Source organism: Sminthopsis crassicaudata, chromosome 5, assembly GCF_048593235.1.
Source record: "Sminthopsis crassicaudata isolate SCR6 chromosome 5, ASM4859323v1, whole genome shotgun sequence".
Lineage (NCBI taxonomy): Eukaryota > Metazoa > Chordata > Mammalia > Dasyuromorphia > Dasyuridae > Sminthopsis > Sminthopsis crassicaudata.
This window is the reverse complement of record NC_133621.1, coordinates 269,093,634-269,149,866: the sequence shown is the minus strand read 5'-3', so window position 1 is coordinate 269,149,866 and position 56,233 is coordinate 269,093,634. Positions and strand designations below refer to the sequence as shown.

The 56,233-nt window shown below is 33.0% G+C and overlaps 1 protein-coding gene across 9 annotated transcripts; it reads right to left on the bottom strand.

Annotated features, from left to right (window-relative positions):
• Window positions 1-15,582: 15,582 nt before the first annotated feature.
• On the bottom strand, window positions 15,583-55,452 carry LOC141544624 (ankyrin repeat domain-containing protein 26-like). Of its 9 annotated transcripts, none has more exons than XM_074271022.1 (14): window positions 54,560-54,601; window positions 53,092-53,139; window positions 52,139-52,172; window positions 51,461-51,560; window positions 49,273-49,483; window positions 44,912-45,503; window positions 42,357-42,488; window positions 40,212-40,282; window positions 38,598-38,691; window positions 25,778-26,011; window positions 24,390-24,490; window positions 20,935-21,073; window positions 16,643-16,685; window positions 15,583-15,735 (listed from the first exon to the last, which is right to left on the bottom strand). In XM_074271022.1, exons 4-14 carry the CDS (start codon window positions 51,546-51,548, stop codon window positions 15,668-15,670), a joined length of 1,773 nt encoding a protein of 590 aa, XP_074127123.1. In that variant the 5' UTR covers window positions 51,549-51,560; window positions 52,139-52,172; window positions 53,092-53,139; window positions 54,560-54,601; the 3' UTR covers window positions 15,583-15,667. The 9 variants fall into 9 exon arrangements, with proteins under 9 accessions (XP_074127123.1, XP_074127122.1, XP_074127126.1 ...); XM_074271021.1 differs by lacking the exon at window positions 54,560-54,601 and adding an exon at window positions 54,474-54,559; XM_074271025.1 differs by lacking the exons at window positions 25,778-26,011; window positions 53,092-53,139; window positions 54,560-54,601 and adding exons at window positions 54,725-54,868; window positions 54,986-55,452 and having other exon boundaries at window positions 16,646-16,685.
• Window positions 55,453-56,233: the final 781 nt, after the last annotated feature.

Sequence of the window (56,233 nt, the reverse complement as noted above, 5' to 3'; positions counted from 1 at the left end):
GCACCCAGGGTGGTGAGGTGTTTACATGCTGGGAATTTACCATGAAGTATTTAGGCAAAATTCGGCCATGTTGACTACTCTCCAGGTTAAGAATCAGTAGATTAGCTGTGAGATATCCAACATAAACACAAAAGACACATAAAACGAGTTTCTGTACTTCAGAATAACACAGGGCTTGGCCATGCCCACCCAGCACAGGAAAGATATCAGTAGGATCTGCCAAGGGCAGAGAAAAGACCCTGTAGCCTCTAGAGGAAGCTTGGAACAATCTCTGCTTTGCCCTAAGGGTAAACATCAACTTTTAAAATGATCAAAAAAAGCAGAAAGAACTCTGACCATAAATAGTTTTTTGTGAAGAAAAGAGAACAGACCTTCAAACATAAAGTCAAATCATCTTTGCTTGAAGCCCCAAAGGCTGATATGAGTTGATTCCCATCTCACAAGACTCTCTTAGAAGAAATCATTAAGTATCTTAAAAGAGAGAAGAAAAAATTAGGAAAAGAAATGAGAATGTTGTGGGAGAGTATGAAAAATGGAACTCAGAAATTACCTGAAGAAAACTCTTTACAAAATAGATTTGATGAAATGGAAAAAAAAACATACAATTCCTTACAAAGTAGATTTGAAAAAGAAAACAACTTATTATAAAACAGGATTTGTGAAATGGAAAAAAATCAATGAACAAAACAGCCCTTATAAAAATTCAATTGCACAAATACAAAAGGAGATGAAAAAGCTAACTGAACAAAATAATTCACTAAAAATTAGAATTGAACAAATGGAAATGAATGACTCAATGAGACATCAAGAATCAAACAAAACCAAAATAATGAAAAAAAGAGAAGAAAATGCAAAATATTTCGTTGGAAAAACAACTGACATGGAAAACAGTTCTATGAGAGACAACTTAAGAATTATTGGACTTTTTGAAAACCATGATGAGAAAAAGAGCCTAGACATCTTTTTTCAGGAAATCATCAAAGAATATTACCCTAATGTTCTCAAACAAGAGGGTAAAATAGCCACTGAAAAGATTCACTGATCACCTCCTGACAGAAACTCCAAAATGAAAATTCCATGGAATATCATAGCTAAATTTAGGAATTATCAGATCAAGGAGAAAATATTGCAAGCAGTCAATTAAAAATCAAAGAGTAAATATTGCAAGCAGTCAGTTCAAATATTGGGGAGCCACAGTCAGGATTATCTAAGACCTAGCAGCTTCCACTTTAAAGAGCTAAGGAACCAGAATGTGGTATGGAAGGCAAAAGAACTTGGACTGGATTTTGAAGTAGAGAGATATATAGAAAGTAAAAGTCTAGAGCAGAATGTGTTATGCTTCAGCTGAAGTTTAAAAAAAAAGATGTAGAAATCTTGATCTCAGATCAAGCAAAAGCAAAAATAGATCAAATTGAGATAAGGAAAGAAGCTACTACTACTACCATAGATAATGAAGTAATATCAATACTATATGCACCGAATGGTACTGTATCCAAATTCCTACAGGAGAAGATAAGAGTGCTTCTAGAAGAAATAGACCACAATCCATACTAGTGTGGGAATTCAACCTCTATCAGAACTAGATAAACTGCATCACAAAATAAACAGGAAATAAGGAGATGAATAAAATTTTAGAAAAGTAAGGTGTGATAGACCTTTGGAGAAAATTGAATGAGAACTGAAAAGAATATACTTTTTTCTAATTGAGATATGGAACCTACACAAAAATTGTCTGTTAAGGACCATGCCTAAGTGAAGGGGCAGGCCAATTTTTCAAGAGCCTCCACAGCTGTGGATCATAACATCTGAAGGAGTTACAAATCAGTCTTTACTGACACAGGTGTTGCTTGTGGACTGGGAATGAAATAAATTGGAGGCAGAGAGAAGAGGAGGGGGCTTAGAGAACAGCAACTGCCTTTCAGTCTCTTTGTAACACCATTATCATCATCCTCTCACATGAAGAGATCCATTCTACAGATCTGAGTTAGACCTCTAGCAGCCACTGATAGGTGGCTCCCATATCCCAACAATTTCCCATAGATTAGGGCATAAAAAGCTCAAAATCAAATGGAGAAAGGCAGAAATGGTAAATGCATCTTTTTCCAGATCAGGATGAAATAAAAATCACATCATAAAGTGCCAGGGAAAAACAGACCAAAAATTCATTGGAAACTATATATCCTAATCCTAAAGAATTAGTGGGTAAAACAAAAAATCATAGAAACAATTGATAATTTTATCCAAGTGAATGACAATAGTGAGACAACTTATCAAAATTTATGTGATGCAGTCAAAGAAGTTCTTAAGGAAATTTCTTTTTTAGCCTATATTTTATTTAAATAAATTTTAGATTGTTACAATTTTAACACAGAAAATTATTTAAAATACAATAAAAATAAGGTAGCATATACATTCAAGCCATTAATACTCTTGATATACTCTATGCTTACTCATAAAATAATTGATAGTTTTATGACTACTGATTTGTTACAAAATTTCTTGAAATGTATTGAGAATATTGCTGTTTATAGTTACTTTAGAACTACTAATTGAGACAAGTATTTGCTTTTATTACTGCTACCCCAATTTATACAAATAAGATATTATAATCAGAAGTAAAATTTATTTCTTCCTTTTGTTTTAAAGCAAATTTATGGGAGAAAATAATTCCATATTGTTCTATTTTACAGCTATTTTCTTGTATATATATCCACTGCATGAACCTCAAAGACAACCTGCAGCATTTGGTTTCCCCTTCAGTCTTTCCTTTCATTCTTTCCTTCCCTAATTAATACAAATTCTTTTCTTCTCTTATTAATACAAATAATAATAGAAAAAAGACATATTTCAGAGACGTTAAAATGTTCCCATCTCTTTATCTAGTTAGGCAAGTGCTTCCCTTTGAAAACTCCCACATCTATGTCCTATAGCAAATGAAACACATTTTTCTTTTGTTTTTTTCTTGGTATGATCAGCTGAGCTTGATATAGTGAGCAGCAATAGTTTTTTTCATAAAATATATAAATATTGCTTGTTGAATTGTGAATGTGGCATTTCCTAACAACTGCTCATGTAGTACATTATATTCTGAGTGTAATAAAGCCTGTCTTCTGGAATTCAGTCCTACCCTACCCTCCTTCTTTCCTTTCTTCTCTCCTTTTTTCCATACATCCCTCCTACTTTGGTCACAACAAGTAAAGCAGTTAAAGAAAAGGTTTTTATTACCAAAAAAAATGGAAGCTAGAAGGAACAATACTTTTTTGATTAGTGAGTAAGCATTCGTTAGGCACCTTTTTATTGTTCAATAATGTCTGACTCTTTATGATCATATAAATTATACTATAAAAGGGTTTTCTTGATAAAGATTCTAGAGTGATTTTCTATTTCCTTCTCCAAAGTATTAAAGCAGAGGTTAAAGTGACTTGCCCAGGGTCACATAGCTAATGTCTGAAACCAAATTCAAATTTACTTCTTCCTAACTCTGCCAAATGTTCTGTTTGCTGAGCCAACCACCTTGCTTATTAAGCACCTAGTAGATGCTTAATCTAATAGGTTAAAGAGGAGACACCTTCCTTAAATTATCAAAGTTCTCTACAGTCCTCTTCTATAAAATGATTTGGATGAAAGGAAATATTTGCTTCTGCCCAGCAAGATGTGCTAAGACATTGCATAGCAAAAATGCCAAATATAAAACAAAATAGAGTTAGTTTTGCTAACTCTCAATATTTTTCTTTCCTCCCTCTCAAAGCAGATAGGCATTTATGCATACCAAAAATATCAAAGAATAATATTTTAAGGTTTAAATGTCTGTTTCAATGTACCATCATAAGCCAGCTAATAACTTTTCTTGTACAAATGGACTAAGATTAACCTTACCACATGTACTTAGAGCAAATAAGTTCCTCAGCCACTTTTATATATCCTTAAACACTTTTAAGAACATGAAAAAAATTTTTGTAGACTGTTCAACTGATTAAAAAGTAGGTTATTCAATTTCATTTTCAATGAAAATTAGTTTTTAAATTAACATATCAAAATCATTGTTTTGAAAACCTATAATTTGAAATGCCTTATAAATGGATTCATATTATCTTTCTAGGTGTATGAATTTGAGGATATTTAGAGTAACTAATTTTTTTAAAAATCCACAAAATGTGCCCAATTTTTAGAAAGATTATTTAGGATAAAATTAATGTTTCATGTTTGATACAGTCTTTAAGAAAAATATCAAATACCCTTCAAAATCCTCTGGCACAAGAAGACCAGTTCCACTCTTTTGGAGTCTTGACTCTAAAAGCAAAATGATTCAGGAAGCAACTTCGTTAATTTTTACTCTAAAGATGTGTGTAATCATATCTCCTGGAATCTCTTGCTGTCCATTTTTAGGAGTGCAACTACAAGTGAGTTCTCAGAAACTGAGTGGATTATCCTCCATTTTACTAAGATTCCCTGGGTTTAAACTCAGACTTAGGGACTTGCCATTTTGTCTGCCCAAGCACAACTAAACTTCCTGACATTTTTGTATGAAAATATACTATTAAAAGCTTACTGTCCTTGAACAAATTTCTGCCATTATTGATTTCAATATATTAGATTACTCATTTTTTCCCAAGATTCTCTGATCCATATTCCCCATCCCAATCCTTCTATTTTAAAAATAGGTTAAAAACAGATTAGACTCCCTCAGTTTTCAGAAACCATATTACAAAACAACTCTGTGAGGTGGGTGCTATTATAACACTCAATTTATAGTTGAGAAAACTTAGTCAACTAATAAGTATTTGAGGCTAGATATGAATTCAGGTAGTCTTGAGTCCAGGCCCTGAACTCCATTCACCACACCACAAGCTGCCTGGTATAGATGACTTTTAGTATACCTCACTGTATTGTTGTCAAGTTCAAATGAGATTGCATTAACTTTATGGAAAAATTAATAACATCTTTTTTGATCATAGCTTTAGGATTAGTTCTTAAGTAGCAATAACAAGAACAGTAAACAAGTCAAATAATATGGTACATTAAATTTATAAAATACTCTCTTCAGAATAATCCTGTAGAATTCAAGTATTTTTATCTCATTTTTCAGATGAAAAGACCAAGATTGAGAAAGCTTAATCAAATAGGCATGAAGTCTAATTCTGGCAAACCTCTTTTACTTGGCACCACCATTTATAAATTGCTAAACCTTTTAAGACTCAATGACTGTCCTGATTGATTTTCTGGAGCTACAGAGAGTGGTTCTTCAATTTCTGGATTTTTCTTGCTTTAAGGATTCCCAAAGGAACTGTGAAAACTGGAAATTTCTTTTTTCCACACTGCACCTTTCAACTTTATTAAGTATATGGGCAAACCAAGGGTTAGGGAACGATGGGGGGCAGGGTGGAAGGAAAGCAGGAGACTTTAGTTTGGGTGGAGAAAGGTTATAGGAATTATTTCCTGATGTAACCATTGAAATACAATTAATGAATTTTTTAATGGTAAAATTTAGAATCTACTTGCCGCAACTTTTTTTCTGAAGTTAAAATAAGATAAGTGGAAATGATGGAATTTCAGCACAACCATTTAAAATCCTAGAAGATGCTGTAAAAGCACTGCACTTAATCAACAAAAAAAATTGAAAAAATCAAACAGTGACCTAGATAGGAAAACATCAGTTTATGTCCCAATTCTAACAAAGGGCAATGCCAAAGGATGTTCAAATTATTGAATAACAAAATTCATTTCACATCAACAAAGTTATGCTTAAAATTCTGCAAGTCAGATTTTAGCAATTTGTAAACTGAGAATCACCAGATTTTTATTTATTTTTATTTTTTATTTTTATTATAGCTTTTTTAATTTATAAGATATATGCATGGGTAATTTTTCAGCATTGATAATTGCAAAACTTTTTGTCCCAATTTTATCCCTCCTTCCTCCCACCCCCTCCCCCAGATAGCAGGCAGACCAATATATGTTACATATGTTAAAGAATATGTTGAATACAATATATGTATACATATTCATAGTTATTTTGTTGCACAAGAATAATTTGACTTTTTCTCCAATTGATAAATGGTCAAAGGATATGAATAGCCAAGTCTCAGATGATGAAATTGAAACTATATCCACTCATATGAGTGTTCCAAATCACTATTGATCAGAGAAATGCAAATTAAGACAACTCTGAGATACCACTGTACACGTGCCAGATTGGCTAAGAAGATAAGAACAAATAATGATGAATGTTGGAGGGAATGTGGGAAAACTGGTACACTAATGCATTGTTGGTGAAGTTGTCGAAGAATCCCTTCATTCAGGAGAGCAATTTGGAACTATGCCCCAAAAGTTATCAAACTGTGCATACCCTTTGATCCAGCATTGCTGCTATTGGGCTTCTATCCCAAAGAAATACTAAAGAAGGGAAAGGGACTTGAATGTGCCAAAATGTTTGTGGCAACTCTTTTCATAGTGGCTAGAAACTGGAAAAGGTGTGGATGCCCATCAATTGGAGAATGGTCGGGCAAATTATGGTATATGAATGTTATGGAATATTATTGCTCTATAAGGAATGACCAGCAGGATGAATACAGAGAGGTTTGGAGAGACTTACATGAACTGATGCTGAGTGAAATGAGCTTCATTTCTATACACTTCAATAATAATACTGTATGAAGATATATTCTGATGGAATTGGATATCTTCAACATAAAGAAGATCCAACTCACTTCCAATTGATCAATGATGGACAGAAACAACTACACCCAGAGAAGGAACACTGGGAATTGAATGCAAACTGTTATCACTACTGGCTATTTACCCAGGTTACTTATACCTTCGGAATCTAATACTTAACATGCAACAAGAAAATTGGATTTACACATATATATTGTATCTAGGTTATACTGTAACACATGTAATATGTATGGGATTGCCTGTCATCTAGGGAAGGGAGTAGAGGGAGGGAGGGGAAAATTTGGAATAATGATTACAAGGGATAACGTTATTAAAAAAATTACTCATGCATAGGTACTGTCAAAATTTTTTTATAATTATAAAATTAATTAAAAAAAGAATAACTGGACTTTGGAATAATGCACAATTGACCTGTGAAGGAAATCAAAAATGCAGACAGACAAAAACAGAGGGACTGGAAATGCTATGTAGTGATTCACACTCATTTCCCAGAGTTCTTTCACTGGGTGTAGCTGGTTCTCTTTATTATTGAACAAATGGAACTGATTTGGTTCATCTTATTGTTGAAAAGAGACAGGTCCATCAGAATTGATCATCATATAATATTGTTGATCTTCTAGTCCTGCTCATTTCACTCAGCATCAGTTCATGTCAGTCTCTCCAGGCTTTTCTGAAATGTTTCTGGCCATTTCTTACAGAACAATAATATTCCATAACATTCATATACTACAATTTATTCAGCCATTCTCCAATTAATGGGCATCCACTTCAGTTTCTGGCCACTACAAAGAGGGCTGCCACAAATATTTTTGCTCATACAGGTCTCTTTTCCATCTTTAAGATCTTTTTGGGATATAAGTCCAATAGTAACACTGCTGGATCAAAGCGTCTGCACAGTTTGATAGCTTTTTGGGCATAGTTCCAAATCACTCTCCAAAATGGCTAGATGTATTCACAATTCCACCAACAATGTATCAGTGTCCCAGTTTTCCCACAGCCCTTCCAACATTCACCATTATCTTTTCCCGTCATCTTAGCCAATCTGACAGGTGTTTAGTGGCATCCCAGAGTTGTTTTAATTTGAATTTCTTTAATTAATGACTTGAAGCATCTTTTCATATGACTAGAAATGGTTTCAATTTCTTCATCTGAAAATTGTTCATATCCTTTGATCATTTATCAATTGGAGGATGGCTTGATATAAATTAGTCAATTCTCTATTTTAGAAATTAGGCCATTATCAAGAACTTTTGACTGTAAACATGTTTTCCCAGTTTTGTTTCCCTTCTAATCTTGTCTGCATTAGCTTTTTTTTTTTCCTACAAAAGCTTTTCAATTTGATATAATCAAAATTTTCTATTTTTTGATCAATAATGATCTCCAATTTTCTTTGGTCACAAATTCTTTCCTCTTCCACAGGTCTAAGCGAGAAATTATCCTATAGTCTTCTTATTTACTTATCTCATTCTTTATGCCTAGATCATGAACCCATTTTGATCTTATCTTGGTGTATAGTGTTAGGTGTGTGTCAAAGCCTATTTTCGGCCATACTAATTTACAATTTTTCCAGCAGTTTTTGTTAATGAATTCTTATTCCAAATGCTGGAATCTTTGGGTTTGTCAAACACTAGATTGCTATACTTATTGACTATTTTGTCCTGTGAACCTAACCTATTCCCCTGATCAACTAGTCTAATTCTTAGCTGATACCAAAGGTTACCACTGCTTTATAATATAGTTTTAGATCTGGTACAGTAGGCCACCTTCATTTATTTTTTTTCCCTTGCAAGTCTTGACCTTTTGTTCTTCCAGATTAATTTTATTTTATTTTTGATCATTAAAGTAGTTTTTGGAACTACATTCAATAAGAAGTTAGGGGTAAATAGACAAAAAGTAATTGGAAACTGAATAATCTCATCTTAAAGAATGTCTGGGTGAAACAGCAAATTATAGAAACAATTAATAATTTCACCCAAGATAATGACAATGATGAGACATCATACCAAAATCTGTGGGATGCAGCTAAAGCGGTAATAAGGGGAAATTTTATATCTTTAGAGGCATATTTGAACAAAATAGAGAAAGAGAAGATTAATGAATTGGGCCTTCAACTTAAAAAGCTAGAAAAAGACCAAATTAAAAACCCTCAACCAAAAATCAAACTTGAAATACAAAAATTAAAAGGAGAAGTCAATAATATTGAAAGTAAAAAAAAAACTATTGAAATTAATAAATAAAACCAAGAATTGGTTTTATGAAAAAGCCAAAATAGATTAAAATAGATAAACCTTTGGTAAATCTGATCAGAACAAGGAAAGAGGAAAATCAAATTATTAGTCTTACAAATGAAAAGGGGGATCTTTCCACCAATGAAAAGGAAATTAGTGAAATAATAAAGAATTACTTTGCCCAACTTTATGCCAATAAATTTGATAACTAAAGTGAAATGGATAACTTCCTCCAAAAATATAGGCTTCCTAGATTAACAGAGGAGGAGATAAATTGCTTAAGTAGTCCACTTTCAGAAAAAGAAATAGAACAAGCTATTGATCAACTCCCCAGGAAAAAATCCCCAGGACCAGATGGATATACATGTGACTTCTACCAAACATTTAAAGAACAATTAGCCCCAATGTTATATAAACTATTTGAAAAAATAGGGGATGAAGGAGTCCTGTCAAACTCCTTTTATGACACAGACATGGTACTGATACCTAAACCAGGTCGATTGAAAACTGAGAAAGAAAACTATAAACCAATTTCCTTAATGAATATTGATACTAAAATCTTAAATAAGATATTAGCAAAAAGACTTCAGAAAATCATCCCCAGGATAATACACTTTATTCAAGTAGGATTTATACCAGGAATGCAGGGCTGGTTTAATATTAGAAAAACTATTAGTATAATTGATCATATTAATAATCAAAATTTTAAAAAGCATATGGTCATCTCAATAGATGCAGAAAAATCATTTGATAAAATCCAACATCCATTCCTACTAAAAACGCTTGAGATTATAGGAATAAATGGACTATTCCTTAGAATAATCAGGAGCATATATTTACAACTGTCAGTAAGCAGAATATGCAATGGAGATAAACTGGAACCTATCCCAGTAAGATCAGGAGTGAAACAAGGTTTCCCACTATCACCATTACTATTCAATATAGCACTAGAAATGCTAGCTTTGGCAATAAGAGCCGAGAAAGAGATTCAAGGAATTAGAGTAGGAAAGAAGGAAATCAAACTATCACTCTTTGCAGATGACATGATGGTATACTTGGAGAACCCCAAAGCCTCTACTAAAAAGCTATTAGAAATAATTCATAATTTTAGCAAAGTTGCAGGATACAAAATAAATCCAGATAAATCCTCAGCATTTTTATATACCACCAACAAAATGCAACAGCAAGAGATACAAAGAGAAATTCCATTCCAAACAAATGTTGAGAGTATAAAGTATTTGGGAATCCATCTACCAAAGAAAAGTCAGAAATTATATGAGAAAAATTATGAAACACTTGCCATAAAAATAAAGTCAGATTTTAATAATTGGATTGCTCTTGGATAGGCTGAGCGAATATAATAAAGATGACAATACTCCCAAAATTAATCTATTTATTTAGTGCATACCAATCAAACTCCCAAAAATATTTTAATGACCTAGAAAAAATAACAACAAAATTCATATGGAAGAATAAAAGGTCAAGAATTGCAAGGGAACTAATGAAAAAAAGTCATTTGAAAGTGGTCTAGGTGTACCTGATCTAAAGCTATATGATATAGCAGCAGTCATCAAAACCATTTGGTATTGGCTAAGAAATAGACCAGACTATCAGTGGAACAGATTAAGTACAAAGGACAAAAAAGGGCACATCTATAGCAATCTAGTCTTTGACAAACTCAACGATACCGAACATTAGGGATAAAAATTCATTATTTGAAAAAAACTTTTGGGAAAACTGGAAATTAGTATGGCAGAAATTAGATATGGATCCACACTTAACACCATATTCCAAGATAAGATCAAAATGGGTCCATGATTTAGGCATAAAGAATGAGATCATGAATAGATTAGAGGAACAGAAAATAGTTTACCTCTCAGACCTGTGGAGGAGGAAGGAATTTATGACCAGAGGAGAACTAGAGATCATTATTGATTACAAAATAGAAGATTTTGATTACATCAGACTAAAAAGTTTCTGTACAAACAATACTAATGCAAACAAAATTAGAAGGGAAGTAACAAATTGGGAAAATATTTTTACAGTTAAAGGTTCTGATAAAAGCTTTATTTCCAAAATATATAGAGAACTGACCCTAATTTATAGGAAACCAAACCATTCTCCAATTGATAAAATAGTCAAAAGATATGAACAGACAATTCTCAAATGATGAAACTGAAACTATATCCACTCATATGAGTGTTCCAAATCACTACTGATCAGAGAAATGCAAATTAAGACAACTCTGAGATACCACTACACACCGGTTAGATTGGCTAAGATGACAGAAACAAATAATGATGAATGTTGGAGGGGATGTGGGAAAACTGGGACACTAATACATTGTTGGTGGAGTTGTGAAAGTATCCAACCATTCTGGAGAGCAATTTGGAACTATGCCCCAAAAGTTATCAAACTGTGCATACCCTTTGATCCAGCATTGCTGCTATTGTGCTTCTATCCCAAAGAAATACTAAAGAAGGGAAAGGGACCTGTATGTGCCAAAATGTTTGTGGCAGCTCTTTTCATAGTGGCTAGAAACTGGAAGATGAATGGATGTCCATCAATTGGAGAATGGTTGGGTAAATTATGGTGTATGAAGGTTATGGAATATTACTGCTCTGTAAGAAATGACCAGCAAGACTAATACTAATTTCCAGGTTTGGAAAGACATCAACTGATGCTTAGTGAAATGAATAGAACCAGAAGATTGTAACGTGTCAATTGTAACATGCTGTTGTCTCCAGAAGCTGCCGATAGCTCTCTGGGAGGAGATCTGCTGTGTCAACTCAAATCTCTTGGACAGATTCTTCTTCCTGTAGAGAGCCGACTTCCCTTTCTGCACAGAGCCGCTTCAAGTCTGTCTAGAGCAGAGACTGTACACTTCAATGCTGTATGAAGATGTATTCTGATGGAAGTGGATATCTTCAACATAAAGAAGATCCAACTCACTTCCAGTTGATCAGTGATGGACAGAAACAACTACACCCAGAGGAGGAACACTGGGAAGTGAATGTAAGTTGTTAGCACTACTGTCTATCTACCCAGGTTACTTTTATATTCGGAATCCAATACTTAACGTGCAACAAGAAAATTGGATTTACACACATATATTGTATTTAAGTTATTCTGTACACATATAAAATGTATGGGATTGCCTATCATCTAGGGGAGGGAATAGAGGAAGGGAGAGGAAAATTTGGAAAAATGAATACAAGGGATAATGTTAAATTACTCATACAAAAAACAAACAAATAAATACATAAATAAGTTAATTAAATAAGCCTCAAAATCTCACCTAGAATTGTTTAAAAAAACAAAAAAAAATTAAAAAATTTGATTTGCAGCCATCATTCCAACTATCACTCCCCCACTCTCTTCTCTGCAAATAAAGCCAAAGAGAGAACATTAGACTTTTTCTAGAATATTATGGGAAGAGAAGAGGGTGAGATTCCTTTATTAGAGTCCATGTAGACAAGGAGGTCATACATGAGCACAATTTTCTTGATGAAAGCTATGGTGGCTTTAAAACTAAGGAATAGTTCAACCTTGATCAAGAAGTAACTTTGAACACTTAAAAAATGTTTCTTATTGTGAATAATAATAAGTGGTGAAATTAAAAAAAAAAGCTGCAGTTTAGGAGATAGGCTACATGACTAGAAAGGCAAATAGAATAAAAGCTCCACAAGTTAAACATGTATCTGCCATATAAGGTATCATTTGGGTGGTGACTGAAGTAACTCACTTCTGCCTAACTGAATCTCTTATCCATTGTGTGTATCTTTATGACCTAAAAAGCATATCTTGTGATGGAAATTCTGGGGAGGTGTACCTTACCTTTCTCATTCACTCAAAATCAAGAGACCTGATAAGCATTGTACTGCTCTTTCTACTTCTCCAGGTACACAGAGAATAGTTGGTTCAGTAAAGGCATTAAGAGAGTTTCCAAATGATCCCAAGTGATATATAATTTACTGCATTTTGTGTAGGAAAAGCCCTCCTTACTCAAATAGTAATGCTGCTGATTTTCACAGGATTCATCCCAAGGAACCTCACAAATTTTCATAAGATGATTTTAGCAAGCTTTTTCTCACAAGAATACACCATTTTCTATTCTTTTTAGTTCTTTTTAAATATGCTGCAATCATATAGTATATTTATAATGTAACAGTATTGTAATTAAAAAAGAATTTACAGTTCTCTTAGTCTTCTTAAATTTATTTAAAAGATCACCAAAAGCATGTGATAATAATTTAGTTAAATGCTTTTCAAAAGTATCAGTCTCATTACCCGCTGGAATCTTCATGCCAATCACAGTAGTTTTAGTAATGCCTATCATATGGCAGGCTTTTTTCTTTTTTTTGAAAGTTGTTTAAGGTTATGTTTATAAATACTTTAAAATATTTCATATATACATATATATATATATATATATATATGTATGTTTTCAATTATGTTAACATTCCATGTCATTTAGGAAAAAAAAAATCTTTAAAAAGGATAGCATTTTATTCAGTTGTATTTTCATAAGATCTACTCATTTTTTTTTTCCTGAGGCTGGAGTTAAGTGACTTGCCCAGGATCACATAGCTAGGAAGTATTAAGTGTCTGAGAACAGATTTGAACTCAGGTCCTCCTGAATTCAAGGCTGGTGCTCTATCCACTGCGCCACCTAGCTGCCCCCTAAACTACTCATTCTTTACATGAACCAGGCACTATGTTAAGTACTACACAATTGTGTGTGTCTCCCAACAACCCAGGGAGAAAGGAGATTCCTAATTTTTTTTTCTATTTCAGCCTGAAATTTATTTTTCAAAAATTTAAAATTCTATATTTTCAAGCTCTGAATTGATACTCAAAGTACAGACTCCAACTTTCTTTATCCATTCTTTCATCCTTAACTTACTGGCTGTTCCTTCTAGGAAGTTCCTTAGTTGCAGATATTGGACATTAACCCCCTTGAATATGAAAAAAATGGAGGCAGTTTCTTAGCCACCTGAGACCTGCTCACATGGACATCTTTCTTATATCTAACACTTTAATCTTCAGAGATTTGTTTTGAAAAATTCTCCAATAATTGCACTTCTTAATTTCTAAGCTTAACCTCTAGTGTCGAATGATTTTTTTTTTCTAAAAGAAACATTCAGCAAATTTTGTACCTACTCCCCTTTAAAACTTCCTGAAAATTTAACTCTAGTTGTTGATAATAAACAGTCCTAAGTAAATAAAAGTAAGAATAACCTTCTCCTTTCCTCCTCTTTGGATGAGTCTTCTTCTCTCAGAAGAGGGTGTGATCGCTCCCAGGATGGTCACATGCCTGAGCAATTTGCTCTTGTGGTGAGGAATCTCTCTCCCTAAGCCTGGTGGTTCTATTACAAATTATGTCTTTTTGAAGGTGTTAGAGCAGAGCTATGGAGTGGAGAATCTCACCTCTCATCCATACCCATCAAGGGATTCATCCTAGGATGAACCTTAACATACTATGAGCAGGTGAAAGTTCCTTCTCAAGCAGTTTAAGAAATTTCTCAACTGATGAGAAGAATTATGACTTCATGTTATATGAATTTAAAAGCAAAAAAAAATAGATTTTAACCCTACCAACAGTAAGTTTTAAAATTACATAGGTGGCTAGCTGGCTGAAATTAAGGAACTAGCAATTCTACTGCTGAATCTCTTCCCAGACTTAAGAAAATAAAAGTAAGAAAAATAATCAATAGTGTACACTTAAAATTTTAAAATGAGGGCCATACAATATTTATATAAATAGATTTTGAGTGGTACAAAGTTTATAAATTGAGATCATTTAAGGCCCTTCTTAAAAGAAAGTGAACTTAGCGGTCATCAAGGTAGACTCTATAATCTTGAAGAGACTTACCTAAAGCTCAGAGAATTTGTGTGCAGATAGGCAGGGACAATCCATCCATGAAAATGCCACCTTGTGAACACTTTCTTTTTGGGTCCTAGCAGGGACTGGTCAAAATAATCTGTGGCCCATGCATCATTATTCCACCAGAGTAGCTATCATTGTGGGAATCAAAATTATCCCACCTACAGGAGAAGAAAGTGCTGCTCAAATCTAAGCCTATGCCACTGTCTTAAAGGGTCTACAGTTCTCTCAAATGAAGTGGAACTCAGCTCTTGGAGATATTTCCTCATTCTAGGTCCCAGTTTTTATAGGGCTAGATGTCTGGACATTCAAGAACAACTGTAATAGATTAATTATTACCCAATTAATTAATTAATTAAACAAAATCATATGTCAGGAGGGTGGCAAGGTGGGTGAAGTAAGGAACATCCCACAGATGAACAGGCGTCTCCTTAGTTTGGATATGAGGAAATGGTAAAAGTCATCATGAACTGAGTATTCTAAGTAGTCTTAAGATGGTCACCTGGTCCTATTGGACCAGTGATTAATTGAGAGGTACAAGAAAAATTTGGGGGGCTTTATATATAGTTATTATCTCTACCACATGGGCTTTATCTCCATAAGAAGTGAAAAATAAGGATGGAGGGCCCCTAGTTAACTTCCTATGACTAAGCAACTAAACTTAAGATTCTGTAGGTCACAGCTCTTGAGTCTTACATACAGAACTTTGGTATAATTCCATCAAATTGATAAATCCTGATTGGAATAGAGTAAGGGTCAAAATGAATTATTTCTCAAATTTCAATTCACAAATGTATATTATTTCTTCCTTTATTTAAAACATGCAAATTTTCTTGAAACCTCCTAAGTATTCCTGAGTTGGCCTGGACACTGGAACTCAATTCAAATTTGGCCTTCTAGTGTATTCCATTGGAGAAGCCCAGAAAGATGTAGATGGAAGTTCAGCTATAGATGGGGGAAAAAGGAAGAAGAAAAAATAATTGATACATTTAAGTACATGCTTGTGTGTGTGTGTGTATGTGTATGTGTGTGTGTGTGTGTGTATTTTTTCTCCTGGCATTAAGGATTCATCATATCAAGGAATTCAGGGTGTAAGAATCATGGAAATGGTCACTGGTCAAATTGAGTCTTAAGAGCAGTGGTCCTCAAATTTCTTTTAAATAGGGGGCCAGTTCACTGTCCTTCAGACTGTTGGATGGCTGGACTGTAGTAAAAATAAAAACTCACACTCTGTCTCCACCCCTCAGTCCATTTGCCATAGCCCTGCAGGCCGCATAAACATCCTCAGCAGGCATCTGGCCCGCGGGCAGTAGTTTGAAAAGTTTTAAACTTTTAACTTTAAGAATTAGTAAAAGTCAATAAATAAGCTACAATTATAATTATATTGATGGTAGTCTACTTATGCTCCTGTTGAGATATATTTCCTATTTAATTATGTATATTGTTGCCTCTGGACTCACAATGAAACCAAGCATGCCAATTATTTATTCGCCTGTTTGAGGAAATGTAAATCATTCTTTGATTTTATCTGTAACTTTTTTTGTTGTTTTTATTATATCTATAACAGGAGTTTTATTCACCTATAGTGTGAGAGTTTATTGTGACTTTGAAACAATGCCCCTGAAGAGTGTGTGAAAATGCTCATTGATAATATGGTCATTAATATAGGATTATCCCTCACATCAGGAAAGTAAGGAATGCCTGCATAAAAGAATCAATGGTCACTTCACATTGGTGGAAGAGGAGGGAGGTGGCACTGGAACAGTATCATAGTAGGATTTTTTTAAGTATATTTACAAATCATATATAGCATAAAATTATGATATTTTATTCATGAACCATTTGGACATACTACCATCAATTGTAGTTACAGGGCTTTCCAACTCCTCCTGCATCTGAAATAAAATTAAAATTGTATTTCAGAAAAATGAAGAAAATGAGGAATAAGATAATACAAATAACTCAAGAAATATTTTTAAAAATTGCAGGCATCCAAAGAAATTATTAATAAATTTAGACATTAGTTTAGTTTGACTGTTAGTAATTTAACAAAAAAATTAAACAGGGCTTCTAAAATTTTTTTTTCATTTACAAACCCCTTTTTAATAAAGTCATTTGTATGTTACCTCAGATATAAGGGTATATAAAACATACACTACTCAAATATTTACTCATTATTGATTACATCATAACTTTCAACAAATCATAATTTTCTGATGTCCACACTCAGGTAAGAGGCCTCATATAGAAGGTGTGATCTAATAAAATGATATTATTATTAAAAAGCACGAAGTGTTTATCATTATTAATTATATACAAAGAAACATGAAAAGTATGTCTTCAGGTTTGGAATATATGTCTTCTACTCTAAGAAAATCTTATTCTTTTTATTTCTACTTTTTGCAAAATATAACATTTTTCTTTAAAAAGAAAATCGACTCTCATAGCCTATACTTAAAAACAATTAATTGCAAATATTAATAGTTCATTAAGCTACAGACAGTCCAAATACAAAATAAACATCAATTTATACTGAGCAAACTAAAAATTTAAATGCATAAAAAAATTAAATATAACACACAAATTCAAAGGACGAGTAGAAATTATTAATTGAAAACATCTCCTACATTTCCTGTTACAAAAGAAATATTACTTAATCCAGAGAGAAACTGGTTTAATTTGATGTCCTAAATTCATACTTTGATATAATTAGTGGGTAAGAGATATTTATTTCCTAAAGAAAAAAACGAAAGACTGGTGTGTCTTCCAGTTCTTACAAATCCATTGAAGTGGGAAGAGGAGATTAAATGGGAAAACACTGATTAAAATGATTGGAGTGGCATAGTTTCCTTTTCAGAAGACTTGTTTCTTTGAAATAGAGTAATATACATTTGGGGACAATGTTGCACATACACATAAGGAAAGCATTACTTAACTCTAATAAGTATCCATATATATAATATGTGATGTTTCTGTTTCAATTTACATTCCAGAAATGATTTTTGTCACTAAAATTATAATAGTAAATGCACAAAAATGAACATTGCAAAGAATTATACAAAGGTCTCTTATTGTTTCTCAACAATATTGAAAATCCTTACATCCTGAAGTAAAAAGAGCAGTAGAGGTTGGCTCTACTACAGCTTTCTTAAACATTTCTTTGAGAGAATCATTGCTAGGAGAGGTTAACTAAAAGATTTAAGTTGTATGTTGTAAAAGGCTGAAACTCTTGAGTTGATGCACTGAGATTGGACAATCGAGCATTTGAGGCTAATTACTGATTGGAAAATACTCTATTAGCATATGCTTAGAAAATGGCCCTTCCCACTATTCTATGCTGGCTGGATAATTGGTATAAGAGAATTGTAGGAGGGACTAGGGGTGGAATAAGATTAGCCAGAGTCACTTTTTCGGCAGTAGAAGAAGAGAAGTCGGGGAGATCTTGCATCCATCCAATTCACTGCTATCCCTAAAGACCAAGAATAAAGACTAAGGACTTTTGCTTATCCTGACTCTGGCTGATCTGATTCTAAGGTAACCAGGGAGCTAATGCGGTCATCATAGTATATAAATAAAGATATACTATGAAAAGAAAAAAAAAAAAAGTTGATGTATTTTGAAGTCAAAACAAATGTTCTGGTCCTCCTTACTTCAAAGCTGGGGCTCTATCCACTGCACCAAATAGCTGCCCATGTCACATACTTTTTCTGCTGATCTTCTAAGTTGCTATATATATATATATATATATATATATATATATATATATATATATATATATATATATATATATATATATATAAAGAGAGAGAGAGAGAGAGAGAGAGAGAGAGAGAGAGAGAGAGAGAGATTTTTTCATATGTGTCAAGCATATTAAAAGAGCTTTTTGTAAATGATATTGAACTTGGAAGGTCAGGGAAGAGTATCTGGCATCAGGTGGGAGTAGGACATGTGGTCCCAGCAAAGTTAGTTGCAACCATGATCCCAGCCCCAAGATGGTAATTACAGCATCAGCAAAGTTGGACTCTGTTGCTTGAACACACTAAAAGGATGGGAAAAAGAAGATATATAGACCAATATAATGCCAATGATCAGGAATAAAATTTATTTTAAAAACATATAAGTAATAATCATTGCACTCTGACAAAGTTAAAAAAAAAGATTTTAGTAGGAAAGAAATCTACAATATGTCGACGATATTGTTTTAGAAGTATGTGTGTATGTACATATAAATATATGCATATGTGAGTATTAGTTACGTGTACATATATATATATATATATATATATTTATATATGTTAGGTTCTTACTAATGAGATATTAGGTTCTTACTAAGTGCTAAGTCGGTACTTGACAATTCTCTAGTTCCGGCCATGACTGGGAGTTTTACTTGTGAATTTCTGGGGAAGAGCTTGCATGCTTAGGAGGAGCAAGTTCATTGGTTGAAGTAATTTTTCCCAGAAGCCCTTGCATTATCCCACGCCCATTCTCTGGGAGGATAAAAGAGGGAAGTCGCAGCAGATCTCCTCCCAGAGAGCTTCTGGAGACAACAGCATGTTACATTATATATGTGTGTGTATATATATATATATGTATATATATGTATATATGTATATTATATATGTATATATGTATATTATATATATAAATATATATAATGTCTGGCATAATTTCAGCTTTCTTTGGAAAGGTGGGGGGGCAGGAAATAGTACAAACATAATAATAAAAAATAAACAGTAGAGAACATAAGAAAATCTAGAAGGAAGCAAAAAAAAATGGACATTTATGAATATAATGAATTTTATTATTATATACATAAAGGGGGAATGAAACTGTGTTCCCTTTAACATTATCACTCTGAAACTGTGTTCCCTTTTGATCTGTAAAAAAAAAAAAAAGGGAGATTGGAGTCTCAGACGCTCCTGGAAAAGCACATCTCCCCAGACAAGTTAAATGTCATTATTCTATCAGAAATCTTGGTCAAAAAGCACTCCATTGATCTTTTGGGAATGCCAGACTCTTTCTGGAAATTCTAATCAGAGATCTGGGTTGGATACTGATAAGTATCCAGACCTGGTGACTTTGGCTTTCTTTTCAACCTGAAACTTGAGCCTCAAGATTCCTATTTAAAGGGCAATTTCTGAACCCATTCATTGCAAAATGTGCAAAGGATCCTGCCTGCTGAGAAGGCATTCTCTTCTCAGTGCTAGCCTCCACTTCCCTAATAGGACTTTGCCACTAAAGAAGTCAGTCTCTTAGCAAAACTAGCTTTCAATTCAACAATAAACTTCCATGCTTGTCAATTAATATTTCGGGTTCTTGAATTCTATCACAAAGAACCTGCACCTCTGACCAAAAAGGGGATTCCCACAACTCTCTGAATGCCACTAACCTCACCATATGTTTTCTTGAATTAAAATTTTTTGCTATATATTTTAAATGCTTCCCAGTGTTTTACCCAGCACATGACAAGGTTTTGTTTTCTTTTTATCTGTTTTCTTTTTTCTTATTTTATGTTTTAAGTTTTAAGTCAATAAATACATACAAAAGAAAGGAAATGATTTTAATGTGCTAAATTATTGAACCCATTTAATAAGAAAAAAACATATTAAATTGGTTTTCTCAAATCCCATCTTCCTAGTCCTTTACTTGATAGTGTAAACTGCAGGATTTTTCTTCCCATCAGCTTTGTGTCATTGGAGTAAATTATGATTACAAAAAAAAAACAAAAAAAAAACACCAAAAAAACCCACCACCACCACCACCACCAACAACAACAACAACAAAAAAAACATTAATATGGAGAATACTTTAAATCAAATGATTTTAGACTAAATTGGTCCAAGTCACAAAGAGAGAGTCAAAAAGAACATTAAGCAATGTAGACTACATACCATTTCAGGATTAAATCAACATTAGATCAAAGGACTGATAGTTGTGGATTTAAAAAAAAATATTTAAAACATAACCTTTAAACTTAAAAAACCCCACAAAACTTTAAACATTATTTAGAATTTAAAATTATTATTAGGTAAAGGGATCATTTTTTAATCACAAAAATACATAAACATGGAATTCAATTAAACAGAGTATTTTATATTACATTGTTAACATCAAGGAAAAGAAAAACTAAATCTAAAGGACTACCTTTGCAAAGCAGGCTTCCATGCTGTTTATTGAAGTCTCTGTTTCTCCCATAAAATATTTTGAATTTCTTCCAGAAAGACCCATATAATTATCAAGAACAAGATCATGAAGTGGCTCCACAAAGGGATTTGTAGTAAATCTGTTGATTAAAGTTGTACTCTTTAGTTTTTCATTCTAAAATGTCTGCATTCTAGTCTGCAATAACTGGCCTCTTATTAGTTCTGTCAACATTTCAAAGCACATAAATGGCTAGCATTTTTTTTAAATGGTTGCTGTTTTTCGTTAATACTATCATAATCGTGACTTGTCCCTGAATAGTTTCTTCACTCTGAAAACAATGAGAGCATATAATTAAAGATATAAAAGTTGTTTTAATCAATTGAATTATTTCCATTAAGGTCCTTTCCTAATGAATTGTATAAAGAAACTTAGTGAAGGAAAAGTTACTGTTGTTGTTGTTGTTGTTGTTGTTGTTGTTGTTGTTGTTGTTGTTGTTGTCCAGAATGGCCCAGGGAACACAAAAGAAAAAAAAAACACACAAAAGATACTTGCAAATCTTGGATTCCTTATTAATCTGATCTTAAAGAAACCATTAAAAGTTCTTTATTTGATAAACTCACATGGAAATTACTAGAGTGATTTTAAGGGATGAGGTAATAACCAAATCACTCAGAGCTAAAACAAAGTTGACACTGTTGAGGCTTAAAATAAATAAATGAATAAACGAATAAATAAAAAGTTCTGAGTTTCTCAAATGGATGCAGCTCATAAAATCACCACTGTCACTAAAAGTGCAAGGGAGACTGACCTATCCCTTTGTATTTTTTAAATAAACAATACTAATTTAAATCCCTATAGGGGCCAAATCCTACAGTCCTGGTTGTCATAATTAGGACAAGAATAGTAAATCATAATAATGCTATTCTAATTGTCAATTTTCTCATTCCTTCCTGGAAGGACTAATCTGTCTCAAATAGTGAAAAGAAATAATAAGGCGTATAAACGTGGCACAATTAAAAATTAGTAATTTTTATTAGATCATTATCATTGGATTGAGGACTAACAAGGCTTCCTAAAAGGTCCCTAACCAAACATTCAGATTTTAAAGATGAAGAAAGGTTAGGTGATTTGTCCTAGTGAAGGTTAGGTGAATTTATCCTATTATAAAAGAGCCAATCTAAAATCCTCTCTTTGCAGAGGTTCTAAACATGCCAGGCTATGCCATGCTATGCCAAGGAAATCTCTGCCCACTAGAATAATATGATTTTCCAGTATTACCCTCTTTTTACCCTCACCTATTTCCCTAATGAGTTTATGCCTCTCTGTCAGGATTTCTAATTGATGGGGGTTGAGGTCCCTTTAAGATTCCTTTCTGATTGCCCAACCCCCATAGTTGACCTTGATTCTCAAATCCTGGTCAAAAGCACCCTTTTGAATATCTGGGCCCACCCCCCACTATCAGCTCAGTTTCCCCCAGCCCCCACTGGTTCTGAGCTAACTGAAAGGCCCGCCAAGAATTTGGGGTACTGCCTACAAGCAGCCCCTTCTAGGTATAAAAGACCCGAGCTGGAGCTGTGACCTTGCAAGGAGCCCTTGCCCCAACAGATGGTATCCTTCCGGCCATGTAAGGGTTCCTGCCTGCCCAGCAGCCACCTCTGGCTCTGGCATCTTTCTAACTGAACTTTACTTCCAAATTTCTACAATAAACCTTTTATTTATAAATCTAGGTTTTCGGGCCTGTAAATTCATTTACAGGGGACACTGTACCTCATGGGATTATCTTACTATCTATGCACTGACAAACGGGGTTCCCCCTTTCCTGTCTCTCATCATAATCTTACTTCCCAATCCCTGTAATAAAACTCTTTTATCAATCTAGGTTTTGGGGTTTTAAATTCCTTTAAAAAGAATCCCTGTACCACCAGAAGGGGGTTCCCAAAATTCCCTACCCTTGTGCCAAATCCCAAGGGGGTACAGGGGAGCCAAAGCTCTCCATTTGGTTCCCTGAACCTGAACCTGCCACTAGACTTTATCATTTAACTCCCTGATCACCAGAAACCCTAATCTCATTTTGGTTCCCTAAATCTAGACATTATCATTTGTTTCCCTACTAAAGCAAACCCCCAAACCTAAACTTCATCATATTTTTGTTTCCCATACTGGAAGCCCCAAAACTAGACTTCACCTCATCACTAGGGCATACAGTTACAAGCATCAGAGGCAAGATTTGAATCTAAGTCTTCTGATTCTATAGTCAGGATACAATCTTCTCACTGCATCCCTTTGTACCTAGTTAACATTTTAACATATATTTTAAATATATTTATACAAGTATAATCTCTACAATTAATGCATCATTTCTTGTTGAGGTCGCAGATATGGTCATTAATAATTTGTTACATTCCAAATGGAAAACATTACTAATATTTTTTCAGGTCCCAACTATATGTTTTATTTTTATTTTATACTTTTTTTTTAACATTGACCCTTGAAAAACCCTTATGTTCCAATTTCCACCCCCCTTTTCTTCACCCTTGTCCCCAGATAACAAGAAATTCAATATACATTAAACATGGTAAAAATATACATTAAATTATCTTGCTGCACATGCAAAACATCATTGAGAGAGAAAATAAAATTCAAGCAAAGCACAACAAAAAGAGTGAAAATGCTATGTTGTAATCCACCACCAGTTCACACAGTCCTCTCTCTGGGTGTAGACGACTCCCATGTTCCTAAAATCATTAACAGGCCTGAATCATCTCACCAGTGAAGAGTCACATTCATGAGAATTGATCATTGTATAATTTTGCCATGTAAAATAATCGCCTGGTTCTGCTCATTTCACTTAGCATCAGTTTACATATATCTCTCCTGACCTGTCTGAGATCATCATGCTAATCATTTCTTACAGAACAATAATATTCCATAACATTCATATAGCATAACTTATTCAGCCATTTTGTAACTGATGGGCATCCACAAAGGTTCCAGTTTCTTGCCACTACAAAAGGAGCTGCCACAAACATTTTTGCACATGTGTGTCCCTTTCCCTCCTTTAAGGTATCTTTGGGATATAAGCCCAGTAGAAACACTACTGGATCAAAGGACATGCAGAGTTTGATAACTTTTTGAGCATAGTTCCAGATTGCTCTCCATAATGATAAGATCCATTCACTCTTCCACCAGCAATGTATCAGTGTGCCAGTTTTCCCACATCCCCTCCAACATTGGTCATTATTGTTTCCTGTCATCTTAGCCATTCTGACAGGTGGGTAGTCGTATCTATATCTCAGAATTGTCTTAACTTGCATTTCTCTGATCAATAGTGATTTGGAACACCTTTTCTTATGACTAGAAATGGTTTCAGTTTGGGTCCTTTGGCCCAAATGGAAAAATTTAAAACCAATCTAAGTTTAAGTACTTTTTTTTCTTCCTGTCTGTGTTTAGTATACCTGTATTCTTGAGAAAAATCTTTTTTGCATCTCTCTAGTTTTGCTTTAGCCTCTTGATGTGAGATTTGCATTTTTAAGACTTCAGCTTCCAGTTCTTGAATCTAAACCCAATGGAAAACAAGAAGAAATTTTTAAAAATGCCTGACTCTATCTTAAAAAAATTATAAATTTATTTGTTACTATATTCTGCTAGCTTTCATTTTAATTTAAGTCAGTAATTCAGAGAACAATTCTGAATTCCTAAAAATAAATTCTAATTTTGAAGGGACTTATGATCAAGGTCAACTAAATTACATTTGAAAGTTTTAAGAAAAGACTATTTCTACTGAATGATAGTTCACTAGTTCTTTTCCTAGAGCTAATATGTTAGATCATTATAAAATCAATGTTTATTTTGAAGAAAAAAAAGTACCTTCAGAATTTTTCAGTTTTCTTCCAATTTAAAAATTGATTGAAAAACAAACAAAAATGAAAACAACTCATGATTATTTTTTGTTATGTCAATTATTTTTTAAAAACTTGATAGTATTTTCACTATGATTTCAAAGGTATAAAATAGACACCTAGATGTGTAAATAAAACTAGATTTGGGAGAGGAAAAAGCTGAAAAATGAATTATTATGTGAAAACTTCGAAATATTAACATTCGGTTCATGAGATGGAACCATGACTAGACATCCATCAGAGTTTCCAAAGTTATGCTATTTATTATATGAATTAAAAAGGGGAAAGATTATTTCCCTATTGGTACACACAATTTTGCAGGAGGAAGGAGAGAGAAGATATTGTGAGGCAAAAAGTACCAGGAAAGGATTCAGCAAAAATCTTCAATGCAAGCACATCATTTGTATGGGAAAAAAAAAAAAAAAAAAAAAAAAAAAAAACTTTAGGGGGTTCATCTCAGGGGAGGAAGGAAAATAAAGCAGAAATAAGGATGTGTATTGAAGTGTCAAGATTACCTTGGACACAGTAACAAAGACTGTCTGGGAAAGCTTATGGTCCCATCATATGCATCTTAAAGATGCTAATTCAAGGTAATCTCAGCACATAATGGTTGCCTAAACTATGGTTATAAGACTATCTGGGAAACAAAGTATCCAGGATATGTAATTTCACATTTCTTGACAAGGAAAGAATTTACAACAAATTCAGAATTTACAACAAAAGGCAATATTTTCTTTATCTTTGTATGGTGATATCAATAGAATAATATATATATATATATATGTGTATATATATATATATATATTTTTTTAATAATATATTAGAGGATAAAAGGCAGAGGGAAAATTAAAAAAAAAGATTCTGGATTTAGAATACAGGAAAAATCATAAATCTGTATTTATATGGAAATAGTTTAAAAAGATAAAAATGATAAATAAAATAACCTGTAAGAATAGATTGACTCTGTCATTTTGTTCTTCAGTCTCCTGCTTCACTTGTACTTTAATCTTTGGTCTATATTGTTCCACCTTATTGTACTTTAATTTAGGTCTTTCTAAATGATGTTCAGGATCCAACCTGTCATATTTCATAATTTCTTCTTCAAGTTTTGTATTCATATATTCCAAGCGTCTATTTTTTGAAGTTATTTCATGCAATTGCTTCTTAAGGTATTCAACCTGTTTCCACAAAGTTTCCAAATTCAGTTTAGCAATTTACAGAAGTAAAAGAAATTTCTTTCAATTTAAATACTAATTTAAAACTATGAAGATTCAACTATTTGTAATTCAGTTGTAAGGAAATATGTTATTATCCTTATCTTACATCTACAAAATGTTTTTCCTAAAATTATTATTGAAACAAATTAACATATTCAAAATAGAAAATTGAAAGAAGAAACCACAAAATTACATTACTAGCTTTTATATAAAATCTTAAGAATAACACATTTAGTACTTCCTTCCATTTTGTCTTCTGGATTCTCTCTTTTTTTCATGTGTCTTTTCTATCCACCTCTTAGTACAGTGAGTAGATACCAAGGAAATTCACAGTAGATGAATATCAACAAATCTTTCTTAAGTTATCTTAAGCCTAAAGCAGCAATAGCTCTTAAAAGGAATTTGCAAAGAAATAATTACTTTTTATCATTCTAACAAGAACACTGATTCTAAGGGTGATAGACTTTATTAAAAATAAATAAATAAACAATAAATAAATAAATAAATAAATAAATAAATAAATACATTTAGACTAATTAGAATGTCAACAAAGTGTGAAGTGCAGTTTCAGTACCAGAGAAAATAACATGTCTCTCATCTACAAAACTCTGGTAATAGTATCCAGGGATTATGCTACATTTAACAGAGGTTTTATTGTGTAGGTGCCCTCTTTATGCTCCCCAAATAGCCCAACAACTGTGGGACAGCAAATTAAATCACAGTAAAATAAAATGTTTTTAGCCACTTATCATTGTTTAAAAAAAAAAAAGACAAACAAAACAAAACAAACAAAAAAACAAAAAAAACAAAAAACAAAAAAAAAACGATGGGGTTAGAATAGCAATTACTAATCTTAAATACATAATTCAAGAGAATGAAAAGTTACAACAGCCACCAGGAAGGGAAGATAAATGTAGATTTGGGAGACCAATAGAGTTGGCAAAGAAAGGTATTTCGAAGAAACCATTAAAGAAATATGCCACGAGATGTGAGAATACCACTGAATGGGGAGGAGGGGGAAGGGGGAGGGCAAAATCCATAGAGGAGTTTAGCATTCTAACCAGAGTTAGCTATAGTAAATAGAAAGACATCATTAAAAGGAAGATGCTGTAGAGAAGGTAGCTCATAGCTGGCTTAGTCCTAAAAAGAACTTAGCAAAATCTTCATCATAAGCAGTTTTTAGAGGGCAAACATAAACTTAGGGTTCTCAGTGGAAGAGGGGAAGTGTCACAGAAGAATTGAGAAAATGCAGGATGGGTATTGAGATAGTAGGACCATCTTAATGATATTCTGGAAAAATATGGCTCCCCTCTGGGTTTTCCCAAACAGTCTGGGAAGTTTTTGTCAATCTTTGCACATAGCATCGTGGTATATTTAGACAATCCTAGAAAACCAATTAAAAAAAACTATTAGGAACAATTATCAATTTAAGCAAAGTTGCAAAATATAAAATAATACCCCATAAATCACCATTTCTATATGTCACCAACAAAGCCCTGCTAGTAGCAAGAGATGGACAGTCAATTCTATTTAAAATAATTATAGTTAATATAAAATATTTGGGAGTCCACCTGCCAAAACTAAGTCAGGAACTATATGGACATAATTACAAAACAGGTTACACACAAATAAAATTAGATCTAAACCATTGAAGAATAGTAGGTGTTCATGTGTAGGACAAGCTAATACAATAATAATGACAATTCTACCTAAGTTAAACTTCCTATTCAGTTTCTTGCCAATCAAACTGCCTAGAAATTATAGAGCTAGAAAAACAATAAAATGCATCTAGTAGAACAAAACATCAAGAATTTCAAAGAATGTAATGCAAACAAAATGCAAAGAAAGTTGGCCTTGCTCTATCAGACCTAAAACTATATTTTGAAGCAGTGACCTTCAAAATCAATATTGGCTAAGAAATAGAGTAGTAGATCAGTGCAATAGGTTAAGTTCACAAGACAAACTAGTCAGTGATTAAGAATACACTATTTAACAAAAATTGCTAGGGAAACTGGAAAACAGTATGGTAGAAACTAGCTATTGAACAATATCTAAAATCCTAAAGCAAGAAAACATATATATATATATATATATATATATATATATATATATATATATTCATGATTTAGAAAAAAAAGGTATTATAAGCAAATGAGGAAAAAAGGGACTGTCAGATGTGTGGAGAAATAAAATTTATGGCCAAAGAAGAAGTAGAGAACACAATGTGAAATGCAAAATTGATCATTTTGATTATACTAAATTAAAAATTTCTTGAAGTCTAGGGGAAGGGATCAGGGGAGGGAGAAAAATTTGGAAACAAAGGTTTTGCAAGGATGAATGTTCAAAACCATCTTTGCATTATTTTATTTATTTATTTAATATTCCCTAGTTATATTCAATAGTTTTTTGGGTTTTTTATTTTTTCTTTTTTCTTACATTTCTTTTCAAGATTTTAGGATTCTAGATTCTATCCATTATCCCAACCCACAATTAAGAAACCACCTGTGAAGATATGCAAAATATGTCGGTAAGATTCAAGTTGTGAAAGAAAACATAGATCTTCCACACTAATGAAAATAAAAATCCTCAAGAAAAACACAGTTACAAATACAGAGAGTAATAGAGTAATAGAGAATGCTTCAATCTATAAACATAATCGATCAATTCCTATTCTAGGTATGATAGGATTTTTATCATATGTGCTTCAGAGTAGGTGTGGATAAGTGCACTACTGAAAATAACAAAATGTACAGCTGGTCATCGTAGAACATTACTATTACTTTGCTTACAATATAATTGACTTTGTTTATGGAAGACTTTCCAGGATGTTTTTTTTTTTGTTTGTTTTGTTTTGTTTTGTTTTGTTTTGTTTTATGATTAGAGCATCCTGATCATCATTTTCCTGGGAACAATAATATTCCACCAGAGAAATTTACTTCAACTTTTTTTACAATTACTATTACTAATTGTACCTTCCCCAATTTATTTTCTCTCTTTTCACCCTGTCCCTCCTCAAACATTGTTTTGCTAGGGACACTTCCTTCCTCCTTCCCATATTCTATTCACCTTCTATTTTCCTGCAGGGTAAAATAGATTTCTATACACCCTATTGATATGGATGTTATTTCCTATTTGAGGCAATTCTGATAGGAGTAAGGTTCATTCAGCTTTCCTCCTCTTCTTCCTTTCCACTGTAAAAAAGCATTTTCTTCATTCGTTTTTTATGGCAGATAATTTGTAGCGTTACACTTCTTCCTTCCCCTTTCTCCCAGTATATTCATCATTTTTTCATCATATTTTTAAAAAGATATTATTTCTTTGTATTCAACTGATCCCACCATCCTCTGTCTATATATATTCCTTCTAACTGCCATATTAATAAAAATTGTTCTAATGAGTTATGACTGAGATGAGGTGAAATCACTCAAGAAAGTTGTGAAAATCAAGTAAGGCTTCATCTTCTTCAGAGTTGGAGTCGACCTGAAGGTCCTTGAGAACTGAATGGTAATATGATTCTTGGTTGCATTCCAAGCTCCATTGCTCTCCAGAATCTAATTCTTTAATGTAGAAACTGATAAGCCTTGTGTAAGTCTGACTCTGGCTGCATTATACTTGAATTGTTTCTTTCTGGATTCTTGAAATGTTTTCTCCTTGACCTGGGAGTTTCAGAATTTGGCTAAGATATCAATGGGAGTTTCATTTTGGGATCTCTTTCAGGAGGTGGTTGGTGGATTCTTTCATTTTCTATTTTATCCTCTGGTTCTAGAATACCAGGAAAGTTTTTTTTTAATAAATTCTTGAAAATTGATGTATAGGGGTGATGCCAAGATGGCAGAGAAGGCACAAGTGAGATTCTGAGCTCCTCTCATACCCTCATTACCAATTTTTAAAATCAGCCTCAAAAATAGCACTAGACTGGTAAGGTTCATGAAGATCGGAAGTACAACAACTCACCAGCAGAAGACAATCAACAATATCGCCAGAAAAGGTTTGTCCTGAGTGTCAGGAACAGACTGGTGCAGGGCAGGATAGAATTGGGAGCGAGGGTGGCCTCTGTGGTTGGAAGGTTTACATAGAGATCTCTGCCATAGCCTGAATGCTTTGCTTTGGTCGCAGAGTAGTGGACCAGCAGAGAAATTGGAGCCTAGGGTAGAGAGTACACTGAGGGATGCCAGAGCCTAAGAGGTTCTGGCTGCGCCCACCCAGGATGGGATGTGACTCAGAGCAGACCATAACATAGCTCTTTTCAGCATTCTGCTAGAGACTCTTATTAGGGGGCAGTCTCAAACTTGCATGGCAGGGGCACAGCCCAGGGTAGCCTCTCATCTGCACAGTGTGGGGCTCGGCCTGGGGTAGTGGAATTTCCCCGGCTTGACTATGCTCCCCAGGCAGAGACACTTCCAGTGCAGTGAGGTATACGGCCACTATTAATATTCAAACTGTGCTTTTGTGGGGAACAGTGATACTTTTGCTGCTTAACCTCTAGCCCCAAGGCAGTCGGTAATCCTCACAGTGGGGTTCCTAGCAAGGCACTTACACAGCCCGGCCCTTGGTACCCAGACCTAGTCACTTTCATGTGGAGCTCTTCCAAGAGCACTCTCAGAGCACTCCCACAGCTGGGCTGCACCTTGAAGCCCATTGATAGGATAGCTACTGTCTATATGCCCATCCTTGCTCTGCAGAGGAAGGTGGTAACCTCTTTGCTCTGAAGACAGACCCTAAAGGCTTTAAAAAATGAGTAAAAAATCAAGAGAATGATTGATAGCTTCTATACAGAAAGAGAGCAGGTTTCCAACCCCGAGAAGACTAATAGCAAACAACCTCCAGACAATACCCCAAATAATGCTCTCTTAGAAGAGACTATTAAAAATCTCAAAAAAGAGTCAGAAGAAAAAAGGGGAAAGGAAAGAGAAGCTATGCAAGAGAATAACAGCCTCCTGAAATGGGAATTTGGAAAGGTAAAGAAATCACAGGAAGTGCAAGGAAACAGAATTATGGAATTGGAAAAGGTAAAGAAATCACAGGAAAGCAGGACCTGTGAATTGGAAAGGATAAAGAACTCCCAAGAAAGTAGGATTTGTGAATTGGAAAAAGAAAAAAAAACTCACTAAGAAACAAATTTAGTGAAATGGAAAAAAAAATTCCTTACAGCAAAACAACTAATTTAAAAACTCAATTGGACACTGAGGAATGCCAGAGCCTAAGAGGTTCTGGCTGCTCCCACCCAGGACCAGATGTGACTCTGAGCAGACAATAACACAGCTCTTTGCAACATTCTGCTAAAGATTCTTATTAGGGGGCAGTCACAAACCTGCATGGCAGGGGCACAGCCCAGGGTAGCCTCTCATCTGCACAGTGTGGATCTCGGCCTGGGATAGTAGAATTTCCCCAGCTTGACTGTGCTCCCCAGGCAGAGACACTTCCAGTGCAGTGAGGGATAGTAAAAAGAAGTTTAAAAAATGTAATGAAGAAAATAACTCATTAAAAATCAGAACTGAACAAATAGAAATGAATGATTTATTGAAACACCAAAAATCCATCAAGCAAGACCAAAAAAGTAAAAACTGGAGAAAAATGTCAAATATCTACTTGGCAAAATGACAGACTTGGAAAACATATCTAAGAGAGATAATCTGAGGATTATTGGAATTCCTGAAAATTATGATTGAAAAAAAGAGCCTAGATACTATTTTACAGGAAATTATGGAAGAGAACTGCCCAGATGTAATAGAATCAGAAGGTAAAATACACATTGAACAAATTCATCAAACACCTTCTGAAAAAGATCCTAAAAAAATCTCCATGGAATATTGTGGCCAAATTTCAGAACTGTCAGAGTAAGGAAAAAATATTACAAGCAGCCAGGAAAAAACAGTTCAAATGTTAAGGTACCCCAATAACGGTCACTCAAGATCTAACTACCTCCACATTAAAGGATCAAAGGGCTTGGAATCTGATATTCCAAAAGGCAAAAGAACTTGGAATGCAGCTAAGAATAAACTACCCAGCTAAGTTTAGCATTTTCTTCCAAGGAAGAAATGGACATTTAATGAAACAGATGAATTCCATTTGTTTCTAAGGAAAAAAAAAAAAAAAACAGATATTAACAAAAACTTTGAAAAGGTAAAAGGAACTCTTGAGAACTGTATTTCTGTTGTGGATATACATAAAGTTCTCATGTATAATATGATTTTACTGATATAACATAAAAAGGGAAGTAGAAATGGAAAGGAGATAGTGGCAGAAAAAGGGAAAAGGGGAGATAAAAAGAGGGAAACTATATCCCACAAAGAGGCAAAGAAAACCTATCATATCTGAGGGAAGTTAGAGATGGGGAGGAACATTGTGTGGATCTTACTCTCATCAGAATTGGCTCAAAGAGAAAATAATTTATATTTACCATTTTTTACAGAGAGTTCTCTCTCACCTCATTAAAAAGGGGAAGAGGAAAAGAGAAAAGGAAAAGAGTAATAAGGGTACAAGGAAGAGAAAGGAATTTAAAGGGAGGAGGGAGAGATACTAAAGAGGGAGTGCTGCATAATGCAAGTCGGGCACATAAGTTTAGTCGTAGGGAAGGGGTTCAGGAAACGCAAAGGAAAAAAGGCATAATTGGGGGTTAATATGATGGCAAGAAATACAGAATTAGTAATTTTAACTCTAAATTTAAATTAAATGTGAATGAGATGAACTCTCCCATTAAGCGGAGATGGATAACAGACTGGATCAAAAGTCAGAACCCTACAATATGTTGCTTACAGGAAACAAATTTAAAGCAGGGAGATACTTACAGAGTAAAGGTACAAGGCTGGAACAGAATCTGTCATGCTTAAAGTCAAGTCAAAAAAGCAGGGGTAGCCATCCTTATCTCAGATCAAGCAAAAGCAAAACTTGATCTAATCAAAAGAGATAAGGAAGGAAATGATATCTTGCTTGAGGGTGGCATAGATAATGAGGCAATATCAATACTAAATATATATCCACCAAATTGTATAGCATCTAACTTCCTAAAGGAGAACTTAAGAGATTTGCAAGAAGAAATAGACAACAAAACTATAATAGTGGGAGATCTCAATCTTGCACTCTCAGAATTAGATAAATTAAACCACAAAACAAATAAGAAAGAATTTAAAGAGGTAAATAGAATATTAGGAAAATTAGGTATGATAGATCTTAGGAGAAAACTGAATGATGATAAAAAGGAGTATACTTTCTTCTCAGCAGTTCATGGAGCCTATAAAAAAATTCACCATATATTAGGACATAAAGATCTTAAAATTGAATGCAGGAAGGCAGAAATAGTAAAGGCTTTCTTTTCAGATCACAATGCAATAAAAACTACATTCAACAAAATTTAGGGGTAAATAGACCAAAAAGTAATTGGAAACTGAATAATCTCATCTTAAAGAATGATTGGGTGAAACAGAAAATTATAAACACAATAATTTCACTCAAGATAATGACAATGATGAGACGTCATACAAAAATTTGTGGGATGAAGCCAAAGCGGTAATAAGAGGCAATTTTATATCTTTAGAGGCTTACTGGAATAAAATAAAGACAAGATCAATGAATTGGGCTTGCGACTTAAAAAGCTAGAAAAAAAAAAAAAAAACAAATTAAAAACCCCCAATCAAATACTAAACTTGGAATTCTGAAATTAAGAAGAGAACTTAATAATATTGAAAGTAAAAAAAAAAAACTATTGAATTAATAAATAAAACTAAGAGTTAGTTTTATGAAAAAACCAATAAAATAGATAAACCTTTGGTAAATCTGATTAGAAAAAGGAAAAAGGAAAATCAAATTGTTAGTCTTAAAAATGAAAAGAGGGAACTTTCTACCAATGAAGAGGAAATTAAAGAAATAATGAGTTACATTGCCCAACTTTATGCCAATAAATTTGATAATCTAAGTGAAATGAATGACTACCTCCAAAAATATAGGCTTCCTAGGTTAACAGAGGAGGAAGTAAATGGCTTCAATAGTCCCATTTCAGAAAAAGAAATAGAACAGCTATTAATCAAACTACTAAGAAAAAATCCCCAAGACCAGATGGATGTACATGTGAATCCTACCAAACAATCAAAGAACAATTAGCCCCAAGGCTATATAAACTATTTGAAAAATTAGGGAATAAAGGAGTCCTAACAAATTCCTTTCATGACACAGATATGGTACTGATACCCAAACCAGGTAGATTGAAAACAGAGAAAGAAAACTATAGGCCAATCTCTCTAATGAATATTGATGCTAAAATCTTAAATAAGATATTAGCAAAAAGACAACAGAAAATCATCCCCAGGATAAAATACCATGATCAAGTAGGATTTATACCAGGTATGCAGGACTGGTTCAATATTAGGAAAACTATTAGCATAATTGACTATATAAATAACCAAATTAACAAAAACCATATGATCATCTCAATAGATGCAGAAAAAAACATTTGATAAAATCCAACATCCATTCCTATTAAAAATACTTGAGAGTATAGGAATAAATGTACTTTTCCTTAAAATAATCAGTAGCATTTATTTAAAACCATCAGTAAGCATTATATGTAATGGTGATAAACTGCAACCATTACCAAGAAGATTAGGAGTGAAAGAAGGTTGTCTACTATCACGATTACTGTTCAATATTGTATTAGATATGCTAGCTTTGGCAATAAGAGTGGAGAAAGAGATTAAAGGAATTAGAGTAGGTAATGAGGAAACCAAATTATTACTCTTTGCTGATATGATAGTATACTTAGAGAATACCAAAGATTCAACTAAAAAGCTATTAGAAATAATTGACACCTTTAGTAAAGTTTCAGGATACAAAATAAACCCACAGAAATCATCAGCATTCTTATATGTCACTAACAAAATCCAACAGTTAAGAGTTAGTATACAGTATTTAAGAATTTATCTGCCAAAGGAAAATCAGAAACTATATGAGCAAAATTACAAAACACTTTCCACACAAATTAAGTCTGATCTAACCAATTGGAAAAATATTAAATGCTCTTGGCTAGGGTGAGCAAATATAATAAAGATGACAATACTACCTAAACTAATATATTTATTAGCACTATACAAATCAGACTCCCAAAAACTATTTTAATGACCTAGACAAAATAACAAAATTCATATAGAAAAACACATGATCAAGAATTTCAAGGGAATTAGTGAAAAAAAAATTAAATGAAAATGGCCTAGCTGTACCATATCTAAAATTATATTATAGAGCAGTGGTTACCAAAATCATTTGGTATTGGCTAAAAATAGACTAGTTGATCAGTGGAATAGGTTAGGTCCAAAGTAGAAAATATTCAATAACTTTAATAATCTAGTGTTTGACAAACCCAAAAAACCCAACTTTTGGGATAAGAACTCATTGTTTAACAAAAATTGCTGGGAAAATTAGAAATTAATATGGCAGAAACTAGGCTTTGATCCACACTTAACACCATACACCAAAATCAGGTCAAAATGGGTTCATAACTTAGGCATAAAGGATGAGATTATAAATAAATTAGAGGAACATCAGATAGTTTACCTCTCAGACCTGTGGAAGAGGAAGTAATGTATGACCAACGAAGAACTAGAGGTCATTACTGATCACAAAATAGAAAATTTTGATTATAACAAATTGAAAAGTTTTTGTAAAAACAAAACTAATGCAGATAAGATTAGAAGGGAAACAATAAACTGGGGAGACATTTGTATTGTCAAAGGTTCCAATAAAGGCCTCATTTCCAAAGTATATAGAGAATTGACTATAATTTATAAGAAATCAAGCCATTCTCCAATTGATAAATGGTCAAAGGATATGAACAGACAATTCTCAGATGAAGAAATTGAAACTATTTCTAGCCATATGAAAAGACGCTCTATGTAATTATTAATTTGTGTTCAGAAGCCTGCAGTGCTGATGCTCATTCAGAGGTCCCACCTTGCTGATGCTGGGATCTGGACTAGAGCTGGGACCTGACCTGCACTGAGATTGCAAGCTGGCCTCTTTTTCCACAGATCGTTTTTGTTGACTTTCTAACTCCTCCTTGGGGTCCCTGGGCTGAGATGTCTGGAAATCACCTATATTGCCATTGATTATAGAGATCAGGCCCTCTGGGCTGGGGGTAGATCCAGAGCTACACATGTGTCCTGCCCTAGTGTGTCCTGTGCCAGGACTCCCACCCTGGTATTACAGAAGTTTTCTGCTGAGCTTCTAAATTGTCTTCAGCAGGAAGATGTTCTACTCCTTTTTGGGCGTGTTCTGACCTCTAAAATTTGTATAGAGCCATTGTTTAAAGGAATTTGGAGCTATCTGGGTGAGAGGTTGGCAAGTTCCTGCCTTTGCTCCACCTTCTTGGCTCTGTTCTTTGCATGTATTTTGTAAATAAAAAACGATTATTAAAAAAAGAAAAAATAGTAAAAAATATTTTTGTGCCAATGCAGCCAAGACTAGGAAGCAAGCAGAAAGCTGGGAAACAATATTTCCATTGAGTGTTTCTGATAAAGCCTGCATTTCTAAAATATATAGAAATTAACTCAAACTTATAAAAACACACACCGTCACTCAGTTGATAAATGATCAAAGGATTATGCCCACACAATTTTCGGATTAATAAATAAAAGCCATTCCTAATCATATTAAAAATTACTATACATCACTATTGGTCAGAGAAATGTAAATTAAGACAATGCTAATGTATAACTTCACACCTCTGAAATTGGTTAATAGGACAGGAAAAGATGATACATGATGAAGAAGATATGGAAAACTGGGAGAGTCATGCATTACTCGTGGTATTGCGAAATGATCAGATCATTCTCTAAAATAATTTGGAACTATGCCTAAATCAAATTCTGAATTCCCTTTTATTTAGCAGTGTCTCTGCTGGGGTCTGTAGCCTAAAGAGATCATAAAAGAAGGAAAAGCATACACTTGTGCAAAATACTTGGTAGCAGCCTTTTTTGCAGTGGGAAGAAACTAGAAATTGAGGAGATGCCCAACAGTTGGGGAATGGCTGAATGTATATGAATGTAATGGAATATTATTCTATTAATAAATAATGAACAGGATGATTTTAGAAAAGCCTGGAAAGTTTTGTATGAACAGATGCTGACTAAAGCCAGCAGAACTAAGACAAAATAGTTCACAGTAACAAGATTATGTAATGATCAACTGTGATGGACTTGGCTCTTTTCAACAGTGAGATAATTCAAAACAATTCCAATAAACTTGTGATGGAAAGTGACCTAAACAACCAGAAAAAAACCAAAAAAAAAAAAAAAAAAAAACTGTGGACACCAAATGTGAAGCAAAGCATACTATTTTCACCTTGTTTTTTTTTTCTCATATTTTCCCCTTTTCATTTAATTTTTCTTGCTTAACAAGAAGAATATGGAAATATGTTTAGAAGAATCACACATTTAACTTATATTGCATTACTTGATGTTTTGGAGAAGGGGAGGGAGAACAATTTGGAATACAAGGTTTTGCAAAGGTGAAAATGCTGAAATCTATATTTGCATGTATTTAGAAAACGAAAATGCTATTTAAAAGAAAAAAAGCACAATATGGAACTGGACTGCGCTCAACTTAGAATTGTAGACTGTTGGAGCAAGAAGGGAACCTAGTTGTGGGTTTTATATGTGAGGAAACTGAGTACTGAAGACAAAAAGGCATTTGTTGACAACAAGAGACTTAGCCAAAACTCAAATTTCTAATATTGGGTAATAGTATCATAGGATTTTAGAATTAAATTTCAGACATTTAGGGGTTCAATGTATGAAAAAAGTCACTAAATGCAATTTGTTTCATGAATATGGAAAATAATTTGCCACTTCATAGTTAGAAAGGGCTTTTATGTAAGGAAAAGAAGCCTGATAATAGTACTTGTGAGTTATCAAGAAATGGTCACACTTAATACATTTCCTATGAAAGCTTAAACGGAAAAGATAAGAGAAGACAAATTACAAAAAGTAAAACCCACCTCCTGCAAATAAATGTTAGCTCACAGGCATATATTTACCCCCACTGTCTAATTTACCCCCAGATGTGGCTATTAAGAATTGCCATTTTTGAGCACCTCAAATGTTTTAATTTGATATAGTTTAATTATTTCAAATATATGCTTAATTAAAAAAGCAATCTCATTTATTAATAATTTAGATTTATTAGTAAGAAATTCAAATTATGACAACTCAATGTCAAAACTTCAGCAAAAGGCTTTAGGGTAAGAAGAATTGAACCATAACCATGATTAATGGTAGAATTTTCCTTTTTAAATTCTTTACATAATATTCAAACCTTTTTGCAACTTCATTATAACCTTTTAGTCTGATGTGATGCCAATATTATTAATTTTGCACAGAAAAAAGTTCATTTCTTCAATAACATAATGATTAACAACACCAGCATCAATAGGAATTAAATTTGAATATTGAATTACATTAATAAGTGGATTTTTAAAAATTAAAATTCTTACCATGTTCTACCACATAAATAAAATATTTGTTTTTTTAATGAAGAAAACTAAATCCTAGAGCTGACTTACTAAAGGAGAACACAAAGAATTTTTCTGATTTTTTTCACTTTTTCCCATGTGCTGTTTTACAGAATCTTCAAATGTGGCATGTTTCATGTTAAGCCTATAAAAATAAATATATTGTCAACAATTGAAAATTTTAAAGAACTTTATATAGTTAATTTAATTTAACAATTTCTTATAACATTCAGGACCTTAATAGAAAACCTGGAAGATAGATTTAAAGGAGAAAAGAAAAGATTCCTCCAAAGAGATTTCATTTGGTTAGAATAAATACAACATGCATAGGCAAATCAATCAATGTAGGATAGTGGATGTAAATATAAAGTAAATGAAGAAAGGGGTTAAAAAAAGAACACAGAAAGTCTTATGTAAAAGGTGGTGATTTTTTGGGTGAGCTTTGATTGGAGCCAGAGATCACAAGAGGTGGAATTATATGGAATATAAAAAGATATAGACATCAAAGACAGTATTTGAAATCTAAGAAACTTATATTTGCATACAACTATCTTTATATACATTGACATATTTAAATAAATATATCTATTGTAATACACTCTCATATATACATGATAATTATCTAAAATCACTGTGATTAAAAGTTATGATTTCCTTGGTGTAGGAAGATATTGTCCACCTACTGAAACCTGCAAGCTCATGTCTTCCAATATTTCTTGCCAGCACTAAAAGGTTCAGATTGTGACTGAGGGTCACAGTCAATTTATGTCAGCATTAAATTTTGAATTCTTCCCATTAAACTCAGTTCTCTTATGATTGTCTCTGGAGAACAAAAAGCCAATTTTCTTTATCTTTAACAAATAAGTTTTTGTTGTCTTGATAATTTTTCAAAAATACTTTCTTAACATAATTATAAGCTACACTAGCATTTGGATATTTAAAAAAACATTATATAATTCTTGGGGGAAAGTTCTGAAAAGGCATAGTTACTCAAGATATTTTTGAAGGGACATTTTCTTGGAGAGGATGTATAGTAAGACATGAACTTTTTATTGGAATAGGAAACTCTTCATGAGGAAACTTCTAGCAGCTTGTAGCTGTGGCAGATGTACATTTTTAGAAAATTTTGTGAAGAACAAAGTGACTGACCCAGAATAAATAGCAAGTTACAAGTCAAATGTACAAATTGAACACATATTTCCACAATTTGGAGACAGGTTGTCTATACAATGGATTACACTCCTTCTAACCTAGTTCTCGAGGGGGGAAAATGATTTTTCTAGCAGTAATTTATGTGGCTTTTCCTTTGAAATTCTGCTGATGAAACTGACAACATGAAAACCAATAATTTTTGGAATATGCCATCCAATCTACTTCCCTATCACTCCATTTCTCATCCCTGAAACTGTCAGGACCAAAGTGTGCCTTCCTTTTTGGGGAGGTAAATTCTACTTAAAGTCCACTTTTGACATTTACATTCATAATATTGAATAAAATTTATTAATTCATCTCAAAATAAATTATATGTAAGCAGATTATTCCTCTTACACATTGGAAAAAAGTAGTTAAAATAAACAATTGCATTATGTCATGAATTCGTTTTGATTTGCTTTCCTTCTAGTCATAGCACTAAATAATAAAAAAAAAAAAACTTTTAACTCTTACTTTTGTATATAATCTTCCAATTCCTTAATATACTTCTGTTTCTGCTGATACTCTTCTTGAGATTCTTGCAGCTATAAGAATTCCAAACAATTTGATATTTACAAGTTTTAACTTTAAAAACCAAATCACAATCTTATCCTTAACCCTGAATTATGATGCCTGTCCATAAGTATTAAAATTTAACATTTTTACTAGACCATCAAGTAGTATTCCATTGCATAGACAAAAGCTATGCATTTTTCTATTCCAAATGTCACTATATTCAATTCACTTTCATTTTACATGGGCACATCCCCCACGTTACATATGTAAAAAAAAATGTATGATTTCAGTAGCACAGGACACTTCATCAGTGTTTATCATCACAACCATCTAGAACTAGAAATCCTAAAGAGTTACCTGAGGCAAATAGTCTTAAGAAAATTTTGTGGGGTCTTCTGAATTGAACTTAATTTTCCTAATTCCAAACCAATACACTACATCAAAGATGTCTTGTGTAAAATAATCAAGATTATGCTTGATTATAAAGCTATGAAACTCATGCTCTAAGGGACAAACATGTGTTTTAAAGAAAAGCAATCTTTGGAAAAGTAACGTTCTGATGTAGGTTTCTGACAAATTATATTCATGCAATTATCTAAAATACACGTTATTAAATTTAGATATTTAGCAATTGCTCTTTCAACAAAGGTGCTAACTCAGAAATTTTGCAGTGGGTATTTTTTCACTTTGAAAAGAAGAGGATTAGATTAAGATTGATCTAATCTCCAAACAGTGATTTTTCTCTGTCTCCCTCCTCTTCTCCCTCCCCCACTCTTGCTTGCTCTGTCTCCTTGGCTCTTGCTCTTGCTCTCTTAAATAAATGCTTCCATTGCTCATGTGGTGCTTCTTTTTACGATAATAAATGAACTTTGCTTATTAAACATTGGCTTCCCAGTGAGAGTGCAAATTCTCAAGAGACTGTTAACAGAGACAAGAGAGCATGGCTTTCCCATATTCTTGGTAACCTAGTCAGAACTTGTCATTGTATAATTAATAGAACTGACATTCACTAATTCATGGATTAATTATTGAATAAAGAAGAAACAGAACTTTCCCAATTTCTATGCAGCTTAGTTACTCTCCTAATTAGGGAAAGAAGAAAGGGTAGAAAACGTGCCATTTTGCCCTGAATGCCATTTAATTGAGCTAATTCACATGCACAAAGATTGATTGCTTCCTTGCCATTCCTTATAAAGTTCATTCCACACCACACTTCAATCCACAAAGGTTTTTTTGAAAGATAATATTTTAATCAGTGTGGGTTAAAAGGCATGGGAGGAAAATTAGAATGAGTGATAAAGGAAATGAAATGATTTGGGAAAAAATTTTATTCCATTCCCAATATTGATTTCTGAAAACTAGAAATGTTCCCCAACCATACCAATATGAAAGAATATTGTGAAAAAAACTGAAACTAGTAATAATACATTACTTAGTGAAAGTCATTACTAAAAGTTAAGCAGGTAAAAGAACTATTTTTTTTTAGTTTAGGAGTTGTTTGTCAAAGTATAACAAACAACGATTACTTTTAGAGATAACTGAAACTATTGACTTTTATGTTTCTGGAGCAGAGAAACAAACGTTCCTTGCCAAGCACTGTGTTAAGAGTTTTACAATTATTTTCTCATTTGTTTCTTAAAATAGCTCTGGGAGGTAGGTGCTGTTATTATTCTTATTTTACAATTGAAGAAGCTGAGAAAGATTATATGACTTCCTCTGGATAATACTGTATGAGGCCACATTCGAACTAAGAGCTTTCTAACTCCAGATGTAAAGTGATATTCATATTTCCACACCATAGGCTGTAAGTATATGTATTTGTGTACATAAAGCATGGTATACATGATTTATTCAATTTTATTACATACCAAAAAAAATCTCATTCCTTCTGTGAGGATTGGTAAACAATACTATGAGTGAAAATAATTATCCTAATATACAAATGGTATAAATGGCTACAAATGGTAGATGTTCTAGGTCTTGTCAATATAAATGGCAGGCACAGTTGTTAGAAAATACATTATAATATTGGTTTTAAAAAGTGTTATAATGAAAACACTTTGTATTGATCAATGACAAATTATTGAATTTTTGCATACATACATTCCTTTTGCTTTCATCTAGTTCCTTTTGTAGTTGCTTCTGTTTTAAAATCTCTTCATAAATCTTGGATTTTGAAGTCATGAATTGTTCTTTTTGGAAATCTGGGAGTTGTTGAAGTTTTCTTATTGTATCCTGATAAAAATATGAATGTAGAATTTCTGTCACTGATTTCTTATGTCAGTATTAGCTTACATGAAATAAATATGCCTTCATAGCTAATTGATATAAATATTTTCATATATAAGTTAATTGCATGAACATATTCATGGTTATCATAGATTTAGAACTAGGAAAATTCTTAGGGACTATTTAATGCAACCTCCTCATTTTGCAGTTGAGGAAAATGAGATCCAAAGAGATTAAATCAGTTAAATCATAAAATTAATCACTGAGAAAAGGATCAGAACTTAGTTCATAAGACTACAAAGTTCTTTTGATCGTACCACATACCTTCCATTCAGCATGGAAAAAAATGCTTGTTCCTCCTTCCTTATCATAAAACATTACTTTATGTCAGATTTCCCCATTCCATCTTTTAGAGAATTATAACACCTCTAAAGTCACATAAGGGATAAAGCTTTTTATGTGCAATTTTACAGGGAAGGTAGGGGGATGGGGAAAGTAGAATATAGAGCTTTTTAGACCTGATAGAAACATTAGGGGTTTCTACCTTCTATTTTTCAGAAAAAGTCCTTATATAAATAAGACGCTTTTCCTTTCCTTTCATAGTATTACCTGGAGAATGATCATATGCACTGTTATGCTTGTCAGGCCTTATAAAATTACTTGAAGGGAGTGATCTGATTTGAAGAAAGCAAAAAAGGGGATGGGGAAAGGAAGGGTTGCTAGCTACTATTCCTATCTTCAACTGCCCTTGCCAATTCTTTAAAGCAGTTCCTTTTTATGCAAGCAGATGAATTATATTCCTGGTTGCAGTCAAAGGACAGAAAATGGAGGAAACTATAGAAAATGTGGTAGCTCTTCCATATATATGTATGTATATTATATATATATATAATATACATACATACATATACATATATGTATAGTGTATGTCTATATGTATACATATACATATAAAATATGGAGAAAGGTCATTGCTAAAAGGAAATAATTTCACTTCATTCTCTAACCCAGCAGGAAGACCAAAGATACCTATACATACTTATACACACAAAATACAAACTTAAGTGCCTTAATATACATACTTATAAAAAATCCTGTGCATTATCAATATAAAGTAAAAAAAAAATTGCATATGTGACTAATAGTGAATGAAGCTAACAATAAGACATTAAACTTTATATATCATTAGCTAAGATTAATTATCTTGTAAAAGAAAAATTCAACTAAATTCTAGTAACCTTTTGAAAGGAAACAAGCTAAAAGAAGCCAATGTAAAATTGCATAAAGAAAATTGGTAAAATTGAATTACTACCCAAAATCCCACAAAATACCATTGTGAAATGAATAGATTCAAATATATGATTATGAAAACTAAAAATAAATCTATTTTTATCTGAAATTGTTAGTAGTCTTTCCACGCATGGGATATATGAAAAGTATCATAGATAACAAGAATTGTAGTAGACAGTAAAAAGCTATCTATTTTCAATAAATGAAAGGTACTAATCCCAGAAACTACAATTCTGGACATTATGCAAGAAGTATTAGTAAAACTGGTGAAAAAATACTGACATAAATAAAACATGTAGTAGGGAACCAAAAGCACATTTTGAAAAAAGGGATTTTATTATCACACACCAAAATTCATTCTTTGGGGCAGCTAGGTGGCGCAGTGGATAGAGCACCAAGCCTTGAATTCAGGAGGACTGGAGTTCAAATCTAGTCTCAGACACTTAACACTTCCTAGCTGTGTGACCCTGGGCAAGTCACTTAACCCCAGCCTCAAAAAAAAAAAAAAATTCATTCTTAATGCATAATCACAATCTCTTTGAACAAAATTATTTTAAACAAAAATGGTTAATATTTGTAATTTCATTAAAATATGATCAACTGTTTAATATTTCTAAAATTAATTCACAGTAGTTTGAATTAAAACTAGTCAGAGTGATCAACATGTTTCAGTGGTTATGAAAAGAGTAACTATAATGCCGTACAGTATGGATGACTATTCGGAATTGTTAAATTAATCATAGCATATTTTTTTCAGGATTTAACTTGTTTCAGCATTTCTAATAATTTATTCCACTGAAACATTAAATGGAATACCAAGCAAATTTCTAGAACTACAAATGTATCAGTATTTCCTTTTTCCATTTATATTCATTAAGCAATACTATGCATTTAAAATTCCATGGGCTAGCTAGACAATATTTTTAATCAAAATGAGTCATCTTATTTAAAAAAAATTGATATTGGGTTGATTTTTATCATGAATGGTTCCTCATTCTCTTTTCTTGCATATCTAAGTTTTTACACTGAAAATAAGAAATATACTGAAAATACAAATTCCTAATTTATCTTGATCAAAATAACTGAACTTCATTTCAAAATGTTAAATGTATGTGAGGTTATATTATTTAAAGACCTACCAGTCTTTCTGCCTTCTCCTTTTCTAGTTTATGTAGTCGCTCTCTTAAACGGATATATTCTTCAGCTGAGTTTTTATTTTGTTCTTCTATCGCAGCATCTAGTTCTCCAGTGTCTGTATAAAGGTTATTCTTATACTGCATCAGGACACAATCTGATGTTCCTACTTTGAAGACCCCTTTGTTTGGGGCATCTTTAAATGGTTTTCGAAGGAACTCATTTTCGCTCTGCATATGGGTATGGACTTCTGGTATGGACTCTTGTCTGAGGAATGACCTGTTCAATTTTTCATTTTCTGTATGAATTTGGTCTTCATGTTCTTTTATTTTATCCTTCAATTGGTTTAATTTTCTCTGTGTAATTTCTAACATTAATGTCTTTTCTCTGAGGGAATCACGTAGTTGGTATCTCTCATTTTCAGCTTTAGAAAGCTGAATTAACAGCTTGTTCTTTAAAGGAAGTAACTCATCTTGTATTTGCTGAATGTTTAGTTTTGATGTTGGATGTTCATGATCACGTATAGCAGAACTTACACATGAAGGATAATCCATTTCTCTCTGTAGTCTTTCTCTACTTTGTTTTATATCTTCTAACCTAGAGTTCAGTATTGAATTTGAGAAAAAAAATAATTACAAGTAATTTTGTTATGTGTCTTGAAATAATAGTAATCACTAAAATGGATGAAACTTTAAAATAGACAAGAAGTTACAGTGAACTTTGTGAGGGAAATTTAAATTCTAATTTGTTAGGATTACTAGGTGAGAACTCAGGTTGTCTGGACAGTGACAAGGTGAGAATTCAGGTTGTCTGGACAATTACAAGGTGAGAACTCAGGTTGATTTGATAGAAGGAGCAAGCTCATTGGCTGAAGTGGTTCTTCCCAGAAGCCCTTGCATTATCTCACGCCCATTCTCTGGGAGGATAAAAGAGGACAGCACTCCAGGAAGAGGAGAAGTCTCTGCATTACATCAGGCTTGACGGGGCTCTCTGCAGGAAGGGAAGTCACTTCTCTGGACAAGAGTTAACAGCAACTGCCTGGAGACAATGGTTCGTTACAAGAAGAAGAATCTGTCTGAGAGATTTGAGTAGACACAGCAGATCTCTTCCCAGAGAGCGATCCGGCAGCTTCTGGAGACAACAGCATGCTACACTAATTTTCAGGGTTCTTTTTAAAAATTTAATATTTTTCCTATTGTATTTTAAATAAGTTTTTATTTTCAAAATACATGCAAAGATAGTGTAACATTTAATCTTGCAAAACTTTGTTTCTGAATTTTTTTCTCCCTTCTTTCCCTCACCCTTTCCCCTAGATAGAAACATGTTAAACATATGAAATTATTCTGTACATATTTCCATATACATCATGCTGCACAAGAAAAATCAATCACAAAGGAAAAAAAATGGGAAGGAAATAAAAGCAAGCAAACAACAACAGAAAAGATAATAGTATGTAGTCCCCACAGCTCCTTTTTTTAGCTGCAGATGGCTCTCTCCATCAAAAGTCTACTAGAATTGACCCAAATCACTTCATATTGTTGAAATGAGCTAAATCCATTAAGATTCTTTTTAATCTTTTAAGATATACACCAGTATTTTCAAGACTAATACTAGTCAAAAGGTCTGCTTGCATTCTGATTTTACCACTATTTTACTATTTGAAGATGAAGACTGCATGCTAAATGAAGGTATCTAAATCACTGCATCAAGAATCCTGCCTATGCTATTCTTATTGATGAAGACAATTATCTGGAATGGTAAACAGAATTGGAAATTATTTTGAGGAAAAATAAAGATACCAACTTTGATTAGAGACATGTTATGTTGTTCCTATTTTGTATTATAATTTTCAGTATTTCACAATCCTCTATGATTGAGTTATTGAAGACAATGTTTTCATATATTTTAAAGATGAATGAGAAAATAAGATAAGTATAATTAACAAATAAGGAGTATAAGTTTCAACAATGTTGGATTAGAATCATATAGAATGATTGTCCTACTAAAAATATAAAACACAGATTATATTGTGATGGAGAAATGATCCTCAAATACTCCCATATGAAAGTCAAAAGAGATTCTGCATGCTGAATTATAAGTTATTATTGTATATAGCCGAACTCTCAGTAAGTCAGCCATTATTAGTAAACTAGGATTCATTAAGTGTTTCCTATGTATCAAGTACTGTGCTAAGCATTGGGGACATAAACAAAGTCAAACACACCAATTTCTGCCCGCAAGGTGCTTATGGTCTAAATGGGTAAAACAACATGTAAATAAAGGATATGAAATCAAGTTACATATCAAATATGTGGGAGATAATATCAGAAAAGAAGGCACTTAATTAGTAATGGGACTGAAAATTGACAGTCAAATTTCAAAAAAAACAGGATAGAGTTACATGAAGTGATAAAAAGTTAAGTGAGCAGAATGAGCACATTGTACCTCAATATTGGTGATGATCATCTATCAATAACTTAGCTCTTTTCAGCAATGCAATGATCTAAATAATATCAATAGACCCGAGAGGGAAAATGTTATCTACATCCAGAGAAACAACTGTTGGAGCCTGAATGCATGTCAAAGTATACTATTTTCATGTTTGTTTTTTGTTTTGTTTTGCTTTGGTTTAGGGTTTTTTTCCCATTTAGATTGTTTCTTTTCTCATCCCATGACTAATATGGAAATATGATTTACATGATAACACCTATTATGTCAAAATTTATGTCAAATTGCTTAGATTTTTAGGGAGGGAGGAAGAGAAGAAGAGATAAAATTTAGAACTCAAAATGTTTTTTTTAAAATGTATGTTCAAACAAGTCAATTTACATATCATAGGAGAAAAAAGAAAGAAAAAGAATAGCAGGTAAGCCAGTATAGTTGGATCTCTGGGTTAGGGAGAACAGTAAAATGTGAGAAAAGTGGAAAAGCAGGAAGGGATCAGGGTATAAGGGCTTTTAAATGCCAACAAAAGGAGTTTATATTTGATCTTGGAAGTGATAAGGAGCCAATACTACTAAAGAGGAGAAAAGGCATTTTATGCTTGAGGAAAATCACTTTGGCAGCTTTGAAGAATGGATTAGTATGTGGAAGGTCTTCATTCAGAGAAAGAAACAGGAAGGCAAGTGCAATAATATAAGCAAGAAGCAATGAATGCTTGCATTATACTGATGATTGTTATTAGACAGAAATGGACCATTATGAGAGATGCTGCAAAAGCAGAAAATTTGTCATTATAAAAAGGAGTTAAGGATGTTCTTAAGGTTGCAGTCCTGGGTGAATCAGAAGAAAGTGCTATCACTGATAATAGGGACATTTAGAAGAGGGGAGAACTTATGAAGAATAATAATTCTGTTAAGGTCAAGATCCATATGGCACATCCCATTTGAGATTTCAAAAAAAAAAATTAGTGATGTATGGAAGGAGTTCAAGAGAGAAACTAAGGCTCTGTATATATAACTGTGGTAATCATTCCTCCATAAGAATGTTAAGGGAATGCATGAGGAGCTGATGAGATCATCAAGAGAAACACTACCATTTCCAAGGTTGTAAGCTCCATGACAGCTCCGACCATGTCAGATTCTTCTCTTATCTGCCCTAAAGTTTCGCAATTTTTTTTTTTTTGCATAAAGAAGGAAATTTACTGAGGAATTTAAATAAACAGATATTTATGGAATATCAGAAACAGAAACTACCTTTCTAACCTTATTATACATTACTCCCCTCCTTACAGTCTAGAATCCAATTAGTGTCCTTCTTTTGGTTCTATACAGGACAACACAGAACTCCACTTCCCAAAGCCACACTCTTCTCCAGGATGTCTTCTCAGCCTTGATTGCACTGCTGCTTTCTTAACCTACCCCTCCATTAGAATTTCTTTTAAAACTCTGCACTTAGGTACCTTCTTCTACATTAAGTTGCTGCTACTCCTTTCCTTTGAAAACCATGCCCTGCTTCCTGCTCCAAATTTCTGTGACTTCATTGTGTTTACATTTATATTTATATCCTGTATTCTTGGATTGAATGTGAACTTCCTGATGTAACTTCATTTTTGTCTTTCACCTTCAGTGCCCACAACAGTGTTTGGGGCACCCAAGGCACCTGATAAATATATGTTGATTAAACAAAATCTGTGCTTCAAAAATAACAGGTGTAATAATGGGCACCTATTGGAAAATATTCCAAATAGGAAGATGGCTCACATGCCATTGAGTAAAAGGGATTCATTGTAGTGTTCGTTATACTATTATTTTAAAGATTTTTCATTTTTCATTTCCTAGCCTCAAATTTTCTTGATTTTACAGTACAATGTTTCATTGTAAAAGAAATGCTTTCAAGTCTTTATTTAAATTTATGAGTATCATACCTGCCTCCATAGAGTTCTCTATCACATTCGACATTGTAATGTCTTAATTGGGATTTAGTTTTGCTTCCTTCTGAGAATTTTGCTTGGGGTCCACTAATTTCTTCTAAACCCTTATTGTTTCTTTTGAGTTGTGTCCATTGTGATTTTTTAAATTTTACTGATGATTTATATGTAAGAACTTCTTCTTGATATTCCCAAAGGTCAACTGAATCTGCATAAAGAAAACACAAGTAAATAAACATAGGAAGATTTTAAATTCTGCAGGACAATAGCAGTATATTTAGAATTCAGATCCTCTGGCACTGATAAAATAGTTTCCACATATGAATCCTAAGATTATACTAAAATACTATTTTGTTAATAGATTTAAATAACCTATTTGGGGTTATTGTAGACAGCTAAAGAGAATCTCTAATTTGCACATTAATTTTAAAAAACAGCATTTGAAACCTCAGAATTCCTCACAATATAAGAACATATATATATATATATATATATATATATATATATATATATATATATATATATATATAATAAACATATTGATGTATATTATGAGTGGGACCAATAAGATTAATAAATTAGATTATAAACTTAATAGCTATATGCTAAATTACTTTAAATGTATCATAAATATGTTTTATATCAAATACTTGCATGTAAACACTGCTTGTTCTTCATATCATTATATCATTCAAATAAAGCAACATCCTTCCCTCATTTATTCATTAGCTAGACTTCTGGTAACTTTAACCAAAACATAACTGAGATGCCAGAAGAAAGCAAAAACAATCTTTTGAGTTTTAAGAAAAATAACTGCCACAAGACCCAGGCACTTTATTCTGCAGAAAGATCTATAGCTAAATTTAGACCAATCCCAGAATTAGAAGTGTTATAACAAGTTACAGATTTAAATCTTGTTTTCCTTGGAAACTTTCAATTCTTTATATATTTCAGTGTTCAACAGAATTGAAGCAGCCAGGATGTGGGGGAGAATAGGGATGTTATGGGTTCTGATTGTAATGGGTAGTGAAGCTGACAGTAATGGAAATCTAAGATCTAGTGTTCAAAGCAAAACAAGAAACAGGTTCAGAGAAGTTAAAGGACTTGAGATTCACAGTTAGAAGGTAGATAAAGAAGAACTTATAACAAAGTATTCATGACATCATGTCCAATATGCTATTTTATATGCCATGCTGATAGAGAATTATAAATACTAGGCAGAAAATTTCAGAGATTGTTAATATTTTTAGTCACTTAAAGAAATATTCTAGAATTTTACTTATCATGTCAATTATTTCAATGTTTTTCTATTATCACACAAGTAAAGTCATAGATCTTATGCTGGCATTCAATATGGATAATGTACATTAAGTAATATAGCACATATAAGATTACAACACAGCTTCCCCAAAATCATTCTATAAAGTAATTTATTGATCAAGAAAATGAAGTTTCAAGAGTAAGTGATTTGTCTTCACACACAAAGGTAGTCCTTGAACAATTTTAATAGCCTACATTTTCATATTTACTACTTTTTGCTATATATTGTCCAGTAAAACTGGATTTTTCACTGTCATTTTTCTGCCTCTTTGCTCACAATTCCCATGTAGGAAATGTTTATTCCAGCCTTCCTGGACTACCATGACCTACTGAATTCACACCCATCTTTTAAAACACAACACAAATGCTACTTCCAACATTTTTAAATATTTCTTTTTATTTTTGATAACTGTTGTTCTTTCCCACTTTATACCTCACATAGCAATATGACTTGTTATTATATCATTTAACTGTCAACTATTTTGGTATTTTTTATTAGAATTATCTATATAAGTTCTACCCCTTCATAGATTGCCCATTCACTGAGGGCAAGAACTTTATTTTATGTAAAATCTGTGTATTTGGCACACAGTATATATTTTTGCACTGAAACACATAATAAGCCATCTTTGAGTACTTCTGTAGCTGAAAAATCATCACCCTGAAGTCGAAATACTCCTTTTTTTAGGTTGGCAAAATCTGCCAGAGATTAGATGCCAATGCCAGGTCCTTCAAGAACTCAAAGTCACCTCAATTTTACTATGGGTAAATGGAATAGAACTTGTGTTATCTTCTTGAATATAAACGCATTTTTGGTTTCTGTTGAACACTGGTATTCCATTAGAAAATTTAAAATGATTTTTACCCTTAATATGATTTGAGGGAGGTAAATTACAATACTCTGTATTTGTCTCAAGTGACTGAGTGAGGTCATCAAGTGTATCTGCAGCCATCTCTCCTTTATCCTACAAAATACATAAAGGAAAAGTAATAAGTTTATGCAAAGTTATTGTAAAAATAAACAAAAATGTTAAAATCGCTAATATTTAGGTGGCAAATTAAGTTTTCCACAGCAGTCATCTGTTATACATTATCGTACAGCATCCTCACAAAAATTTCAAGAGAAAAATTTCGTGAGAAAACAGGCTTTCAGAGATGTTAGATAACTTGTCCAGAATCATAGTTAGCCAAGAGCCCAAGAACAGATTCAAATTCAGGTCTTCTTGACTATTCACTAGGTTCCATACCTACCCAGAAGCTGATTTAGCAACCTTATAAAAATTAACACAAATAGTTACAACATCTCTTATAGTTAGCCAATAATCTTCATTTTATTTATGAGGGAAATGAAGAAAATGCCAGCAACATAATTAATTTTCTGGCATTAACAAAGGACACATTTCATGTGAAGACTATTTCTAAAGGTATCCTTTTGCTGAATAAATATTCCTGTGCTTCATAATGCAGAAAAAGCTTCTTATCTGTTTACTGAAAATTGCATTACTTTCTAAATTAATTTATATTTTAGCAGGTTTTACAATACCTTATTATTTTCATTTAATGTTTTCTTTACAAGCCTAAAAGACAAATAATTTATTTTAGCATAAATATAAACATGAAGTATATTGTTGTAAATATTTGATTTTTAATACAGTTTACTTCAAAATCATATGTTTTTCATGTTTCTAGTGCAAACATAAACCACAGACTATAACAGTATTTCATCTCATAGCCATAATTTATAATAACTACTTATCTTTGCCTCTAATATGCTTTGCAAATTTTATTTTTAAAAATGTTTGTTTTTTAATTTTCCCAAATCTTTTTACCTTTCTACCTGAACCCTTTACAACTGGGCATTAAAAAAATCCATTATAAATATGTATAGTAAAATAACAAATTTCTGCATTGAATATGTCCCCCCAAAAAACAAATCTGTCTCCTTCTGCACTCTGTATCCTTTATCTATCTAGGTGAATAACATGTGTCATTATTTGTCACCTGAAATTATGGTGGCTCATACTGATAAGATTGATAAGAGTTCCTTATTCTTTCAAAATTGTTTCACTTCACCATATTGTTGTCATTATAATAGTATTCCATAATATTTCTATAACTCTGTTCTTCCTTCAATTTTACTCTTCCTTGAAAAGTTTTTAAAAGAAATACAAAAAAAAATTCTGAATTAAAATCTGAATTTTTTTAATTAAAAAAAAAAACTTGGGGGAAACTAGTGGTGCAGTGGATAGAGTACCAGCTTTGAAGTCAGTAGAACCCAAGTTCAAATGTTCAAATGTGATCTCATACACTTACCACTTCCCAGCTATGTGACTCTGGGCAAGTCACTTAACCCCAATTGCCTCAACAAAAACAAAACAAAACAAAAAACAAAAAACAACAACAACAAAAAAAACAAACAAAAAAAACAAAAAGAAAAAAAATCTTGAGATAATTCTCTAAATTTTAGTCAAAATATCTTAACTTGTAATAGAATACCAATGATTTTTCAGTTGTTCATTATCCAAATTGCTTGCTATTAAGATTCTAGAAGGAAAAGAATACGAGAAGAAAACTATAATGATTGTAGGTATAAACTGAGTCATCAACAAATATTATGTCCATCATTTTGCACTATATTCTTAGTTTTATAAAATATTAAACATGAAAACTAACAATTATATATATTTTTTGTAATTCAAGTTATATGTACCTTGGGTTCTATTCCTTACATTGTAAGCTGCAAGAGGTAGCTCCTTTTTTTACTTGTTTTTTTCCAGGGCCTAGTACAAGGCTCTTTACATTTTATGTGACTAATGCTTTTTAAACAAGTTTAAACAAGTTATACCAGGACATTAGATGGACCCCTCATGGAAGTAAGCTTGTGAAAATTACTCAGACAGAATGACAAAACCATGGTATTCCCCTCCAGAGAAAATACTCTTGTTGATGCAACTATACACAAATCCTCTGTAATACTGAAGCATGAAACTTAAATGGGATTAAATAGAATAACAAATTTCAAATACAGGAATACTAGGAAAGAATGACTGGTTCATTCTAGGTATTTAAAAAATAACAAAATATGCCCTAAATATTAAAGGGAGAAAATTAAGTTCAAATAAGTAAATTATGGTAAAGTATAGGTGAAGAAAATGGGTTCTCTTGCTTCCCAGGGACTTAGCAACTATTATATTAACAACAATGATAAGTAAAATAAAGTATATACTGTTGCCCAGCCATATCCCCCACCATTGTCTCTATAATTACTGTTTAGTGGTTCTAGAGATACAGAAAGAAGATCTCTTTTAGTGAAAGCTATTGTAATAAAAGCATTAAAAGTAGAATACTGCTGCAGGCACAAGAGACATAATATATTCATTAGATGAATAACGACACTTGATGTTCCTATAGCACAAGAACTTTCCTTACAACAATCCTGCTGACAACCCAGGTGTTATCATCCCCATTTTACAAATATTTGTGTGTGTGTGTGTGTGTGTGTGTGTGTGTGTGTGTGTGTGTGTGATATGTCCTAGATTCTACCACTAACATTGGTCTTATGGTTCAATGGAAAGGGAAATGAATCTGGAGTTCAAACCCAGGCTCTTCCATTTTTTCACTGCTATGACAGACTTAAACCGCTTAGGAGCCTGGACTACATGACTCCTGTAGTGCCTTCCAGTTCTCAATCCATGCTAGAAAATTAGGAGACTGGAGACTTGAGTCTTAAATCTTCTCACTCCAAAACTAGGATTATTACTAATGTTTTGGTATGAATGGTGAAAACTACTTTTCATAGACTAATGTCAATCCTGCTGTGTTCTGTCATCACAATGAGTAAATTGGAGTGTAGTATCACTGGGGCAGGTCCCCTATACCTGAGAAAAGGAGAATTTCAACCATCAAAAAGTGGCAAGTAATGTGGCATGTATATAAAAGGAGAGTTTGGGCCCACTAGTTTTACCAGTAATAACCAGTTTTCTTGGAATCCCTGTAGTGCATATGTCTCTAGTATCAGAATACTCAGAAAGAACACCCAACTGGCAAACAGAAAAATTCAGGACAACAGTTTTCTACAATGAGGAAAAGCACACATTGCTAATATTTTTCTATGAGCTAGTCCAATTACCTTAATTCATCAAAATCTGTTTCACTTAAAGTGCTGTCATCATGACTATGGAGCAGGATATCAGATGAGGAATTCACGTTTTCACAAGTCATACTAGAGTCTTTGGAAATCCACTTCTCCTTTTCAGGCTTTTTTATAATTTTCCTATAAATGTCAGAGTTGTAGGAAAAAAAATCCATGAGGGGATCTTTAAATTATTCTTTATAGAAAACTTTTCAGAAAACAGTGAGTGAAATTTATTTTTGCTCTTTTAACACATACAACATTTTACTTCCAGACTAAACTTCTTTAACTAAGATGTTGATCATATATCATTCCCCAGATCATAAACTTTTAATGGTCCCCCGCTGTTTTGTAGTGCATTAAACTGCACTGTCTGCCTGTGAAGCTTCTTCATCTTCAGGCCTGTCCTAATCCAACAAAGATTCCCACATTCCTTCTCAGAATACAAGGTCGTTTCCAATCAGAGCTGTCTTCTCTAGTCTAGGAATAGGTTCTGCTTATTTCTTATCCAACCTTTTTCTCACCTACAATGTTTCCCATTTCTTGCCTGTACTTGGGCTAAAAAACATCAGTCATATAAATACAGGTTGTTGTGATTAAATGATTTTGTGCAAAATATCAGGGAGTTATCAAGGCAGGCTTGATATTGCAACAATGCCAGGAGAAAGTCTTAATTAATGATTGTAGGTTGAATTCTAAGAATTCATAGAATCCAGGAGGAGGGAAGTGATACTTTCCTTATACTATGACCTGATCACAACATGTTTGAAAAACATGTTCATTCCTGGGAGATATATTTTAGGAAAGACAATTAGCATTTAGAATAATTCCAGAGAAGAGAAGTCAGCATGGTGAAGGACAAAGACCTTGTCAAATAAAGGGCAACTGATGATGTTTTCAATAAAAAAGAGAAGAGAAAGAACTGGGATGATAGGAAATAGTATTTGTGCTCAAATATACAATAAAACATAATGTTTAGTTGACCCTCTAAAGGCTAGGACTAGCATAGAAAACACATTTGGGATCAATGCATGAAGAATAACACAAAAAGCAACCACCTTCCCAACAACTAAAACTTAAAAGAAATGGACTGCCTAAGGTAGGAACACATTCCTCTGTGTGCGTGTGTGTGCGTGTGTGTGTGTGTGTGTTTGTGTGTGTGTGTGTGTGTGTTTGTGTGTGTGTGTGTGAGAGAGAGAGAGAGAGAGAGAAGGTTTCAAAGAAGGAATTTAGTGGGGAAAAGCACATTTTGTAATCATTCTTGATATCCATTTATTCCATCAGGTAATTTTATTCACAAATTTAACAACATTTAAAAAGAATGTTTGCTTGCAACTTACCCTCTTTTGATGCCCTTTTTGTCAAACTTTCCCAAAGAATAATAATTTCTCTGGTGCTTTAGCATCATTTCCTCTCTCCAACTGCTAAACACACACCCCAATGAGTTATTTTTACCCAATGGCAAGAAAAATTTTAAAAACAAAAATATTCACAGCAACCACTTTT

Bases quoted from the DNA above. Each gene is read 5' to 3' on its own strand.
- LOC141544624 (XM_074271017.1), bottom strand. From the start codon at position 54,597: ATGCACTACAGGGATTCCAAGAAAACTGGTTATTACTG. The intron at 40,283-42,356 runs GTATGTATGCAA...GAATTCTTATAG, and splicing joins TAGATGAAAGCAAAAGGAAT to CTGCAAGAATCTCAAGAAGA. The intron at 16,686-20,934 runs GTAGTCCTTTAG...ATTTTATTTCAG, and splicing joins TGGAAGCCTGCTTTGCAAAG to ATGCAGGAGGAGTTGGAAAG.